The following is a 72,089-nucleotide window of genomic DNA, read 5'->3' on the forward strand; positions in this document are numbered from 1 at the left end:
GTGATCCATTCCAGGGTCGTCAGTCCCAGGCCATCTCATATGATCATATGGTTCTAGGTCGCTGCAAAGGGCTCGTCACCAATCAATGCACGCCTATCATACCTTCGTTACTACTCTAAGGCTCGTCGCCTTAATGCAGTATCAAGGTATGCTTGAGGTCACTACAAAGGGCTCGTCACCAATCAATGTAGGCCGATAGCACGAATATAGTGTCCCATACCACCATAATCGGCTCACGAGTCTGGTGTTCTCACTGGTCACTACGAGGAGGCTCGTCACCCCAGCGTAGGCTGACAGCTCGACCACGGTGTCCCATACCACCATGTCTGGCTCATGAGTCTTAGCGGATCAAGGTACAACGGTTAACGGAATTTTATCGGTAAGTTTGGTACCCTAGATTCAAACAATAACGTCCATACATGGTGAACATACATCGGATAATCGGGTTACTTGACGAACTCAACTAACACGAGCGCACGTTGGGTTGAACGACATAGAGTGCGCAAACACTCAGTGTGGCCAAACCACTGCTGACAACTCTAATACGACTCGGGTTCGTCAAATCACGTCCTTCGTGGCGAAAGCAACCTCAGCCACGAACTCAAGGCCGATTACCGATTTCCTGGACTATTTCATAGTCCCAAACACATTCCATTATAACAGATATGCATATACAATTTAGAACAGTAATGGAATAACAATTCAAATCATGTAGTATGTGAGCATTTGAAGAATGTCAACTTAACATGGATTTACACATAAGTAATACTTGACGTTAAACAACAAAGAATGTGACTTGCATGTAGGAAATCATACACACCAATAGGAGAGTTGAGAATCGCTTCTCAACGCCCGCAAATAGGATAATATATTACACTTTAGACCATTCAGACATTTCTACAAACACTTAGACTACATAGTTCAACATACATGACGTATGTTGGACTACACGCATTTGGACAATTCCTTTTGCCAAGGAGTTGACACACATACAATTAGGCATAAGTACATGACAAATAATCATGGCAAACACATGTTCATATTTTATACATATACGATACTTCCTACATATACATAGAATACATAAATCTCAATATAACACATACATATCAGGAACGCAAAATAAAATAGCATTTGGCATGTGAAATTGCATCCATAACAATAATAAACCATTATCTGACATTGAAAGCCTTGAAAACCATAACCTATACGAATATAGTCCGCACCTTAAACCAGAAAAAGCACATCGAATTGATTCAGACGATATGTCTTCGTCAACGGCGACTAGATAACCTAAGGCAAGAATAGAAATGAACTACATCAACACATAGACTATTCTAAGCTCTAAACAAATTAGGGTTAGATTAACTTACCTAAGGATGAACTTAGAATCGCTGGAATAACGATTCAAAAGTGATGGTTTAAGGATGCAAGGAAACAAGAAAGAATCTCCAATGATTCATCAACTTCTCTCTTACTTTCTTTCTCTTTTCCTCTCTCTTTCTTAGCTAGGGTTAGGAAATTCGTATGGAAAAGAGAGTGAGGGTTTTAAGGTCTTTATATAGGCCTAAAATAGATGAAAATAGCCCCAGGGCCAAGGTATACTTAGGTTATAACCAAATCAGGCCTCTCTCGATCCAACGGAGCACTTCCGGTGGTCTTTTCTCCACGTGCGATCGGACTTAAGCTCATTGACCATGGATCTAGGTCAGCTGAGTTTTCGTATTGATCAGATTTACAGATCGGCCGTGGCGGACCACACTCAATTCAACGGTCACCGAAACTCGATCATGTCCATAAGCACTATGACATGCCTGGGCCATCTTCCCTGATCCGAGGGTGAAATTGGATCAGAATCCAATGGTCAGATTACTTAAAATCGTCGCGCAAGCGACACGACTCAGATTTCATAAAATCATATTTAATTTCTCACCGTTCTCACACTCTTCACTCTAGACTCAATCAAATCGACCCAGGACATCATCTGGACTTGATTTTTGAGGTGATGGTCAAGTCCAACATGGTGACCATAACTGTCTAAGATCATCGCTATCGGACTTTCGACGCGCAGTCCAGGTCCGATCCAAAGCTTCTAAAAATTCCCGAGAGCAACTGGATTTAGCGTTGAATCCCAGATTTTAGAGTAACATAGTGTTAACGATTCTACAGGTTTTGAGTCCTATAGATCAAATTTAAAGTGATTGATACTAATTTCACAAGCAATCGAGTTTAATGCTAATTAACCCACAAATAACTTCTAAGGAAAATAGAGGTAGTACTCAGGTCTTGGCACGAAATTTTTCGGGTCATTACAGGTTTTGTGATAAAATCACTTCCAGTTCTCACAACTCCCATCGGTTGAGAATTAGATCAAATGAAATTCAGATTTGGTTTTATTAAGGCATCTTCTAACTGGATAAGATATGTCTCCGATTCCAGTTGTGCCCTTGAATCAAGTAATAAATCTCCCTGATTGCTATAAGTGGATCCTTGGAAACCCTAGTTCCCACCTTTAATTCTTTACTTTCCTTTTAGAATACTCATGAGATTAGTCCCTGTGGATTCGACCTCGGTCTCACTAAGATTATTACTGCATCGCGACCCTACACTTGGGGTTGTGAACAAGTTTTTGGTGCCGTTGCCGGGGACTAACGGTTGCATTTTTCTGAGATTGACTAGTTTTGGAATTAGGTTAAGATTAGAATTTTTCTACTTTTTATTTTTAGGTTAGGGTTTTTTCTAGGTTATTTTAGAAACTAACTTTGCTTTCTAATTCTAGGTTTAGAAACTTTCCTTTTCTGTTTTTAGAAGCTAATTTCTAATTCTAGCATATAAACTTTTCTAATTTATTTTTAAAAACTTTATATTTTCTGTTTTTAGAAACTTTCCTTTTTAGTTTTAGAAACTAACTCATCTTTCTATTTCTATTTTTAGAAACTTTCTTATTTCTTTTTAGAAACTAATTCACTTTCCTTTTTTCTTTTGCATGATCCTAATATAGAAATTTCTAATTTGGTAACTTCCTTTTAATTCTCTCTCTCTTTCTATTTATAGATTTCTATTTCCCTTCTTTCTTTTAGGTTTATGTTAGATTTTGAAATTGATGGCTGAGAGTGTTTCATGCCCAAGTGGGTCCGTGATAACACTCGACGTCTGAGTGAAGGAGGATTGGTTGAGGGGTTATCTATCCACCATAGGGTTAAACACCACTTGAGATCCTTATAGTTAATTGAGGTTATGGCTGCAAATCAGTTGGTGAATCAACCTCAACCTCAAGTTGCGAAAGTCCAGGTTGAGAATAAGGTGCACTATGCACCCCGCCTCATACTTTATGAGTTTACTTACTGTAACGTCCTAGATTTTCGCTATTTTGAGTTTTCAAAAACTCTTGAATATCTTTAATATGACTAGCCTATGTTGTTGCTTATTGGCCCTTGATGCTTGAAGTAAGCCTATACATGGGTAGTACTAGTAAAGGACTACATAAATCCAATCAATCAACCATAGGAAGCCAACAAATCCACCCAATCACTTAAACATCGAGCTTAGCCTCGGGATTATTCACGTAGGGTCCAAATCTAGCCGGCCTATCACTGGCTAATTGAGACAACCGTAATTAAATAATGATCTACCCAAAGCTGAGACAAGTAGGGGTTAGATCTTAATTAACAAACCAAATCAATCCAGTTGCTCCTTTAGCCTAAAAACCAACAGTTTAGGGTTATTAAGACCGAATCACTATTTTTGCTAATTATAAATAGGCCACACTATGAATGTAGTTAATCTAAACCCTAATAATTAGGCACAAGAAATCTTGATACCTAATTCATTCCAGAAATGCTCCGATTTTTCGAACAAGCTTTAGACTGCTCGTTAACAGGCCACTAGTTCTAAAACTATACAATAATGTTCGTCTCGTTGGGCTTGACGTCCATCGCAGGTGGAGAATTAAGATAGTACTCAGAACTACACAACTTGGGCTAGAGGCCGAGTGCTTAAAATGCACAAATACCCTAAGTTAAAGACTGAAACTTAAGTGAAATAAACTTTCGCTCTTTCGCGAAGTTGTAGCTTTCCGACCGTTAGATCGCAATCAAACTCGAGGTATAAGTTAAGAATATTTCCCTGCTCATATCCGTATAGTTGTGGCCCCGATTGATCACCGACGACTATCCATCGTAAGTGGGGCCCCCACGGTTGATCGAAGAGTCCAATCGCCGCCCGATTCTAACAAACTATAGATCTTATAGTGGAGCATCTTTCTCTTGACATGGATGAGCCAGTGGGCCCTTAGAAAGACCCTATAAGTGGGAAATAACCTCCCTTAGGGTTAATATAATGGATAAAGGGACAATAGAGCCATTTGCACAACTTTTGGTAATATATAAGGGCCTCATTTGGGCACCCCCTTCTCTCATGCGAATTTCATACCCTAGATTGGGTGAAGGAGAATAGAGAGAGAAAGAGAGAGAGAGAGAGAGGAAGCTTGGAAGAGTGAGGGTTTGTGCACATTCACTCTCTCATCCCTCTCTATAGCCACATTGCCACTCTCATATCCTTTATGAAGTTCTCTCGGCGGTGATTGGAGATAAGAAATAAAATCTACTCTCTAATATAGTCTTTTGGGTTAGGTTTTTTAGTCCTTACAATAGTTTGTGTGATTGTTTAGGCTCTGGTGGATTTTCTCTACAACCCTAATCCTAGGAGCGCTTTGAGTCGGACAAAACATTGTAAAGGTGTGGACCATTATCTCTAGGTTATCGTTTATCGACCCTTGAGGGTTTCAGTTAATTATTAAATGCTTATAGATGAATTTGTGCATGCTAATATGTTGACATTTTGATTTTTTCTATAATATATGTTATTGGTTATATATGGATGCTTACGTGTTTGATAAAAGGTCTAGGTGATTGAATCTGTTGTTTTATGGATGCTCATATACTTAATTAAATACCCAACTTAATGTGTTATTTTGTTGATGCCCACATGTTTGATAAAATACCTAAGTAGATATGTTGTTCCATTGATGCTTACATGTTCGATAAAATGCCTAAGTAGGTGTGTTGCTTCTATTGATGCTCACATGTTCGATGAAATGCTTGAGTGATTGTATAGTAGAACCCATGCTATAATTGTGTGATGTAATATTTAGTCTGTAGCGATACTTAGGATTTCTATGATTTTAGGTCAGTTGGCTAACCGCCTGAACTAAAGGAGCGGCCCAAGTTAAGGCGGCCACCCTATGCTTGTTCGATTGACTCAGGTTAAACACGAACGACCCACAATAGCTGGACTACATGAGCTACTTACACCCAATGTCAGTTGTGTCGTGGTTCTCCCAAGTCAATCAAATTAGTCCACTAGCCGACTGATCATGTATGTTCACAATGTATGACACGACTAAATGGAATATAGGATACCCCATTCCCAATGGATGTGTCCATTCATAACTGTTAGTAAGATACGATCCTATTAAGACTCATGAGCTAGGCATAGTGGTATGGGACATCATGTCCAAGCTGTCGGTCTACACTAGGGTGACAAGCCTCCTCGTAGTGACCAGTGAGCAACTAAGACTCATGAGCTGGGCATAATAGTATGAGACACTGTGTTCAAGCTGTCGGCATATGCTGGGGTGACGAGCCTCCCTATAGTAACCATTGAGCACTGGTGGAGGTGATAGACCATTGTTTGAAAGACCCCCGTCAAATTACCCTACCGATGGTTCTGTGCCAAAGTACTGTTCAAATGACTGGGCATGAATGAAATTGGGTAATGAGCCCTTTCCTTTATATTGATTTGGTTTAATATGATAAACCCACATCTCTGTAATACCCCTGCCACTGTTCATCCGGGCTGTAGTCCGAGCGTGAGTTGTCATCCGGGTTCATGTGTGGGATCGGTCGGGCTTTGAAAATAGCGCTCCAGTCGGTCGGGGCAGTGTACTGTGAGATGTTATAATGTCGAAACTGAGTGATCGTACTCAGTTTGGGTGACAACCTATACTGGGTTGATCCTCATATATTTAAGTATCATACCGTACCTTTAAAATTGTTGATTTGTGAGATAAACGGGTGACACCTAAATTTAGATCAAGGGATACTGGTAAGGAGTAGCTACGTGCAACAATGAGCCACGTGATTCAGATAAGGACTCGTAATATAACATCGGTATCCTAGCTTCACTAATATGCTGGATGAATGGAACTTAATAATTACTCAGCTAACATGATCATTCATCGCATCACATTAGTTTAGAATGTGGCGAAAAAGGCATTGAAGTTGCATGTTGAGGAAGCGTTGTCATTTGCGAACCAGGTGGTTGGCGTCGCGTGTGAGGGAGTGTTATTTGGAAAGGGCATGCATCATATCATTTCTTCAATGCACATTTAAGAAGAGTATTTAGAAAATATTTGATTTCTTGTTTTATCGTTACCTGCGCTGATTGGGTTGATAACATATGTAACTTAAAACTAATGGTTTTAAGTTAGCTACTCACTCCCACCTGGGATGGTGTTTTAAGACACTAACCAGGCGTATCATTGATGTAGGTACTAGTGAGACCTCAGACAGATAGGCTCATATCGGGTTGTGCCAACACCGTTATGTTTTGGAGAATTGGGCATAAACCGAAAGCTTTACACTTTAATTGTCTTGGGTATGTATATTATAGATTATGGCTTGTATAAATCCTCATTTTGGGCAATCACTACTATTGAAATTGTATTTTTAACTGTTAGCCTTATAATTCTTAATCCTTCATTATTTCTACCGTGCTTTGGATCCGTTAAGTGAATTGCGTTACTTTGATTATTCGTATGTGGAATGAATATGAATTTGTATGAGGTCACATGTGCATTCTCATTGGGTTAATACCCAAGAACTTGGGATCGGGGTCTCTGTACTCGGGTGTCGATTTTTGGGGCGTCACACTTACAATCAACGGGGGTGAGCACCCCTTCATGTATGATTTTTCCAGAAAACATAAGAAACGTGGATATCAAGCATGGAGTGATCCAACTCCTTCCAAAGTTCCTTGTGAAATTGCGGTAATGACCACTTTAATTGAAGTAGGAATATGCCAATATGTCCTAGAGGGGGGTGAATAGGACTTTTATAAAAATTTTATGGTTTATTTAAAATCCTATCAAACTTGTCCTGGGTAGATATTCATGAATCAGGATTTCTTCAAAGTAACTCTAATGGCTTCCAAGCCAATTAGATGATCCAATCATAAAACTAATTTAATGCTAAACATGATGCAATTTAGAGTTTATAATGGATGTAACGGTGTGTGAGGTGTGATCAAATATGAAAGCATTTAATGAAATCACACAAGTAATCAAAGACAAACATCAATCACAAACACAGTCATTTTTATAGTGGTTTGACTACTTGTCTACTCCACTCCCCGTAAATGCACTAAACCCTCGAGTGTACCGGATTTCACTAAGGAGGTTTCACAACTGGTTCACCTCAAACCGGAGGTTTTAAATTAGGTTCACCTCTAACCAGTACAACCTACACCTAGGCTGGCAGTTTAGGATGGCAGTTTATGCTCCCACAAGCAAGGGTCAACACATAGCACCCGATTTTAGGCACATTGGCCAAGGATCCACTCAAGGAACCTCACTTGTTTATGCTCCCACGAGCAAGGGTTAACACAACGCACCCAACTTTTAGACCACCCTGGTCAATGACCTAAACAAAGGACCTAACGTTTATGCTCTCCACAAAGCAAGTGTAACGTCTTGAAAAAAATTGTACAAACACCCGAGTACCACCTCAAGCAGAAATCACTAAGGACCGAATTCTTTAGAAATTAGACGAAAATTAATTAAGTGCTAAACTGAATTAATCAGTAGTTTAGCTTGAACCGCTTTCTACACGATCTGTAAGACCCAAAACTAGTAGAATCGCTAACGCTACATTACCTAGAAACCTAGGATCAATCTCAAAACCCAGTTGCTCTCGGGAGCATCACAAAACTCTGTATGAGACTTACACCGCAGGTCGAAAGTCCGATTAACGCAAAACTATATGATTATGACCGCCTTACTGGGCTTAATGACCATCTCAAAAATCAAGTCCAAATAATATCCCGAAACGCACAACTTGAGCTCGGAGCGAAGTGTGTGAGAAATGCGAATATCTTTAGAAAATGAACTCAAACTTAAGTGAATTGGGCCATTCACTTACAGGCCAAATTTAAGGTTTCAGACTGTCAGATTCTAACCCAATTACGCCCTCAGATCAGAGAAAATTTCCAACACAGGTCAGTGTACTTGTGGCCCTAATCAAGTGCTGGTGACCGTTAAACTGAGACAGGTCCTCCACAATCAATCCACTGATCGATCGGACCGAAGTCTTAACCTGACCTAGGTCCAATGTCAGGAAACTTTCTAAAGACTGTATGCAGAAAAATGAACCTCCAGATGAGCTCCGTTGGACTGAAACAGCCACCCTTTGGCTATATCCTAAGTATACCATGGCCCTGGGGCCATTTTCATCAGTTCTGGGCCTATATAAGGACCTTTACCCACCTCTCTCTCATTCCATACGAATTCTAAACCCTAGGAGAGAGAAGAGGGAAAAAGAGAAGGAAAGAGTCAGGAGAAGAGAGAGTAAGCGAGAGATCGTTGCTGGGATTCATTCCCACCGCTCTACGTGCTGAATTGCCTATATCGTGTCGCTACACCGATGATTCTAATTTCATTTTTGCATAAGAAATCCTAACCCTAATCTAATTTAGGAATCTAAATAGTAGAATCGGTGAAATAGCTAACCTATTTCGTGATTCAGGTTGCCGTTGTGCCGTAGACCAAGACTTAGTGTACAAACTGAGTTCGATATGAGTATATCGACGAAAGGTGCGGACTATAAACGTTTAGGTTATGTGTTTCAAGGCTTTCAATGTCAGTAATGATTTATGACTGACTTGATTGCTGTTACAAGTGTCTAGTTATAAGGTTTTCTACATATTATATATATATATATATATATGAACTATGTTGATGTTAATGCATTCCATGTGTTTGTTAAAAATGTTGGTATGAATATGGAATTATGATTTATGCTTACTATGTCTAACGACTGAGAATACATGATTATTGTACGTATTGTGAATCTTTGTGAAGGGAATTGTGATAATACCTGTTATAACTACTTTATTACATATATGTTGATATGTGTAGTCTAAGTGGTTGATAAAATGCCTGAATGAGAAAATGCTTATTGAAATGTATTTAATGAGGGTGTTGAAATATGATTCTCAATTCCCTTATCTATAGTTATAGTTTCCTTCATGTAACCTATCTTACCACTACGTGCTTTATGGATGAAGGCCTACGTATGTTAACATGTACTTTATGAGTTTGTTAAAATACTTATATGAGATGAAAATTTGAATTGGTTGCTACATGCTATTTTGACTATCAAACATGAATGCCTATTGTGTTTGAGTATGATTGGGACTACTGCATAGTCCAGGCAATCGGTAATGATTTCTGAGTTAATGGCTGAGGTCATTTCGCCACACAAGACATGTTCGAGGAATCCGAATCGTATGCTGCTTATCGACAGTGGTTAGGCCACGCAGAATGCTTACGCACTCCATGTCGATCAATTCAACGCACGCTCGTACCAATCAAGCCTGTCCAGCAACCCGATTGGCCTAATGTATGTTTATCATGTATGGACATTATTGCTTAAATCTAAGGTACCAACTTACTATTAAAAAATTCGTTTAACCTTGGTACCATGATCCGCTAAGACTCATGAGCCGGGCATGGTGGTATGGAACACTGTGGTCGAGCTGTTGGCTTATGCTGGGGTGACGAGCCTCCCCGTAGTGATCAGTGAGCAACCCAAACTTGTGAGCCAAATACGGTGGTATGGGATACTGTATTTGAGTTGTCGGCCTACGATCAGGTGACGAGCCTCTCGTAGTGACCTCAAGTATACACTAGGACTACGTTAAGGTTACGAGCCTTTCCGTAGTAACTTTGAGTATAAACCAGGCCTATGATGAGGTGACGAGCCTCTCCGTAGCAACATGGAACTGTCATCGTATGTGAGTAACTAGGATTGACGACCCTAGATGGATCGATGTTTGGTAAATGATATAAAGGGAGGTGCCTTAGCTTCCCAACCTATTGTATGAATAAGGCTAAGTAAGAACTTGGCTAATTACGTACATACACCGCATTGCATATGCCTTTGGCGTTGGAGTTGAGCACAAAGGAAGGGGTGCATGCCGCGATCGTGAGATGATGTCACAGAGGGAGTGTAGGCAAGAGCATACATTATTAATACATATCATCCTTGCATTAACCAGAGTACCTAAGAATGCTTATTGTATTGCTTTATCATTACTACTTGATTGAGTTGATAACATGTTAACCTTTGCCTTATAACTCCACTGAGTTGATCACTCACTCCCACTCTGGGACGGTGTTTTAAAACACCAACCAGACTCTGTTGTAGTTGTAAATGATGGCGATGCTGACGAAGCGGAGCCTAACTTTTATAATGATGAGGAGGAGTTCTCCTATATGCAACTCTCGGACAAGTCTATGTAGACCTGGAGTTGCGCCATCGGGGCTACAGGGATATGGACTAGATGATATTATACTTGATCATTTTATAAATTTTGGTGTAGTACATGTAACTATTTGACCTGGTGATGTTCATACTCTAGGGCCTTACATTCACTTATATGCTTATATGTACTTATCACAGTCTTCCGCTTGCGTAATTTAACTATCTCTAGAGTATGATATTTTGATTTGGTATAATCTCACTCATGTTTAATGCACTAATACGGACAACATTTAATCATCATTATCTATGTTGCATAAGTGATGTGTTGGAACTCGGGAGTTAGGCTCCTGCTCGGCCCCCGATTTTCAAGGTGTTACAGCAAGGGTCAACACAAAGCACCCACCATGTACACTCCCGCCGGAGGCCTCCTACGAGGGCTTGCAAAGGGTGAGAAACACCTTAGACCCAATCCTACAAAGGAATGATCACAAGGGTCCTCTGGACTCTAATAACATATAGATAAGCAGATGAGTCCCTTTCAGCGCATTATTGAAGATCTCCTCCTTTGATGAAGAACTTCAGCTTCCTTGATCCGTAGCTCAGAAGATGTACCAATATATGGCGACAGGTCGGGTCAAGATTATAATGGAATCCTACTCTATTGAATATTTTCGTATAAGGGAGATAGAGCGATTCCAATCATCTATGCATTCAAGACATCCTAGCCTAATGATTTTCCATTAAGGTGGTAGCTAGAGGATCCTTGAATGCGAAAGTTTATTCCCCAATCTACTTTATTGAATGTCAATGATGAGGGTGGATCGGAGGATGAACTTCCATGAGAGAAAGGGCTTTGGGTATATGATCTAAGGTTAAACACTTAAAAGCACTCTCTTCTTTCTCTGCCAGCAACTAAGGACAAGCTCTCTATAAATAGGCAAAAGGTTCCAATGGATATAAAATAGTCATATTTATGAAAAAGTTCGATATCATCGAGCATATAATCTCGATTACATCGACTGGCCGCTCGATGACACAAACTCAAATGTTAAACGCTTTTGAAACATTTTGCCAGCTGGTCGAGGGCATCGAAACATGTGTTGATATCATCAGATTTCGAACTTCAATTGCATCGATACGAGGTTCGATTCCTCGACATTTGAAAAATAAGAGAGACTTACATTTAAAATATTTCAGGTTTAAAAGAATGATCGAGGCATACTCGATATCATCGAAATTTGAATGTCAATGATATCGATAGTCGTGTTGATGCATCGATAAATCCAAAGGATTTTTCAGTTAAGCTTGCTGGACAGTTTATGTCCATTCTCGATGCTATTGACCCGGCCTCGACATCATTGATATTTGAATATCGATTCTATCGAGTGACCCTCGATCCAAGATAGAACAACCTGAAAATATTGCTGGAAAACAAAGTGTCCAAAACCGATATCATCGAAGTGCTTCCGATACCATCGAAATTTGAATTTCGAGGATATCAAGGCGAACTTTGGTATATCAAAGATTTTACGATTTTCCTTAGAAAAACAGGGACACATTCGATGTGCTATCGATTTTATCGAGTCAACTTCGATAGGCTCGAGATTCAAAGTTCGATGATATCGATAGGTATATCGATACATCGATAAATCCGTCTAGAAATATATGTGGTTGCTGGACATCTTTTGTCTTCATTTCGATGGTATCGATTGGTCATCGAGGACATCGACAGCACTATTCGATTATATCAAACAGTCTCTTGATAAATAGATAGAGGAAGAAAACTTGGAGATTTTCCAATTTTGAAAAAAAAGTTTTCTAACTCAGAAACCTTATGATATTCTAATCAATTTTAAGGGTTTTAATTACCTGGTGTTTTGGGACATGGGATGTGAGGCTTACATTTACCTATGACGAGTTCGGGCCCACATCTGGTTGAGGCAGACGGTTGATTGATCTTCCTATGGAGTTTCTTAGTCTAGCCAATTCAACACTCACGCTAATTGACAAACCAGGGCACTTTCACCTTGAACTTGAATCTAAAAGTTAATACCTGCACTTGCAAGAGTTTGACGAGGTTATAACCACTTTATATTTTCTTAACGTATCTAAGGACACGATCAGGCTGAAACTCTTTCCTTTCTCCTTGAAAGAAAAAGCTAAGACGTGGTTGCACTTACTGCGTCCGCGATCTATTGCCACATGAAATGACATGATGAAGGAGTTCATAAAAAAAATATTTCCATTCCATAAGACGAACACCATCAGGAAGTCAATCATAAACTTCACCCAAAAGGAAGATGAAACATTCTTCCAATGTTGGGAATGGTTCAAGGGTCTCGTCAGTTCATGCCCACAACACGGTTTTGAAACGTGGCACAAAACAAATTTCTTCCAGGATGGACTGACATCTTCCATGTGTTAATTTGTCGAGATGATGTGCAATGGGGGGTTTATGAACAAAAATGTCCATGAGGTGTGAGATTACTTTGACAAACTCGCTGAAACCGCACAATCATGGGACATCTCCCCAAAACCTAGCACCATATCCAAGCCTACGCAAGCAAGGGAGAGGGGTAGGATATATTTGCTGAAAGAGGATGATGATATAAATGTTAAAGTGCCTACTCTCGCAAGGAAGGTCAAGGCCATGGGACTTAAGAAGGATAAGGCTAAAGAAGATGTTTGTGGTATTTGTGCTTGCAACATACATACAACCGAAAATTGCCCAACGATGCCTGCTTTTCAAGAGGTACTGAACGAGCAATCGAATGCCATGAACAACTACCAAAGAACTTTCAATGGACCCATCTCTAACATATACAATCCTAGTTGAATAAATCATCCGAACTGTAGTTGGAAGAATAGACAAACTGCTACTCCTCAAGGAATCCCTAACCAATTCTTGAATCAAGGGAAACCTCAAGAGGATCCGGTCTGTAAACATATTCAAAACCAAGAGCTTATCAATCAAAGTATATTGCAAACCCTTCAAGACCTTTCAAAGGCCATACAAGGGCATGAGATAAAAAATTCAATTGGGGAGAAAGGGATCCTACCAGCTCAACCTTTTCCCAATCCAAAATTGCAATACGAAATTAGTTATCCAAGCTCTTCAAATCAGATAGACCAAGCCAAGTCTATCACCACTCTTAGGAGCGGAAAAATAATTGACGAATCTATTTTGGTAAGGAATGAAGAGTCCAAGGACCTAGAAGAAGAAATAGAGGATAAACCTAGCATTGCTCCACATGGATTAGAACCGGAAACTCTGAGCAAGTCAATTGCTTCATTCCCCCAATGGTTAATTGCACCAAAATCTCTCTCCAACTCTCAGGACATTCTAGAGGTGCTTAAACAAGTGAAGGTCAACATCCCTCTCCTGGATTTCGTGAAACAAATTCCTTCATATGCCAAATTTCTAAAAGACCTATGCATGACTAAGAGGCGACAAAGTATCAAAAAGAAAATTTTCCTGATGGAAAAAGTGAGTGTCATCATCAAAAAAGATGTGCCACAAAAATATAAAGATCCTGATAGCCCAACCATTCCTTGTGTAATTAGGAACTACCGGATTGAGCACGCACTTCTTAACTTAGGAGCGAGCGTAAATCTGATTCCTTACTTGGTCTACGAACCGCTAGGTTTAGGTGAATTGAAACCCACCTGAACCACATTACAACTTACTGATCGCTTAGTTCATGTACCGAGAAGGGTAATTAAGGATGTGTAAGTCCAGGTTAACAAATTCTACTACCTGGTAGATTTTATCGTCCTGGATACTCAATCCATCATGGACATGAGCACTCAAATTCCTGTCATTCTTAGTCGCTCATTCCTTGCCACATCAAATGCAATCATTAATTGCAGGAATGGAGTCATGAGTTTGTCTTTTGGAAATATGACATTGGAGTTGAATATCTTTTTTAATACGGGCAAACAGTTAGAGGATGATGACGATTCTCATGACATTAACATGATTGACTCTTTCGTGGAAGATAGAAAACTTTTGACATTATCCTCTGACCCTTTAGAGACGTTCCTGGTCCACTCCCATAATTTTGATGATGATATGATTAGGGAGATGGGGACCATGCTGGATACCGTGCTAGTACTTGAAGTTAACAGGTGGAGGCCACAATTTGAAGAATTACCCCAAACTGATGTAATGCCTCTACCGTCTAACCTTTAGGCATCAAAACTTGACCCAAAACCTTTACCCTCTGATTTGAAATATGTCTATTTAGGTCAAGATGAGACATACTTAGTGGTGATTTCTTCCCACCTTGAGCAGGAACATGAGAATATGCTCATCTCTACTCTCATTGAGCATAAGGGAGCCCTTGGATGGTCGATCGGCAATCTCAAGGGAAATGAACCTTCGATTTGTACTCACTGCATTTTTCTAGAGGATAATGCGAAGACCTCTTGGCAACCACAACATAGATTAAATCCAAACATGAAGGAAATGGTTAAGGCCGATGTTCTTAAGCTATTAGATGTAGGTATCACATACCCTGTATCTAATAGTTAATGGGTGAGTCCAACTCAGGTGGTTCCTAAGAAGTTTGGAATCACCATCGTAGCTAATGCTGACAATGAACTCATGTCAATTAGAGTCACTACTATTTGGAAAATGTGCATTGATTATAAGAAGTTGAATACCATCATGAGGAAGGACCACTTTCCTTTGCCCTTCATCGATCAAATTTTGGAAAGGCTAGCTGGTCATTCCTATTATTGTTTCCTTGACAGATATTTGGGCTACAATCAGATCAAGATAGCCCTTGAAGACCAAGAAAAGACCACGTTCACATGTCCTTTTGGCACCTTTGCTTACTGAAGGATGCCATTTGGACTGTGTAATGCCCCCGCCACCTTTCAACAATGTATGTTGAGTATTTTTTCTGATATGGTGGGGCAATATTTAGAGTCTTCATGGACAATTTCTCAATTTTTGGTTCATCCTTCAGCGAAGGTTTGAAAATTTTGAAAAATGTGCTGAAGCGATGTGAGGAAAAGAATTTGGTACTAAATTGGAAGAAGTGTCATTTCATGGTTCGTAAGGAAATTGTCCTTGGACATTATCTCGTCCAAAGGAATTGAGGTAGATAAGGCTAAGATTGATCTTATCTCTAACTTACCTCCGCCCAAGAACATACGAGATGTGCGATCCTTTTTAGGATATGCTGGATTTTACAGAAGATTCATAAAAGACTTTAGTCACCTTTCTCGTCATTTATACAATCCACCTCAAAAGGATGTGCCATACGAGCGGACTAAGCAATGCCAGGAAGCTTTTTCTATACTCAAGGGCATGCTAACCACTACACCTATCATGCAACCACCCGATTGGAGCATCCCTTTTGAACTCATGTGTGACGCGTCCGATTATGCTCTTAGGGTAGTATTAGGTCAAAGAAAAGATAAGAAGCCTTGTGTTATACATTATGCAAGTAGAACCTTAAACTTGCCCAAGTGAATTACTCTACTACGGAGAAGGAACTCTTAGCCGTAGTATTCGCTTTGGACAAATTTAGGTCCTACTTGATCGGATCCAAGATCTTCATCTACACTGATCATGCGGCGCTCAAGTATCTTCTTTCCAAGAATGATGCTAAGCCCCGCTTAATAAGATGGATCCTCCTACTTCTAGAATTTGATTTGGAAATAAAAGATAAAAATGGAGTAAAGAATATGGTGGTTGACCATCTTTCCAGCCTTGATCTCTCTGATTCCCTCGAGATGACACATAAATGACATGTTCTTTGACGAACAACTATTTAAAATCTCCCATTCACCTTGGTTTGTGGATATTACTAATTATCTTGCTACAGGTTTCATGCCAACACATTGGAGTACGTAAGATAAGAAAAAAATTCTTCACCGAGGTACGCAAATTTTTCTAAGATGATCCATATTTGTTTAAATATTACTCAGACCAAATCTTAAGGAGATGTGTGCCAGACAATAAACACTAAAGTATCATATCCTTCTATCATTCTCAGGCCTATGGTGGTTACTTTTCTGCTAAAAAGACCACGACCAAAATTCTGTAGTGCGGCTTTTACTAGCCCACTATGTTCAAGGACACTCATGAGTTTTGCAAAGCTTATAAGTATTGTTAGAAATTGGGAGCATTGTCCCATCGAAATATGATGCCCTTGAACCCATTTTGATCATTGAAGCATTTGATTGCTAGGGCATTGATTTCATGGGACCATTCCCCCAATCTTTCAAAAATTTATATATATTACTCATAGTAGACTATGTCACTAAATGGGTTGAAGCAATCCCGTGCCGGAATAATGATCATTAAACGGTCATTAAATTCTTAAAAGAAAACATCCTTTCTTGGTTCGGAACACCTCGAGTTATCATTAATGATGGAGGTTCACATTTCTTTAATAGGCCATCTACAAACTTAATAAAGAAATATGGAATCTTCCCACAAAGTGAGCACTCTATACCACCCATAAACAAGTGGGCAAGCTGAGATTTCCAATAGGAAAATTAAACATAGCTTGAAAAAGATGGTAACCTTGACCATAAGGATTGGTCAATCTGATTGACCAATGCCTTATGGGTTTATCGTATTGTATTCAAAACCCCTATTGGAATGTCACCCTTTAGACTTGTCTATGGGAAGGCCTGCCACTTTCCTATGGAGTTGGAATATAGAGCCTACTAGGATATTAAAAATTTGAACTTCAACTTGAACAATGCTGGCTCGCTACGTAAACTTTAGTTGAATGAACTTGAAGAAATCTAGAATGATGCGTACGAGAACTCGAGAATTTACAAGGACAAGATGAAGGTGTTTCATGATCAACACATTCTTCAAAAATCATTCACACCAGGTCAGAGGGTCCTCATGTACAATTCTCGATTATATCTCTTTCTAGGTAAGCTCCGATCTCGTTGGACCGGCCCTTTCACTATTACTAATGTTTATCCTCATGGGGCTATCGAGATAAAGAATCCAAACAATGACAATGAATTCAAAGTGAATGGACATCGATTAAAGCCATTTGTTGAAAAATTCGATTCAAAGGACATGTCCATACCTCTGAGTGATCCTGTTTACCAAGATTGATCTCCTAGTCTGATGGAGGTATAGGTAGGTTTATCACTTTCATAAGACTAGGGTAGTTTGCTTCCATAGTTTAAAATAGTTTGCTTATACTTTGTTGAGTTTTGTTTATGTTAACCCATCTTCGCACTGAGATCATTGAAAGAAATAGCCTCAAAATTCCTTCTTCAGGTATTACCTTTTCATCACTTCCCTCCTCTTTTCATTACCTCTTTTGCATTACATGCGTAATTCTTTTACATTGAGGACAATGTATATTTTTCAGTTTGGGATGGGGGATTAGGTAACCTAATAAGTGTTTTCTCAGTTTTAAGCAAAATTTTTGAAAATTTTCAATGATTCAAGTTGAAATCTGTTTGGGAAGCGATGAATTGTATACTTAAGAATGCTTTGAGTATGATAAGATAGAGATTGAGTTTTGGATTATTAAAGTGATCATCTCAGTAATCTATCACCTAAGTTCTTGTACTCAATTGATTAAGAGGAAGTTTGAATATCATGTTAATCTAAATCACAAAATACATTCAATTTGTCTTCGGTAAGACATATTGGAAGTTCTGATTGTTAGTATGTGAATCATTAATAGATGGTGAGAATCGACACTGGAGGATTTTATCCACCTTAAAAGAAGGAAAATAACCAATTAAAAAATAGGAGATTGACAAAGAGGTCATGAAAAAGAATGAAAAGAATGAAAAATTTGGAAGAGAATGCAAAAATAAAAAGAATGAAGAAGAATTGGCCGTCGATATAAAATCAAAAACTAGAAAAAGAAGGAGAATGAGATAAGTTCAGAATCAGTACTTGAGTTTCAAACTGATCTTGAAGTGATGAGCATAGCTAACATTATGAATTGATAGCATTCGTATGGGAAGTAAATTGACTTTCACTGAGCACATTGAAAACTTGATATACAAATTATGCTTCGATTTAATGGACAAAGAACTTTTTTGATTGGTTACTTATGTGATTAGGTTCTAGGTTTTTAAAATCTCTTTAATATATTAATTCTACCCATTCATCCTTGAGCGCACAAAAGATTGTTTTCTGAAAAAGATTTCTAACATTAAGCATTGAGATTTATTTTACGCATACTTTGCTCGGGACTAGCAAAATGCTGGTTGGGGATTGTGTTGAGGGTCAAATATTGCATATTGAACCCTATTTATATCTTGATTTTATGAACATGATACTGCTTAATGTCTTATTTTACTCATGTTTGTGTTACAAGGTGAATTAAAGAGCTTGGATTGGAAAAGGTACTAAAAGCATGGATTTGATGCTCAAAGATCACCAAGGCAAAGAATGGATCTTAGGATATAAAGATTGAAGATTTCAAGGTCCCAAGATTCAAGAAAACCTAATGGAGAAGGAATGAAGCTGAAAGAACAAGTGCAAAATACACATTGACACTGTTCGATAATTTCGAGGACATTCGATGACATCGAACACAGGTTGATGACATCAAATTTACGAAGGAAAATCGAGTTGGTCACTGGACAAATTGAAGACATTTTTCGATGACTCGCGAACTTGTTCGATGACTTGAAGCTTTGCTCGATGACATTGAAGACCTGCTCGATGATATTGAATTTTTTGAGAAATTTCGGCAAAACTCACTGGACACATTGGGCACCATATTTGAATATTACTTGAAGATTTTCTCGATAATATCGAAGACCTGCTCACTGACATCGAAGGCCGCTTCGATGACATCGAATTTATTAAAGAAATTGAATAAACTCTTTGGACTATTTTGGACATATTATCGATTCCTCGAATAATGTTCGATGACATAGAAGGTTGTGGAGTCAAGATGAAGCTACAAAAGCGCAAAAAAAGCACGTATAAGACACCTTCGATGACATCGAAGTCTGTTCGATGTCATTGAATGAATCGCGTGAAGTTACCCAGTGTTACGTGGAGTGCATAAATTTGAGGCAGTTTCTGAATTTTTCCAAGGAGGTGTGAAAGGAGGTGTTGCACAATTATAAATAGGAGTCCTCATGGCATCCTTGGGGGATCTAATCAATCTAGGGTTTAGAGGAGCAAAGCATAGGGGCGGAAAGCCATCACCAAGTATTTTTCTTCTGTCTTTCTTAGTTTTTCATGCTTCTTGCAAGGTTTTAAATCCAATCATGTCTATGGTTGGCTAAACCTCTTAGCTAGGGCTAAGAGGTGAAGCTTGTAGCGTGATGGGATGTTTTTTTATTGCTTTGATTCATGTTTATATTGAATTCTCTTTGATTCTAGTTTGATATTTAAGGAATACTTTCAGTTTTTAATTATTTGTTGTGACTTAAATTACAATAGATCTGCGATAGCTTTGAGTATGCTCTTTTCATGTATTGAGATTGTGAAGTTAGTAAATCATGTTGTTTACCATTGTCTCATGGGCATGGTTGGATGATGGAATCCCTTCTAATATTCATGATTCTCTTATGATTGATTATGAGATTGGTATATCCTATTATGAGCCATTGTTTCCTGGGCATGGTTTTGTGATAGAATCACTTCCAGTTCTCACAAGTCTCATCCATTGAGAATTAGATCTATAAAGGAATATAATCTCAGAAATCTTACACTGAATCTACCTTACTGGAGGGTATAGATTGAGTTTTCTAGTTAGAAGGGAGTGTAGTGGTTTAGTATACCCCGTTACTATTGAGTGTCAAATATTGCATATTCTTCAATATTTGGTTTTATGAACATGATAATGCATAATGGTATATTTTATACATGTTTGTGTTGCAAGGTGAATATGAGAGCTTGGATTGAAAGAATGCTAAAAGCATGGATTTAATGCTCAAGAATCACCAAGGCAAAGGTTGGATCTTATGAGACAGAGTGAAGAATTCACATGCCAAAGATCCAAGGAAACCAAGAACAAAGGATGAAGAAAGGACTTGAAAGACTTCAGAATTTACAATTGAAAACAGACAAGTTCAGTCCGATCGTACCCATGTTCGGTCTGACCGAAATCGCCCTGTTCATAACTCCAAGTGTAAGGTCACGATGATGTAATAATCTCGATAAGACCGAGGTCGAATCCACAGGGACTAATCTTGTACGTTTCTGAAAGTAGCTAGAACTAAAACTAGAAGAAGATCTAAATCTATAGCTGAAATATTTGAGAGAGAAATTATGAATAATATAATTGAAACTTAAGAATTTAAAGGTGGGAAACTAAGGTTTCCAGGGATCCACTTGCAGCTATTAGGATGTTTCTTTAGTTGATTTAAGGCACTCAGAAAAGAATTAGAATTGGAGTCCTATCCTATCCAATTGGAAGATATTCAATAAACTCATATGTGAACTTCCTTTGACCTAATTCTCAATGGATGAAAGTTGTAAAGATTGTAAGTGATTCCATCACCTAACCATGCCCAGGAGACTATGGTAGACAACAAGATATACCGATCCAACAACCAACATGGGAGAATTGTGAAGAATAGAAGGGATTCCATCACTCAGCCATGCCCAAGGGACGATGGAGAACAACAGGATTTCCTATTTTCACAAACTCCAAACAGAAAAAAAAGATACGTCAAGTTATTGTAGATCCATTGTAATTTAAGTTACAACAAACCATTAAAAACTAAAAGTATTCCTTAAATATCAACTAGAATCAAATGAGTTCAATAGTGATAAGAATTAAATAAGAAAAACATCCCAACCATGCTACAAACTTCACCCCTTAGCCCTAGCTAAGGGATATAGCCAACCATAGACATAATTGGATTGAAAACCCTAAAAGCAAGCATTAAGAACTAAGAAGAAGGGAAGAAGAACTCTTGGGAAGTGGCTCCTCCCTTTTTCTCCACTCCTTCAAACCCTAGATATTCTAGAAAGACTTGAGAAACCCCTATTTATAAGAAAAGTTCCGCAAAATCGCAAAACTGGATTAAATTTATGCAGTCCGTGCAACACCTTCGATGTCATCGAACACCCCTCGATGTCATCGAAGGGGTTTGAATCCGAAAGTCACGCCTTTTCTTCTTTCATACTGTGTAAGTCTCTGTGTCATTGAACTGTCCTTCGATGTCATTGAACGAGGCTTCGATCCATCGAACAGGCCTTTAAGTCATTGAAAATGTGTCCAAAACATTCCAGCGAGTTGCTTCAATTTCTTCAATAAATTCAATGTCATCGATCAGTCGTCAATGTCATCGAGCATGTCTTCGATTAATCGAGAAAAGCACCCAATATGTCCAACAACCAACTCGATTTTTCCTCATAAATTCGATGTCATCGAATGGTTCTCGATGACACAGTCTTTGTGATTTCTGCACTTGTTCTTTCAACTTCCTTCCTCTACTTGGCTTCCTTAGATCTTGGAGTCTTGAAATCTTCAATCTTGGTCTCCAAAGATCCATTCTTTGATTGATGATTCTTGAGTATTAAATCCATGCTTTTAACATTCTTTTCAATCAAAGCTCTAAGATTCACCTTGCAACACAAACATGTATAAAATATACCATTATGCATTATCATGTTCATAAAACTAAGATATAAATGGGGGATAATATGCAATATTTGACCCTCAACACAACTCCCAACCAGCATTTTGCTAGTTCTGAGCAAAAATATGCGATAAATAATCTTCAATCTCAAGTTCAAAATCCTTTTTCATTAGAAAACAATCTTTTATGCAATCAAGTATGAATGAGTAGAATTAAGTGAGATAGTGAGATCTTGAAAACTTAGAGCCAAATCAACTATGTAATTAATCAAGTAGGTTCTTTATCAATTAAATCAGAATGGAAGTTCAAATATCAAGTTTTCCAATGTGCTTGGTGAAAATCAATTTACTTCTCAAAAGACTACTTTTGTTTCGTAATGTTAGTCATGTTCATCATATTAAGATTAATTAAAAACTCAAGTACTGATTCTAAACCTATCCCCTTTTTCATTCTTTTTTCAGTTTTTGATTTTATATCAATGGTCACCATTATTTATTCCTCTTTTTCGGACATTACATCATTTTCAAAGACATTTTTTATTCCCCTTAAAGATATTGTCATTCTTCACTCTTTCTGATCTATTTGTCGATTTCCTATTTTTTAACTGGTTTTTCATCTCTTAAGATGAACAAAATTCTCCAGACTAAATTCTCAATATCTAACAATGATCCACATACTAACTGTTAGAAACTCAAGCACACTCTAAGAAAGCAAATTAAACGTGTCTTGTGGTTTAGATTAACATGATATTCAAGCTTTTTCTTAATCAATTCGAATGTAAGAACTGTGAGTGGTATTTTACTTAGATGATCAAGTTCCAACAATATAAAATCCAATTGTACTTCTCATCATACTTAAAGCTTTCTTAATTACACAATTTATTGCCTTCCAAATAGAGTTCAACTCAAAATATAGAAAAATTTCTAAAATTTTTACTCAAAACTGAGAAAAACACTGATTAGGTTTACCTAATCCCCACACCCCCACAAAAATCTACATTGTCCTTAATGTACAAGTGTAAGGCCTGTATCGTACTCCGTACCATTCCTTAGACTTCCGCGATCCTTCCGGTCGAATTTCGGCGACCCGCGACGCGAAGATAGCATTTATGCGCGACCCTGAGTCGCATCTTGTTGACCTGAGTCAACTCAACCCGAGACTTGTACCATTGCGACGGTGCCGTCGCAGCGATTCCAACGCCGCGACTTCAAGAGTTGTGGGCCCATGCCTATTTTAAGGAAACGCGGCGTGTTGCGAGTCTCGAGAGAATCTCTACCCAATCCATCACATCAATTAATTAATCAATCAAGTACTAGTCAAGTACACAACCCATCCCTCTTACACAAACCATCCCCAAAGTCAACCCTCATGTCACTCACACCCATCCCTTTTTATCCCATCACAACCCCTCTCCCTCTCATTCTCTCTACCATTCCAAGTAACCAAAGAGAGGACCATCCAAGCTTCCCAAGAGAGCCAAGTGTGGCCCACTTCCTACCCCCCTCACAAAGTTGAAGCCAAGGAACCTAGAAGATTAGCAATCAGTGGGTGTTTTATAGGATTGATTTCAATTTTTGTGTTGGACCAAGTGGGGCCTATTGATTGATTGTATGGATCCTATTTCACTACGTGAAAAATGGAAAAAAAGGATGGATTTTGAGACGGTTGTGGACCGTCTCTAAAATTCTTTGGTTTAAAGACGGTTTAGAGACGGCCGTAAACCGTCTCTAAAATTTTAGACGGCTCTTGACCGTCCCTAATATTGTCTTAAAATGTCAAACGTCCCCAAATCATTTAAGACGGTCAAAGCCTGTCCGCATTAGAGACGGTCTTTGATTGTCTTATATGCGGTCATCTGAGACGATCATTGCCCATCTTTTACTTGTAATCTGAGACTGTCAAAGACCGTCTCTATTAGAGACGGTCCTTAGCCGTCTTATAGCCCTGTCAAAGATCGTCTCTATTAGAGACTGTCACAGACCGTCTCTATTAGAGACTGTTAAAGACCGCCCTTATTAGAGACGGTCCTAAACTGTCTCTAATGCTCAGGTCAAAAATTAAGACGCTCAAAAAAATTATGAATTTCAAAAAAAAAAAAAAAAGTTGAGAAGCTTAGAAAAATAATTAACAATGTTTAAGAAAATTTTAAATTTTGAAAAAAAAATTGTTGATAATTTCGAAAAAAAAAAATTGATAAAAAAAAGATATTTTGAAAAAGAAAATTTAAAAAATTAAACAAAATTGTGAAAAATTTGACAAATTGTAAAAAAAATATATTTTTTAAAAAAGAAAACTAGATTTTGTATTTTGACAAGAAAAATTGAAAAGTTATATAGCAAAAGTGAGATTAAAAAAATGATATTTTGAAAAAAAAAATTTTAAAAATTAAACAAAATTGTGAAAAAATTGACAAATTGTAAAAAAATATATATTTTTTAAAAAAGAAAACTAGATTTTGTATTTTGACAAGAAAAATTGAAAAGTATATAACAAAAGTGAGATTAAAAAATGATATTTTGAAAAAGAAAATTTTAAAAATTAAACAAAATTGTGAAAAAATTGACAAATTGTAAAAAAATATATATTTTAAAAAAGAAAACTAGATTTTGTATTTTAACGAGAAAAATTGAAATGTTTGATAACAAAAGTGAGATTTCGATTAAAAAAATGATATTTTGAAAAAGAAAATTTAAAAAATTAAACAAAATTGTGAAAAAATTGACAAATTGTAAAAAAAAATATTTTTTACAAAAGAAAACTAGATTTTGTATTTTAACAAGAAAAATTAAAAAGTTAGATAACAAAAGTAAGATTTTGATGATGTGTTGTATATCGTTGCTACCCATACGTTTCTCCAACCCATTTTTGGGCCGGGTATAAAAAATTGTGTAGATTTAAATCTTAAGTGGATCACAGCACTTGAAAGAATAATAATATAGTACCTCGCCATTAAAAATTATAAAGAGCCCATCGTAAGGTTTTAGTAATGTTTATTTGCAATCCAACTTGTTGATAATGTAAAGAAGATCTAGATGAAGGTAAACTACAAAGATCAAATTGATCCAAAACTTTTGTGGCCTTCAAAAGGTTTTTAATGGTTATTCATCATATTATTTTGATTGGTATGGCCCACCTAAGATTATTTATTCTTATGATTTGAAATCACATCCTAAAATATGATGGAAAAATATATGGACGGTGTCGATATACATAAAATATATCAAGGTGGGCCCTACATGGTTAGAGTAACACCCACGAAGGAGTTACCTAAAATAGTGAAATGGTACTATAAGGTCACCTCATGGGAACTTCCCATGAGGTTAATCTGTGTGTGCCCCACCATGATGTGTGTAGAACATCAACACAATGCATTTGATGTCTCCCCTTTAAGTCCAAAAATCAGTCGTGTACGAAACTCAGGTAGGCCATAGCATCTAAAACTATGTGAAGACATCCCTAAAACATATAGAAACATTTGGTGGGGCCCACATGAGTTTTGGATGTGTATGAAACTTGGTCTGACTCCTCATCCAAGTGGGACACATATAATGAATGGGTTGGATCTATGAACCACATCTAGGTGGGCCCAATAAATGATTATGAATGTTTTAATAGGAGGGTAACCCTCTCAACTATAGTATGTGGTGTGGCCCACCCAATTCATGGATTGACTTTATTTTAAAGCTCGTGGCCCACCATGGAATGGTGCATCTGATTGATGGGGCAGATCCAAAGTTCAAGTGGACCCACCATAGAAAAGAGTGGGATAGTGACAACCACCATTGAAACCTTTTTAGGGCCCGCCGCGATGTTTATTTGAGATCCAACCTGTTTATAAGTTAATACAGACATGAAATAAGGGAAAGCATATATATTAGCTTGGTTGAAAACTTCTACAGCCGAAAGTAAAGGTTTTAATGGTAAGCATTCAATTCCCACTATTTTTTGTGATGGGGTCCACTCGAACTTTGAATCTGCCTCATACTTTGGCTCAATCACAAGAAGTTTTTAATGTTGGATATTCAATCAACACCATTTCATGTGGTGTGGTCCAAATACTTGGATGAATAGGAAAAATAAATTTCATATTGATCCGAAACTTTTGTGACCCCCGAAAGGGTTTCAATGCATATTGCATCCTACCCTGCCATATCCAGTTAGCAATGACATAGTGAATGTATTTGGTTTGTCTACACTGTCAATCCGTTTTTCCAGATCATTTTAGTGGTTCAGCCCAAAATTAAAGCATATCCAAAGCTTAAGTGAACCTTACCACAGGAAACAGTGGGAATAATGATTTCCACCGTTGAAATCTTCCTATGGTCTACAGTGATTTTTATTTGTCATCCAACCTGTTCAATAGATCACAAATACATGGATGAAGGGAAAACTAAAATATCAACTTGATCCAAAACTTCAATGGCCTCCCAAAATTTTTCAATGGTAGACGTTCAGTTTATACTATTTCCTATGATGTAGTCCACTTCAGATTTTTATAGGCTTCATTTTTTAGCTTATGTAATAAAATTATATATTAAAATGGATGGATGGAGTGGATAAAATGAATAAATCATGCATGGTGGGCCCCACAGGATTTTCTCAGTAAGCTAAAAAAAATTGGTAGCCATAAAAGTTTTGAATCAAGCTGATTTTTGTTTTTTCCCTTCATCTGGTCCTATATGACCAAATCAACAGATTGGATGTCAAATAAATAGTACAGTGGGCCTTAGGAGGATTTTTATGGTGGATATCCAATCACTATTGTTTGAGTAAATTGATAAGTTTGAGTAAAATGAGAAGTTTGAAACAAAATGGATTTTAGAAAAAAAAATTTGAGATTTTTAAAAAGAAAATTAGGTTTTGTATTTTGAAAATTTGAAAAGTTTGTTAAGAAAAATGACATTAAAAAAAAAAAAAAAGAGTTTGAGAATAATATTGAGAAGTTTGAAAAAAGAAAGACATTTTGATAAAGAAAATGTAGAAGTCCAAAAAATGTAGAAATTTTTAAGAAAAAAAATCAAGATTTTGATTATAAAAAAAAACTAACATTTTGAAAAGGAAAATTGACAATTTTATAAATAAATGTAATTTTGAAAAAAAAAATTAACAATGTTTGAGAAAATCTAAGATTTTGATTTGGATTTTCATTTTTTTTTTAATAGAAAAACACCGAGATTTTGAGAAAATTTTGTCCTTTTAAAAAAGAAAGTTGAGAAGTAGAAAAACAAATGTGATTTAGGAAAAAAAAAAGAAGGTCAAATAAACATATTATATCTCAAATAAACATCATGGTAGGCCCTGGGAAGGTTTCAACGATGGGTGTCACTGTCCCCCGTTGTTTTCTGTGGTGGGGTACACTTGAACTTTGGATCTTCTTTGTTCTTTGGATCATCAACCATGCATCTCATCATATCAACGGTTTGGATCACCAAACCATGGCCCTACATTTATGAAGATTCTACCTTCCAATCTTAGGACATCATGCTCTTTTTCGTTTTTAACCGTCTATTGCAGGCAAAGAATATAAATGTCAAGATCATTCTATCAATGAAGTTCTTTATATATGGCCAATACACATATGGAAGCAAGTAATCAATGGCCTAGAATTTGGAACCATGAACTCTACCCGTCACAATAAAAGACACGCTTACACCGTATAAAAGCTCACGTTGTGCGCCATATGGTGCTAGTTTTTGGTTTTAAATGTGCTAGTTTTGGGTCCAATGTAAAATGGTGGTAATTTATGCAGTCACTAGTGGAAATGATATAAAGTTATCCAAACCATCCAAATAATGGGTCCTCGTGTAGATGGTTAATATTTACCTTGTACCCATATTATACAATCTTAACTATCTGGTAAATGGGCCCTTATATGTATGGCTGAAAACTTAGTTTATTATATAATTTGATGTTAAACTTACATTGTTCAGATGTGAATCAAAAACTCATTTTGAAAGAGGCATTTCTGAAACCCTCTTTCAATGTCTTTTCCTCTCTTGCATTCCCTCCTGCTCTCGCTCTGGCTTTCTCCCTCACTCGTTGTGACGCTTGTTCTCTCTCCACCTCTCTGAGCAATGTCGGCCCTAACCAATCTCCAATCAAAACATTTTAGCACCGTCCAAACCCATCGTTTTCGCCCCATTGTCGCCGGCAGGAACTCGCTGCACCCGGTGCCGCTGCACTCATTTTCGTTGTCGATCTAGTAGTGGATCCGCGATGGATTTGCTAATTTCAGGAGAATCAGGGGATATGGTTTTTGCATAACCCCTCCATCATCCCGAGCGTCAGGTTCTTGCAGGTAAATCCGTCCATATTCTCTTCTAATTCAGTTGAAAATTGGGGATACGGTTTGTCCATTAGTTATTTGTTGAATTTCCTGAGAGAAGGTGGGATTTGTCTTAGGACTATGCTTTTATTTTGAAATTATTGCATTAATCTGTTCTCAAAGAATTGAGATTTGGATTTCAGGTTGATCATAATTCATGGCCATCCATCCATTGGTAACCATCGTGCATCAAGAAGTCTATTACATCAAGGTTGCGTTTTATGATTCAGTTATGTTATTCTTCACTTGTATGGTCACTAGAATATTGATATCATGTGCCCTTATTTTATATAAACATGCTCTCTGCCATGAAGTGTGTATGGCAGGTCTAATTGTTTGATCCGTGAAGTGAAAGATGAGGGCAATAAGATGGAACATGATGATGGTAGGCTTATTACTGTATTTTCTGCTCTGAACTATTGTGACTAGGTAATCAACATTGTGTTTCAGCCCTATACATGTTTAATGTGGCATGATGGGTTTCTTTGTTATTGCTTGCAGCATCATGGGCAATATCTGTCTACTATGCCTATCAAAGAACCTGGTAACCTTTCAATCCTATCCTAGGCACGAGACATATTAAATGGGCAATCATGGGGGAATTACATTCATTGCAGAGCAAGTGAGTTGTTGAGGGCATTCATTTTCCTTGAACTTTGTATGGGACTTGGCTTGATAAACCACTCCATGCCCCACGCATGCTGACTTGGCACATGTATGGGACATTGAAGCTACACAGTCAGGTGGACTATAGCAAGTAGCCTTGATGAGTGGATAGCCTAATTTTTGTGCAGGGTTGGCTACTCATTGGGGGCCATGATTTTGCCACTGTTTCCACGATTGACAATAATAGGCAGTGAATGTAATGATTGTTAATGTAGGTGTAAATGGTGACCCTCTGTTTTTAATTTTTCATTTCCTTATCTTGTGAACACAACACACAATCATGATTTTTGAATGGAGGACTTTACTCCACAATTGAAATGGTCATAATGGCTGTTTATGGGATTGAATGTTGGGCTTTTATTCTATCTTTGATTCTGAACTTTACACATAAACCATGAACCAAATGTCAGTATCTATCATTTAACGATAACATTTGTAAGAAAATACTCATCTTTGATTCTGACGGATTCATTATTCTCAACAAGGTACTGCTGGTCTTGCAATAACTGGTCTTTTGGGAGCTATAAGAGCACAAGGAAGACCAATGTTAGATTTCCCAAAGCAAAAAATTGTTGTTGTTGGTGCTGGAAGGTTTGATACTGTACCAATGTTTTTTTTTATTGGAATTATGTTGAGAACTTGCAAATCTTGATAGAGAAACCTTTATGGCTACATATTCCTTTTCTAATGTTCTTTCTTATAAGCAACAACTTCATCAAAAGGGTCCTTGACTAGAGGATAAGTATGGTATCCTAGAATCTTCAGTTTGCACATTGGGGCCAATTTTTCCAAACCAATGACCTGATGGGTGGATGGACCACGTATTAAAAATCTCATCGATGGGACGATCCCAACTCAATCAATTAGTGGCCTGCAAATGGACAATTATGAAAGAAGTACATGTATAGTGCACATTTATTTGAAGATTAGATGTTTTGGATATTCCAATTTGGGATCTTTTGGGTTTGACATCTACTGTGGTTCCAACAAATAGTTGTCTATAGTGTACTGCTCACCACTGGCCCCACTTGTACAAACTAAAACAACAAGGATACTAAGAAATATGAATATCCTTGGGTCGAGATCACAATCCCTCTTATTTAAATAAAAGAAAGATATGAGAATGAAATGCCCGAACATGCATTTATTGTAAAGGTATAACAATCGAATAGGAAGGTCTGGACCTTGTATTATTATTATTTATTTATTTAATAATTTTTATGCACCGCACTTCAGAGTTGGCAAAAGCTGGTGGCTAGTCTGGACATAAATAGGATGAAGGGTGGTATAGTAGTTGGGTATTGATTTGTTGTCCTTGTGAACATTCTTAATTACTATAATATGCACGTAACGGTTCTTATAGTGAAAGTGCAAAAAAATAAATAATAAATTTTTTTGAAAGGTAAAATTTTTTATTTTTATTTTTATTTTAAAAAGAAGAAGAAGAAAAAAAGTAAAAAAGTAAAATTGTCTGCAATCTTTAGATAGTCTTATTAGTAGCCTGTTTGTTTGCTTTTAATGCTTCACTCAGGTTAGTGTAAAACAAGCACCCAAAAAATCAGGTGGATCCAACTCTCAAGTGGGGTACACAATAGAAAAGAACAAACAACCACCCTAAAAGCACTACATTCATACGGGGACATTTAATGGTTGAATTGAGTTGATTTTTGAGCTTCATGGTGGGCTAACCTTCTGCAGTTGTGCCATTCTTATTTTTGAACTATCAGGTGCTTGATTGAACATTGCAAAATTTCCTCCGTAGGTTATATCTAGGATTCTAGATGTCTCATTCTTAGCCATTCTTGCAGAGAGTGTGCCAATCAAGACGGTGAATGGGCAATGCGCATCTAGACTTCAAGCAATACCCGATGTGGTGGCAGCAATAAAGTCTGGTTTTTATGAAATTGGTAAGTTCATTCTCTTGAATATAAAACTTTTGTGGCCTTTAAAAGGTTTTTAATAGTTATTCATCATTGTTTTGATTGGTATGGCCCACCTGAGATTATTGATTTCTTATGATTTGAAATCACATCCTAAAATATGATGGAAAAATATATGGACGGTGTCGATATACATAAAATATATCAAGGTGGGCCTTACACGGTTAGAGTAACACCCATGAAGGAGTTACCTAAATAGTGAAATGGTACTATAAGGTCACCTCATGGGAACTTCCCATGAGGTTAATCTGTGTGCGCCCCACCATGATGTGTGTAGAACATCAACACCATGCATTTGATGTGTCCCCTTTAAGTCTAAAAATCGGTTGTATACGAAACTCAGGTGGGCCATATCATCTAAAACCATGTGAAGACATTAGGTTAGAAAGTGAACCTGATTAAGAGTATTTAGCCTCATTGCGCCTTCTCCTACTTCCCATTCTTTTGCACTTGCTAACATTTTAAAATAGACTCTTCCTCGCTTCAGAATCCCTCCTGCTTTCCCTTCATGCTTTGCAAAGCTATGTTGGAGTTCCTTGCTTTTTAGTGGATTCCTTTGGCAGGTGATTCACAACATTCACATTTCCCTGAGTCTAATAAAATGCACATTGTTGGAAAGTTTTCAATTTATTTTTCTGGTTTACTGCATAAGCATGGACATTTTGGTTCACTATTTGTTTCCCATTTCATATACTGTGCAATAGTTGACTGCAAGTCATTAGATTTTCCTAAATTTGGGGGCTTCTCGCATAGTGGCAGTTTGGTAATTTTGGAGTCCTTGGTTAGGGTTTGGGCTGAAAGTACGAGTGTTGGAGCTGACGCTTTCGGAGTCCGAACTCATTCTTTTGAAAAATAGAAAAATAGGAATATTAGTAAATATGGATTTTCTTATTAAGAAGAAAATGGAAGATGGATTGAAAAAACATAAAAGAGTTTTTTTTTTCATCTTCTTCTTTTTTGCTTCAAGAGAGAGATACGGAGAGGTAAGAGTGGGGAAATCGAGGGAGATAGTGGGGGAATGAAGTGGTCGCGTGAGATTTGAAAATAACGAGTGTAGTTTGGTTTGAAAATGACGTTTTGCTTGCGCGGCGTGCATTTCTTTTAAGATAGTAATTTGATTTTACCAAAGACAATTGAATTACATAGGCAAGTGTTTAATACAGTGAACTTCTCTGGAAATGTTATTCTGATAACTAACCTGATGAGAGTAATTTGTGGTTCAGTTCCTGGACCAATCTCTCTATCATATTCAAAGAAATCCACATTTTTCTTCGTATTTCTTACATGGTTCTCTGTCCCATTTTTATTTGACTTGAAAGTAAAGGTGATGCATCTTCTTATTTATTCAATCATGGAATGCAGGATGTTGTCGTTAAGGTTCTTACAGATCAGGACTTTCATGAGGATCAACTGAAAGACTTTCTAAAGGAGGTATGCATTTGAAACATTGCTAATAATGTTCTTTGAAACTGTACACATTTATGTATCCGGATGTGTGTCGGAGCTATCCGGATGTTGAGCAAGGGTCCCTGAAAGGTTGGAACCGCTGTTATGACCATTGGAGGGGCCTGGCCATTTGGACAGGTCGTGTTTATGTATTTGCTCAAAATTAATGGAGCAGATCCAGATGTGCGTTGGAGCTATTCGGATGAGCGGGGGTCCTTGGAAGGTGGGAACCGCTGTTATGACCATGATGAAGCTGTCCATTTCCTATGGACAACATCGGAGGGGCTTGGCCATTTGTACAGGCCGTGTTTATGTATTTGCTTGAAATTAATAGGGCAGATCCGGATGTGCGTCGGAGCTATCAGGATATTGAGTGGGGGTCCTTGGAAGGTGGGAACCACTTTTATGACCATGATGACGCTGTCTAATTCATATGGATAGTATTGGAAGGGCCTGGCCAATTGGAGCAAGCCGTGTTTATATCTGTATTTGCAGGGAACACACCCTTAACCTATAACTTAAACCTATTCTCAAATCCCAAAACCTATAACTATAACCTAAACCTTAACCTAAACCTATAACCTATAACCTAAACTCAATTCCCTAAACTTTAACCAAACCTAAACCTAAAACATAAACCTTAACCTATAACCTAAACCTAAACCTAAAACCTAAATGTAGTCTCAAATCCCTAAACCTAAACCTAAACCTAATCCTAATCTCAACTCCCTAACCTAAACCTAAACATAAACTTGAAAACCCAAACCTAAACCCGATCCCGAACCCGAACCCGATTTCCTAAATCTAAACCTTAACCTATTCTCAATTCCCTAAACCTATAGCTTATAACCTAAACCTAAAACTTAACCTAAACCAAAACTTATGACTTAAAACCTTAACCAATAACCTATAACCTAAACTTATAACCAATAACCTAACCTTAACCTAAACCTTAACCTATAACCTATAACATAAACCTAAACCTAAAACCTAAATGTATTCTCAAATCTCTAAACCTAAACCTACACCTAATCCTAATCTCAACTCCCTAACCTAAACCTAAACCTAAACTTGAAAACCCAAACCTAAACCCGATCCCGAACCCGAACCCGATTTCCTAAATCTAAACCTTAAACTATTGTCAATTTCCTAAACCTATAGCTTATAACCTAAACCTAAACCTAAACCTATAACCTATAACCTAAACCTAAACCTAAAACCTAAATGTATTCTCAAATCCCTAAACCTAAACCTACACCTAATCCTAATCTCAACTCCCTAACCTAAACCTAAACCTAAAATTGAAAACCCCATCCTAAACCCGATCCTGAACCCGAACCTGATTTCCTAAACCTAAACCTTAACCTATTCTCAATTCCCTAAACCGATAGCTTGTAACCTAAACCTAAACTTTAACCTAAACCTAAATCTAAACCTTAACCTAAACCAAAACTTACGACCTAAAACCTAAACTTATAACCTATAACCTAACCTTAACCTAAACCTAAAACATAAACCTGAACCTATAACCTATAACCTAAATGTATTCTTAAATCCCAAAACCTAAACCTACACCTAATACTAATCTCAACTCCCTAACATAAACCTAAACCTAAAACCCAAACCTAAACCCGATTCCGAATCCGAACCGGATTTCCTAAAGTTAAAGCTTAACATATTCTCAATTCCATAAACCTATAGCTTATAACCTAAACCTAAACCTTGACCTAAACCTAAACCTAAACCTATAACCTAAACCTAAAACTAAAACCTAAATGTATTCTCAAATCACTAAACCTAAACCTACACCTAATCCTAATCTCAACTCCCTCACCTAAACCTAAACCTAAACCTAAACTTGAAAACCCAAACATAAACCTGAACCCGATTTCCTAAACCTAAACCTTAACCTATTCTCAATTCCCTAAACCTATAGCTTATAACCTAAACCAAAACCTAAACCTAAACCTCAACCTAAACCTATAACCGATAACCTAAACCTAAACCTAAACCTAAAACCTAAATGTATTCTCAAATCACTAAACCTAAACCTACACCTAATCCTAATCTCAACTCCCTAACCTAAACCTAAACCTAAACTTGAAAACTCAAACCTAAACCCGATCCCGAACCCGAACCCGATTTCCTAAACCTAAACATTAACCTATTCTCAATTCCCTAAACCTATAGCTTATAACCAAAACCTTAACCTTAACCTAAACCTAAACCTAAACCTATAACCTATAATCTAAACCTAAACCTATAACCTAAATGTATTCTCAAATCCCTAAACCTAAACCTACACATAATCCTAATCTCAACTCATTAACCTAAACCTAAACCTAAACTTGAAAACCCAAACCTAAACCCGATCTCGAACCCAAACCTGATTTTCTAAACCTAAATATTAACCTATTCTCAATTCCCTAAACCTATAGCTTATAACCTAAACCGAAACCTAAACCTAAACCTAAACCTTAACCTTAACCTTAACCTAAACCTAAACCTAAACCTAAACTTAAACCTATAACCTAAACCTAAACCTAAAACCTAAATGTATTCTCAAATCCCTAAACCTAAACCTACACCTAATCTTAATCTCAACTCCCTAACCTAAACCTAAACTTGAAAACCCAAACCTAAATCCGATCCCGAATCCGAACCTGATTTCCTAAGCCTAAACATTAACCTATTCTCAATTCCTTAAACCTATAGCTTATAACCTAAACCTAAACCTAAACCTTAAGCTAAACCTAAACCTAAACCTATAACCTATAACCTAAACCTAAACCTAAAACCTAAATGTATTCTCAAATCCCTTAACCTGAACCTACACCTAATCCTAATCTCAACTCCCTAACATAAACCTAAACCTAAACTCGAAAACCCAAACCTAAACCCGATCTTAAACCTGAACCCGATTTCCTAAACCTAAACCTTAACCTATTCTCAATTCCCTAAACCTATAGCTTATAACCTAAACCGAAACCTAAACCTAAACCTATAACCTAAACCTAAACCTAAAACCTTGTATTCTCAAATCCCTAAACCTAAACCTACACTTAATCCTAATCTCAACTCCCTAACCTAAACCTAAACCTAAACTTGAAAACCCAAACCAAAACCTGATCCCGAACTCGAACCCGATTTCCTAAACCTAAACATTAACCTATTCTTAATTCCCTAAACCTATAGCTTAAACCTAAACCTAAAACCTATTGCTTATAAGCTAAACCTAAACCTAAACCTAAACCTTAAACTAAACCTAAATGTATTCTCAATTCCCTAAACCTAAACCTACACCTAATCCTAATCTCAACTCCCTAACCTAAACCTAAACCTAAACCTGAAAACCCAAACCTAATCCCGATCACGAACCCGAACTCGATTTCCTAAACCTAAACCTTAACCTATAGCTTATAACCTAAACCTAAACCTAAACCTTAACCTAAATCTAAACCTAAACCTATAACCTATAACCTAAACCTAAACCTAAAACCTAAATGTATTCTCAAATCCCTAAACCTAAACCTACACCTAATCCTAATCTCAACTCCCTAACCTAAACCTAAACCTAAACTTGAAAACCCAAACCTAAACCCGATCCCGAACCCGAACCCGATTTCCTAAACCTAAACCTTAACCTATTCTCAATTCCCTAAACCTATAGCTTATAACCTAAACCTAAACCTAAACCTATAACCTATAACCTAAACCTAAACCTAAAACCTAAATGTATTCTCAAATCCCTTAACCTAAACCTACACCTAATCCTAATCTCAACTCCCTAACCTAAACCTAAACCTAAACTTGAAAACCCAAACCTAAACCTGATCCCGATTTCCTAAACCTAAACCTTAACCTATTCTCAGTTCCCTAAACCTATAGCTTATAACCTAAACCTAAACCTAAACCTAAAACCTAAAACCTAAACCTAAACCTAAATGTATTCTCAAATCCCTAAACCTAAACCTACACCTAATCCTAATCTCAACTCCCTAACCTAAACCTAAACCTAAACTTGAAAACCCAAACCAAAACCTGATCCCGAACTCGAACCCGATTTCCTAAACCTAAACATTAACCTATTCTTAATTCCCTAAACCTATAGCTTATAACCAAAACCTTAAACCTAAATCTATAACCTAAACCTAAACCTATAACCTAAATGTATTCTCAAATCCCTAAACCTAAACCTACACCTAATCCTAATCTCAACTACCTAACCTAAACCTAAACCTAAACTTGAAAACCCAAACCTAAACCCGATTTCCTAAACCTAAACATTAACTTATTCTCAATTCCCTAAACATATAGCTTATAACCTAAACTTAAACCTAAACCTTAACCTAAACTTAAACCTAAACCTATAACCTATAACCTAAACCTAAACCTAAAACTTAAATGTATTTTCAAATCCCTAAACCCAAACCTACACCTAATCCTAATCTCAACTCCCTAACCTAAACCTAAACCTAAACTTGAAAACCCAAACCTAAACCCAATCCCGAACCCGAACCCGATTTCTTAAACCTAAACCTTAACCTATTCTCAATTCCCTAAACCTATAGCTTATAACCTAAACATAAACCTAAATCTATAACCTATAACCTAAACCTAAACCTAAAACCTAAATGAATTCTCAAATCCTTAAACCTAAACCTACACCTAAACTTAATCTCAACTACCTAACCTAAACCTAAACCTAAACTTGAAAATCCAAACCTAAACTCGATCTCGAACCCGAACCCGATTTCCTAAACCTAAACCTTAACCTATTCTCAATTCCCTAAGCTTATAGCTTATAACCTAAACCTAAACCTTAACCTAAACCTAAAACCTATAACCTAAACCTAAACTTAAAACCTAAATGTATTATCAAATCCCTAAACCTAAACCTACACCTAATCTTAATCTCAACTCCCCAACGTAAACCTAAACCTAAACTTGAAAACCCAAACCTAAACCTGATCCCGAACCCAATTTCCTAAACCTAAACCTTAACCTATTCTCAATTCCCTAAACCTATAGCTTATAACCTAAACCTATAACCTAAATGTATTCTCAAATCCCTAAACCTAAACCTACACCTAATCTTAATCTCAACTCCCTAACCTAAACCTAAACCTAAACTTGAAAACCCAAACCTAAACCCGATCCCGAACCCGAACCCGATTTCCTAAACCTAAACATTAACCTATTCTCAATTCCCTAAACCTATAGCTTATAACCTAAACTTAAACCTAAACCTATAACCTATAACCTAAACCTAAACCTAAAACTTAAATGTATTCTCAAATCCCTTAACCTAAACCTACACTTAATCCTAATCTCAACTCCCTAACCTAAACCTAAACCTAAACTTGAAAATCCAAACTTAAACCTGATCCCGAACTCGAACCCGATTTCTTAAACTTAAACCTTAACCTATTCTCAATTCCCTAAACCTTAACCTATAACCTAACCTAAACCTAAACCTATAACCTGCACTTATAACATAAACTTAATCCTAAAACCTAAACCTAAACCTAAAATCGAAATGTATTCTCAAATCCTTAAATCTAAACCTACACCTAATTCTAATCTCAACTCCCTAACCTAAACTTAAACCTAAACTTGAAAACCCAAACTTTAACCTTAACTTATTCTTAATTCCCTAAAGCTATAACCTATAACCTAAACCTAAACCTTAACCTAAACCTATAACCTAAACCTAAACCTTGACCTAAACCTATAACCTAAACCTAAACCTAAACTTAAAACCAAAACCTATAACCTAAACCTTAACCTATAACCTATAACCTAAACTTATAACTCATAACATAACTTTAACCTAAACCTAAAACCTAAACCTTAACCTATAACCTATAACCTAAACTTATAACTCATAACCTAACTTTAACCTAAACCTAAAACCTAAACCTAAACCTATAACCTATAACCTAAACCTAAACCTAAAACCAAAATGCATTCTCAAATCCCTAAACCTAGACCTACACCTAATCATAATCTCTACTCCCTAACCTAAACCTAAAACTAAACTTGAAAACCCAAACCTAAACCCGATCCCGAACACGAACCCGATTGCTGTAATAATGTAGCCCAATCACATGGTAACAAACAAGAATGTATCACTTTTAACACATGTCCTTTTTTACAAAGCTTTAATTTTTGTTGTTATTTCTATTAACTTGAATTGTAGCCCAATCACATGGTAACAAACAAGAATGTATCCCTTTTAACACATGCCCCTTTTAACAAAGCTTTAATTTTTGTTGTTGTTTCTATTAACTTGAATTGAAACACTTTTTTGCATTATTTGATTGCATTAGTTTTATTTTAAAAAAGTGCCCACTTTTTTGGAAGAAGTTTTTGCAATTCTTCATGATTCTGAATTATAATGTTTTGTTGGTTGAATATTTTTTTATTAGATGAAAGACACGAAAAGAAAATTGTTGCTGATTTTTTTCCTTTTTTTTATTTATGATGTTAAACTTATAGGTATTTATGCGTGGATGAATGTAATGTGGATAAGATTGTTTGTGTTTGAATGGATGTAGTTTATGTTTGGATGAATGTAGTTTATGTTTGGATGAATGTAGTTTATGTTTGGATGGATTACGTAGTTTGGGTTTAGATGGATGTGATTATGATGAAATATATTATATAACAGGTGTATATCAGGAAGAATACGATGAAATACATTGTAACAGGTGTATATTGACAGTCTCAAATTTGAAAATGTCCATTAAAGGCTCGTAAGAGACGGTTCATAGCAATCTTTTTTAAGGACGGTCCATGACCGTCCTTTTAAGGCTAATAAGGGACGATTCATAGCAGTCCTTTTTAAGGACAGTCCCTGACCGTCCTTTGAAGGCTTATAAGAGACGGTTCATAGCAGTCGTTTTTAAGGATGGTCCATGACCGTCCTTTGAAGGCTCATAAGAGACGGTCCATGACCGTCCTTTTAAAGGATGGTCCGTGGCCGTCCTTTGAAGGCTCATAAGAGATGGTCCATGACCGTCCTTTTTTCATCAATAAGAATGACGGTTTTCAACCGTCCTTTAAGTAATACGACACGTCAAAATACGATAGCCCATGCGATGGTCCATGACCGTCCTTTTTGGTCATTGAGACGATTTTCGACCGTCCTTTTTTCGTTGTTTTGGCGTAGTGTTTGGGACCCATCTTAATGTATGTATTGGTGAATGTATTAGAGGGGCCTATAGTGGCGGGGCACCTCCATCACACGTCTCTCTCTCTCTCTCTCTCTCTCTCTCTCTCTCTCTCTCTCTCTCCCTCATTTCATTTTCTTTCTTTTATAATGATGATGATATGTGTGTGTGGCCCACCTGATGTGATCAACAATCTGGACTATCTAGATTTTCTGAATGTCCAGCGATGGGGCCCACCTAGCTGCCCATTTTGGGCAAGCCAGGACGAAGGAAAAATAAATAACAGCTTGGTCGGATGGTGGGCGACACATGTGTGGACCCACTTGATATATATGTTATCCATGCCATCCTCCCGGCCAGCCCAGTAGGGCCAGTGGCCGTCTGGATCACCGTCTAGCCTTGGACGGTGGGTCCCACGCAGCTACATAGCTGTTGTATTTAACATTAGCAAGTTCTGGGTTTGATCATGAGGTATGTGATATATCCCAACCGTCCATTCATTTGCTGGATGGTGGGACCCAACTACACATGTGGGGTCCCCACTGTCTAGCTAGGACATGGACCCCACCTTGATGTATTCCATATCCTCATCGTCCATTGTTGGGACGGTGGGAACCCACCTTAATGTATGTGTTCTCCACGTCGTCCATCTGTTTTGGCAGGGAGTGGGACCCACCCCACACGTGCTGCACATGTGGGGGGTGGGGCCCACCAGACTGTGTGTTATATATTCACACCATCCATTGTTGGGACAGTGGTGCGTAGGCCCACCATGATGTATGTGCCTTATATCCTGGCCGTTAGTCCAGGCCTGGACGTGAGGCCAGCCACGTGAGGCTGTCCACACTGTCTGTTTGCTAGACGGGTGCGGCCCACCTTGTAATGCGTTGTATATTTACACTGTCCATCCACGTAGCCCCCACATGGTGTACGTATTTGATCCAAGTTGTCCATCTGGTGGGGCCCATTTGGAATGTGCAGGGCCCACCTTAATGTGATGTATATTTGGCCCATGTGATGAGGTCCATTATGATGTATATGTGGCCCATGTGTGACGCCCATTATGTTGTATATAAGGCCCATATGATGAGGCCTGATGCGTTATATATGAGGCCCATGTAATGAGGCCTGATGTGTTGTATATGAGGCCCATATGATGAGGCCCGATGTGTTATATATGAGGCCCATATGATGAGGCCCGATGTGTTGTATATGAGGCCCTTGTGTAGGGCCCATTGTGATGTATATGCAGCCCAGATATGAGACCCATTGTGATGTATATGTTGCCCGTGTTTGAGGCCCAATGTGATGTATATGCAGCCCATGCAATGAGGCCCATCGTGATGTATATGCGGCCCATGTAATGAGGCCCATCATGATGTATATGCGCCCCATGTAATGAGGCCCATTGTGATGTATATGCAACCCATGCAATGAGGCCCATCGTGATGTATATGCGGCCCATGTAATGAGGCCCATCATGATGTATATGCGCCCCATGTAATGAGGCCCATTGTGATGTATATTGGGCTCTTGTGTGAGGCCCATTATGTTGTATGTGAGGCCCTTATGTGAGTCATGGGCCCCACTATATGTTAAGCTCTATGTGGGCCACTCCTTGGGAGCAATGTTCGTTAAATGTCCACATTGATGGACAATGATGGTTAAATGTCCACATCATGACCTTCCCTTAGGCCTTTGTTAGGCCCATTCTCATCCTTCTCTAAGTGGGTTGACCCTAATCATTGGACCCCATTGATAATTGCATGATCCATCTATTTTTATTGTGCTAACCCAAAATGTTGGGCCCCCATTAGTTGCTAGTAGGATTGTTTTTAACCTTGAAGTCCTTCTAAGACTTATTTAGGCCCCCTAGGACATCTAGCGGGCTATATGATAGTATGGTGAAGGAAGCCCGTTCCGGATCCTTAAGATTATATGTAGGCAACCTAAGCTTAACCTTGATATGAGGAGAGTTCATCATCACCATAGATGGAAGGATCCGTGCTATCAGGTTTGGTATATCTACAGTTGAGGATTGACCCTCATGTTATGGATCATTATCCATCTATGGACCCCGCCTTATGTATATGCCGATAATTGATGCCGACTATGAGTACATGCTAGTATAACATCATGATACAAGCCATTAAGATGGTATGATGCCCATTGTGATTGTATTAGGCTCATTCTCATTTTCCCTTAGTAGGATAACCCAAATTGATGTGCCCCCATTATTATTAGTATGATCCATCTCGCCTTATTGGGCTATCCCAATTCTTTAGGTCCCTATTGATGCTAGTAGAAGTACCCAAACCTGGAAGCCCATTCTTAGGCCCATGAGTAGGCCATCTAGACTCATCCTTGTTATGAGGAGGATCCATCATCACCTCTGGCCATAGGTAGAAGAATCTGTGGTATTAGATTTGGTATGTCCACTGTTGAGGACCGACCCCCATGTTATGGATTAGATCTGTTGTCCTTCTATGGACCCCGCCATATATAGGCCAATTATTGATTACGACTATGTTATATACGCACTGAGTATGTATTAGTATAGCATTATAATTGTATAAGGTCATTGTAAGGTTAATTGTGATTGTATGAGGCCCATTGTGATTATATGAGGTGTCACGCCCCAAACCCGGGGACGGACAGCTTCCGTGATGCCCCGAATTCGGTACTCGACTTCCATATACCGATGAGACCCAACGGCACTCAATTATAATTTATAGGTAATTTATATATATATATATATATATATATATATATATATATATATATATATATATACATAGTAATACCTGAGCATGAAGATCCATGACCAAACTACCAAGCAACACTCTCTATCATAAGTCCCGATGGTTATAAGTATAATGCTTTACAAAAGATACGTAACGTCAACATTGCCAAATCGAAGAATAGATGCAATGCATCGAGAAAGCTAAGTCTTCCAAGTTACTCCAACCCTAAAAAAAAATAGAAAATAGGAGGCTTAGGCAAAAAGCCTAGTGAGTACACACGTGTGTGCAGTATGTCCTACAAGCAGGCAAGATAAATATACTACAAGGAAATCATACCACAGCCATAACCATATTACATGCATCCGTAATCACGTCATCATCATCATATTGTCATGCCAAAATTATACAATATCGGAAATATTGACAAGTCCATGAGTCATACAATATCAGAGTACGTAATATAAATCAGCATGTAAATGAGGAGTTATAAAGAGCCAAATATCAGATGCCGAGAATGCAATGCAATATGTGGTGCGAATGAAATGACTATGCTGGAGTGAAGTCGGGATGGTAGTACGTAGTATCGCAGACTATGGGGTCTATCACAAGGGACTTCTATCCAAAATAGTCTCATACCCAATTTGGATAGACAGACTCAATGTGGTAAACTCCTGATCTCAGGTTAGTCGCGCGCCCCAACCGAAATCCTGGCCATTGCGAAGGTACACACAACAAATAGCTGCGCACCACCAGCCCGAGTGAATAGTGAATGAATGAATGAATGAGTATGCAACTCCTGCCCAATAAGTCCACATATCAGTACAGTTCATCCCTGGGATCATCACCGGGGTTTAGTACACTCCAAATGACACTGTCTCTCTCCTAGCAGCACAGTTCAAGTGAGCATAAGAAACCTCACTATCCACCTGGCCAATAGTCTGTCAATACCTATCCGGCATGTCGATAGCGGACCCATTCACGAGCTGGTCAAACTCAGCCTAGTAATGCCCCCTACCCTCGGGCGGGTAAGGCCACACCCCCTCCCAACCGACCACGACATAGTGGGAGATGCGGCCTCTTGGTATTTGGCACTCCGGCGCTCATGTATCCACTCGGTCTCGACATTGGGGCGTCTCCTGGTCTCGGAGGTTTAGGAATTTTCATCCAGGGACATCTATGGCCCCCGTATGTTAGAACCAAATATTTTCGGTGTCCCATCTAGCCATCCACGATATGCCTGTGGAGGCTACAGCCCTGATGTCGCTAGGGCACACAATGCAAGATGCATGACTCATACAATACAGTCATGCATCAATCCTGCGCATACCGTGCACTCATGTGAGATAACCTCCGCCTATCAAGGAGTCTCATAACAATCTGTCCAACGACATATGCAATGGTCAACTACATCTCATAACAAACATGCAGATGATGCGTATGGGCATGTATGATAATGTTGTGCTGTCACATACTCATAATCAGTATCAATAAGCCTCAACAATCGGCTTCGACAATGTGGACGTTTAACCAACATTGTCCCTAAGGAATGGCCCACATAAATATCAATACATACATCATGGTGAAATCACACCACATCGGTCCTCAGATACATCGCTTCGGGTCTCACACAAGGGCCGTACATTCATCGCATTGGGCCTCACTCATGGGCCGCATATACATCACATTGGGCCGTATCATGTGCACTACACATCGCAATGGGCCTTGGCTCATGGGCCATGAATACACCACATCAGGCTTCACGACCCATGAGCTTCAAATACACAATAGGTGGGCCCTACACATGGGCCTCAAATACATCACAATGAGCCTCATCATATGGGCCAGAAATATATCTCAATGGGCCTTGCCCATAGGCCACAAATACATGGCTACACCAATTATGATAAGTCTCATACTACAACCACTTCACACGTCACATAGTTAATGGCTCATATTTGGTGCTGCATAGATAAGGGCTAAGAGCCACGTTTCATCGTACCATTTACGGTTTAGTGATCACAACGTATAGAATCCAGGACCTTAATAGCACTAGCTTGGGTAATATAACTCTACATCACATTCGGTTAATGTACAACTTAATTATATGTGATTCAAGTGGCGGTATCTATATCGATAAGCACAAACCTACGTCATTGAATGGCCATCAATGCCACTTGATTTCATACGGTTAGGTGGCCTTGTACGTATTTCACATTCATACAATTAGATGACTACGTATACTACATGTACTCCACCATTGCCTATGATTAGGTGGCTATATATACATCAAATACCCACATGATCAATGGGCCAAACAGGTAATATCACACCCTCACACCACTAGAGTTTATATATTTGGTATAATTAAACATGTTTTTAAGAGTTTAACACAAGTATCATGATCCTATTACTTGGGGCCACACTCTAACCAAAGTGCCAAGTGATCAAGGGATGTCCACAATCAGCCCATTTAAAGGATTAATCATCATTACTTCAAAAATTACAATACAAATTCATCATACATTCCACACATGGAATTTACAAACTCTTATCGAAGAGGCCCAATGGTTGGCCCAAACAAGGCTATCACTGATGGGCCCACATGGCGTTCACTCAAAATGGGCCTTAACATTCTTGGGCTCACATATCAATGGAATTCATAATGGGTCCTATGCAGTAGAGTCCATGGGGATTTCCCATGAGGTTGAGTTGTGTGTGACCCACCTACGACTTAGGTCTGCTTTGATTATTTTAGTCCAAGTCCTAAAATGATATGAGGAAGTGGATGGTCTGCATGGATTAAATAGATACACCATGGTGGCCTTAGGTTGGATTCAATAGTTAAGTACTTATCCTCACAGCCTTGTATTGTTTGGTCCAATTCAGGTTGGATTGACTGTTCTGTGGGATAATGGCCTAAAGGAAACCCGGTATATGGGTCGATATCTAATACATCGTCAGGATGACCCATAATGAATTTTCAATGATGAGAGTTTAATTTGCATTATTTCAGAACGTGCGACTATCTAATCATTGGATGGGCCTAAGTCTTAGTAACATATCGTCAAAAGAGTTGATAAAATAGATAAACGATGAGGATCTTAAATATAAATCATGTCATAACCATGGTGGATTAAGTGGCATAACACCTACATCAAAGTGGGTCATACCACACACAAGTTGAGAGGGTTACCCTCCCTTTAATATTCATAATTATTTGTTGGGCCCACAGAGGTGTGGTTCATAAATCCAGCCCATCCCTTATATGTGTCCCACTTGGTTGAGTGGTCAGACCAAGTTTCAGATACATCCAAATTTCAAGTGGACCTAACAGGTGATTTACATACTCGAGCTTCGAGTTGTACAGACAGTTAAGGAGATCAAAGTTACATGGGTGCAGAGAGATGTATTTATTGCATATACACAGTTCATCTATTTTTATTTTTTTATTATTTTTATTTCTTTTTTTTTTTAGATCATTTTATAGCACCATCCAAAAATGAATCATATCCGAAGATTATCTGGACCTCACCACAAACAGTAGTGGAGATAATGATTTCACCGTTAAACAATTTACAGGGCCCACCATACCGTTTATTTTCCATCCAATCTGTTCATAAGGTCACAAAGACCTGAATTAAGGGGAAAAACAAATTTCATACTGCTCCAAAATTTCTGACCCAAAAAGGGTTCCAATGGTTTACGTTCAATCCCTGCCACTTTTGTAGTGCGGCCCACTTGATAGTTAGATCTATCTTATTTTGTTTCTTCTCAAGCCTTAAGACAAACTTGCCAAATGGATGGACGGTTTGGATATAACACATACCTCATGATCAGATTGATCCAAATCTTTTTTTTTGTAATTATTATTTATTATTAATATATATATATATATATATATATATATATATATATATATATATATATATATATAATGGTGTGGGCCACCGCTCTACGTACTGCTGATTTTTGGGGTGACCCATTTTTAAATGGGACCCATCAAATGCAAGGTGCTGATGTTCGACATACATCAAGGTGGGGCCTATGGTGGGGCCCACCTCCTTCCAGCGTCAGTGGAGACGCTGGCAGCAACAGCGTCACCGCTGTTGTGTTTTTTTTTTTTTTTTTATGGGGCCACAACTGGACGATCCAGTCCATCTGTTGTGTGTGTCCCACTTGATGGAGGGGATAGTCCAAATTTCAGGTAGGGCCCAGCAAGTGCTTTTATATATTTTAGCCATGTCTGCACATTATTTTAGACGGTGTGGGCCACCTAAGTTCTTTGTACGGTTGATTTTTGGCGTGACCCCTTTTTAAGAGGGGACCCATCAAATTCACGGTGCTGATGTTTGACATACATCAAGGTAGGGCCTGTGGTGGGGCTCACTTCTTTCCAGCGTCAACTGAGACGCTGCTTGCTGCAGCGACGCTGGCAGCAACAGTGTCATTGCTGTTTGCAACTTCTTTTTTTTTGTTTTTCATATTTGGGGCCCATAACCGGACAATCTAGTCCGTCTATTGCGTGTGTCCCACTAAGTTAAGGGGTCATTCCAAGTTTCAAATATATCAAAATTTCAGGTGGGCCCCCCAGAAAGTTTTTTTTATATGTTTTAGCATGTTTTCACATGAGTTTTGATGGTGTGGCTTACCAGAGAAATGTATTGGCTTCATTTTTTTCGCTCAACACCTAAAATGATCTGAAAAATTGAATGGACGGCGTGGATTTAATACATACATTATGGGTGGGGCCCGTTGGGGACCCACAGCCCATGCCCCTTTAAATCAAATTACTGGGACACTGCTACCAGCAAGCAGCGTCTCTCTCTCTTCTTCTTTTTTTTTATACGTGTAGGTGTGTGTGAGTTTGGCCAGCCCAATGGGCCAATGGTTGGATGACTTGGATGCCATACAAACATTTTGGTGGGTCCTACTATCAATGGGTCCCACATGAACTCTATAATAAATTGATTTTTATATGTTTTCTCCTATGCATCCACACCATTAATAGCATCATCATCATTATTGGAATTATCTTCACCATCAATCATACTATCTTCACCATCCACACCATTAATCACATCATCATTAACATTATTTTCACCATACATAAACACAACAAAAATAAAATAAGAATGATTAGGGTGGGTGTACTCACCTTGATGAATTAGATGGATGGTTGAGATGTATGGAAGGGATGGAATTGATGGTTGAGATGGATGAAAGGTATGGGATTGATGGAGTTGATGGCCCACCAAGATCACTCCTCTCTCTCTCTCTCTCTCTCTCTCTCTCTCTCTCTCTCTCTCTCTCTCTTTCTTATGGAAAAATGGTGAAATGCTAAGGGATGGAGGGGTATTTATAAAGAAATGGATAAAATTTTGGTTAAGTTAAGCTAATGTGATTAATATTAGCTTAGGCTAGGATTATGGTACTTAATTCATGCTTTGCAATTAATGGTGGATTAAAGGAGCATGGGATGGCATGGTGTGGTGATGTCATGCATAGTATATGGCATGGAAAAATGTTGACTTTTATGCACATGAGAGAGAAGAGGTATGGGTATGTGACATCACACACATGGGTAGAGATTCTCTCACCCATGTGTGGCATGTACATGTGTGCTTGACATGTGTTGTGCACATGTGTGGAATGAAATACATGGTGTCATGCGCACATGATACACTTATTATTCTTCACGGCGTATCTCACTAACGGAGTATCATACCGACGCACGGGTGGTACCTCCACGATCGCGGCGATGGGGCGGTCGATATGAGATAGGTTTCAAGGTCTTGGAGTTCCGGTCAGTTGGGTGTGTACTATGAATGATCAATCCATGTCTAGCTAAGGGCTTCAATCATCATAAGCATGGAAAATAGTACCGAATGGACCATGTGTTACATGAGGCCTATTATGTGATTGCATGAGGCCCATCGTGACCACGTGAGGCCCGTTGTGATTATATGAGGCCCATTGTGATTATATGAGGCCCATTATGATTGTATGAGATCCATTGTGATGGTACGAGGCCCGTTGTGATTGTATGAGGCCCATTGTAATTGTATGAGGCCCATTGTAATTATATGAGATCCATTGTGATGGTACGAGGCCCATTGTAATCGTATGAGGCCCATTGTGATTGTATAAGGCCCATTGTGATTATATGAGACTTATTATGATTGTATGAGATCCATTGTGATGGTACGAGGCCCGTTGTAATTGCATGAGGCTCATTATGATTATATGAGACTCAATTGTGATGTAAGAGGCCCATCATATGTGTGAAGACCATTATATGCGTGAGGCCCACCATGTGTTGGTGATTATTGCACACCACCCATTCACCTATATGGGCCATGGGCCGTCTTATATTGGCCCACTATGATGTATGTGATTATAATCATGTTTGGTATATTTCATGATACATGCTTATACGCATCATCTGCATGCTTGTTATGAGGAGTGATTGAGCATAGCATGTGTCATTAGGCTGATTATTTATGAGACTCCCTGAGAGACGGAGTTGCCCCACATAAGCGCGCAGTACGCGCAGGTTTGATGCACGACTAGATGGTATGACTCATGCATTTCGTATTTTGTGATATGACTACCGAATGCCCTAGTGACATCAAGGTCGTGGCCTCCATAGGCATGTCATGGATGGCCAGATGGGACATCGAAAATGTTTAGTTCTAGCATACGGGCACGATAGATGTCCCTAGGTGAAAATTCATAAACCTCTGAGGCCACGGGATGCTCTAATGTCTAGACCGAGTGGATATATATGAGCGCATGAGGGCCGTATACCAATAGGTCACGCCTCTCACAGTTTCGTGGTCGGTTGGGAGGGAGTGTGGCCTTACCCGCCTGAGGGAGTAGGCAATGTTAGGCTGAGTCTGACCAGCTCATAAATGGGTCCATTATCAACAAGTCGAGCCAATATTGATAGCAGATAGTAAGGTCTCTTCTACTTACCTAGTTGTATTGTGCGCTTGATGGGGCGGCAAGCTGGCGTAGAGTGTACTAGACTCCAGTGATGATCCCAGAGATGTATAATACTAATATGTGGACTTACTGAGCAGGAGTTGCATACTTAGCATTTTACTCATTCATTCATTCATTCACTATCCACTCGGGCTAGTGGTGCGCAACTAGATCATTATGTGTACCCTCGCAATGGCCATGATTTCGGTTGGGTACGTGACTAACCTGAGATCAGGAGTTTACCACATTATGTCCAGTTATTAAAATCAGGTATGGGCCAGTTTGGATAGAAATCCCTTGTGATGAACCCCACAGCTTGCAATACTATGTACTATCATCCCGATTTCACACTCCAGCTTGATCGTTTCATTTGCACCACATATTGCATTACATCCTCAGTACATAGCATTTGGTTTACTATGCTTCTGTATTGTCTAGCCTGAATAAGGTTGATGGTATTATGGACTCACTAGGATCTACATATTACATTCATCTATGGCATATGACATTTTAGGTTGCTATGTTTCTACATTTATATGACCTAGATGGGGCTGATGGTATTCGTGGTTCATCAAGAATTACATATTGTATTGCATCCTCGGCATCTGATATTTGGCTCAATATGACTCCGCATTGCATAGCCGATCTGTGTTGCATACTCTGACATTGAATGACTTATAGACTTGCCAGTATTTTCGCTTACTCTGATATTTGTATGCATGACACTTATCTTATGCACACACTTACACCACCTTCTAAGCTTCTTGTAAGCTTATGCACGACCGTTGCATGCAGGTGACGTTAGGTCGCAGCAGGAGCGTGGAGCCCGAGCTTGGTGGAGATTTCATTATATATGTGTATTTCCTTCCAGCATTGTAATTAACTATTTATATTAGTGGATATATGATGATGATGTTGCTCTTGTGATTTGGGTACACTTGTGGTTATGCTTCTTTACAAAAAAATTTACATTAAAAATCCTCCTTATATGATCCTAGGATCGGAATCTGGCGTATGGGCATTGGGAGTTATTCACAACCCCAAGTGTAGGGTCGCGATGTAGTAATAATCTCGGTAAGACTGAGGTCGAATCCATAAGGACTGAACTTTGTACGTATTCTGAAAGTAGCCAGAACTAGAACTAGAAGAAGATGTAATCTAAATTAGGAGAATGTTGGAGAACAAAGGTGAATTATTTAAAAAAACTTGTAAAATTCAAAGGTGGGAAACTAGGGTTTCCAAGGATCCACTTGTAGAGATTAGAGAGATCTATGCTTGATTCAAGAACACTACTGGAATTAGAGTCCTATCTTCATCCAATTGGAAGATATCTCTTTAAAATTCAAATCTGAACTTCCTTTGATCTTCATTTGATCTAGTTTTCAATAAATGATAGGTATGAGAACTAGAAGTGGCTCCATCACTAAACCATGCCCATGAGACAAAGCAAACAACAAAACATACCAATCCACAACCAATCTGGGAAAATTATGAACGTTAGGAAGGATTCCATCATCCAACCATGTCTATGAGACGATGGTGAACAATAGGGTTCCTAAGTTCACAATCCCTATAATGAAAAGAACATACTCAAAGCTATTGCAGATCTATTGTAATTTAAGTCACAACAAACCATTAAAAGCTAAAAGTATTTCTTATAATCAAACTAAAATCAAGGAGAGTTCAATAAACATGAATCAAGTATAGAAAACATCCCATCATGCTACAAGCTTCACCTCTTAGTCCTAGCTAAGAGGTTTAGCCAATCATAGACATGATTAAGCTAAAGATCTCTCAAATAAAATATCAAAATAATGAAGAAAAGGAAGAAGAAATCTGGTCGTCCGATTTCTTCCTCTCTCTCTCTCTCTCTCGTTCCTTGCTTCTCCATGTCTCTAGATGCCCCTCTCTCTCGTGCGTCCCTCCTTTCATAGACAACATGGGTCGACTGAGGTTGGTCGGTGGCGTGCATCAGCTTACGCATCAAGGAGTTTTTCAAAACTTCTTCTTTCGTAACAAAACCGCGAAACCGGTTGCATCTGGAACGATTTTCAGGATGGCTGATTGTCCCAACCTTGGATCTAGCTTCATGGCTGGGGTAGGCCCCACCTTTTGCAGCTTGTGGATGGTCCGGATCATGGATCCGACCTTGTCTATGAATGCACAATCACTGGAGAAGTTGGGCAGCGTCCAGACGCACGTCCTGCGTATTGCATGCGGAATTTTGAGTCTATGGCTTCAATGGGGGCCCATGATCGACGTTCAACAGCGAAATACACTCCGTCCATTAGATTCGTTGTGAGATTTCAGTTAGGAATGGACGTTTTTGCTCGAGTTTGGTTCAGCCCAAGGGATCAAATCTTCCTACCGTTCATCTTGCGTTTGAAGTGGTCATCTTACGAGCACATGCATGGGGGTAGATAGACATCATGGTTTTGGTCCGCCCCACCGTCCAGACACATTAAATGGTTCAGATAATCAAAACGAGCGATGATGGTGGGCCACAACGCTCCATAGCGATCGTCCGTGGGGACACTGTGCCAGAGGGGAGAGAGAGTTTGAGATGGGTTCGGTCTGACCGAACCCTCCCGTTTTGGTGTAGTGCGGGTGCACATACCCCATGTGCACGCACGACACTGGTGTGGGGCCCACAGTGATGTGTAAGAGAAATTTTGTAACACCCTGACTCTCAAAACCTGAGGATAGTCGCTCCTCATAGAGAACCCGAGTATTACGTTATAAAGTGGACTAACATACATCTAAACAGCGGCAAATTCCATAACATGGAGTAAGGCAATATTGCATAAACTAAGGATCTCAAGAGTAACAAAAAAGAAGTTTAATACATGTAAATGGAAGTTAAAATGAAATTCCACAACAGGAAATTTTTTATTACAATCCAAGTAAAACGTAAAGTATAAAACATGAAAATATACAAATCCAAAATTATCAATTGAGCTCCAACGGCTCAACTGCAACGGCATAGAGGCCCTCCTGGCCTAACTCCACCTCGGCCATCCCTGGGATCCCATCATAGGTGTCTCCACCTGTCATCAAACCTGCGTCTATTTGGTGCAACCGCACGATTAGGTGAGTGAAAACTTAGTGGGAATTTCCCTCATAGATTCAACTATAACACATCATTCCAAAATGGGTTAACAATTCATATATAATTCATAGGGTAATACAACTACATATGCATTTGCATGAATGTATAAATGTATGTTTAAGACACAAATTTGGGTATGCACATCCAGTTGTCAAAATAAAAGACTGCCCAAAGTAGATAAACTACTTGGAAAAGGCCATGAAGGTGAGTGCGCCCAAGGACGACCTCCTGGAAAAATACCCGGGGTATGCCCGAGGAGGTATAAAAATTCCGGAAAAGCCTCATATAAAATAAGAGCAACTCAAATGTACAACTCTGGTCATTCAACTGATCTAACAGTAAATCGAGCAGAATGTGGCTTCTATTAAGCACTCGGAAAAGCTCACATGTCATGCGTGAATGTCATGCATCATGATATTCGCATACATTCAATAGAATTTGCAAGGTTATTCTCACAAACATGATCATGGTTCATCTAAAGCTCATAAATGGATTATATCTTACCAAGTTCTCATAATATTCCACCAAAGGTGGCCTTTCATACTTAGATTCCATTATACAACATGGATAATAGATAGATACATCATGTCATATGTCGTTACTTGGTAGAATATAACTCCAAGTTGGACCACTACTACTAGCCTGACTTGGAGAATACAATACCAAGTCCAAATCACATGTTTGTCACACATTGAAATCAAGTAATTAGACAGTTGCATATTAACCCATTCCCAACATAACCAATAAATAATGAAAGGAATAGCATGCTAGTTCAAGACTTGATCATGCACATTAGCTTCAAATCAAAAATGGTTCTAGCATATGTAATAGATTATGGAGTGAATTAACCATTTAGATAGGGACAAGATTTACAACTTCTTAACATAGTTAATGAAATGTACGTATAACTAAGCAAGTCTAAATATGGGGCCAAGTATGATATGAGATTCTACAAGATCAATAAGATATGAATATTTCCACATGATTAGTGAAATTATTTCAAAGGGGGCAAGGCTAACACATGCACAATTAATATTTCTAAGATTTCACGCTTTAACACTATCTTAGAATTCAATGTAATGGAGAAGCTAAGGGGGATGTCCCTCACCTAGATTGGAAATCCCTCTTGTCGTGAGGTGTGGATACAAGGATCTTGATTTGAACAGATTGTAGGTAGGGTTGCCTCCTAAGGTAATATGGTTGCTGACTTGCACCTGAGCAGATTGTTGTAAACTCTAGTGAGTCGAGACTGGGTTGACTCAGTTAGAATTTTCAGTCAGCAATGAGTTGATTAGTCCCAAGAGTTCCACTAGCTACTAGGCAAAATTGAAAACCCACTAAAACCCAGGCATCTCTAATCTCCAACAGGTGATTGAAGTTAGTAAGACACTGTCACAAAACTGGTCGGATCGGTCCACCACTGAGTACAGAGTTGACTCAGTGTATAACTACTGAGTTTACTCATGCATCGATTGCACGCAGATCTGATCACTGACTGGGTTTGATAGTTATACCTGAGCAGAGATTTTCTTCTATCGTTGAAGAGACTGCAACCCGACTAAGCTCTCAACGACGACCGCCTGGAGTTCTAAATTTGGTTTTGAAGATGGTCGCTGAGTCAGCACAATATCAGGCCGTTTGGAGAGGGTTTTGCAGGGAATAGACGAATGCCTTACCTGTTTTTGGGAATAGTCCTCATGGCCAGTGTAGGGAGGACAGGGCTGATCTGGTTCGTCTGATGGCAGCTGAACTGACTCGATTCTAAGACCGGGCAGGCAGTAGATCGAAGGAGTTTCTCCTACCGACGCCTGCACGCACTTAGAAATGTTTGGTTCCGACTCGTTCGGCCCACTGTCTGGTGTGGCTGGGTCGAGTTGCAACAGAGCCTGCAACTCAAACCAGAGCCGATCCAGCCTCCTTCCCCATTTCCCTCGATCTTCACCCCACACCTATTACGATCAGCACTCAGCTGAGAGTGGCCCAAACCGAGTCGAGTTGCTACCAGGCCTGCAACTCGCCTCAACAGCACCAACACCCACTCTCCCTTATCGTCTTCCCTCTTTTCTTCTATTCCTCTCTTCCCCGGTCTTGTGATTCGCCCTAAGAACCCGTATATATATAGTTGCTTCCGCTTCTGGGTCTTTCTCCTGTTAATCACGGGGTTTAGCGAGTTATTAGCTCAAACGGTTGGGAAATGTATTATCAGGGTCCCACACAATCGCTGATCATATGCACGTGCCCAGACAACATCTTCTGATAGGTTTTAGGTGAGATGGGCCACGTGATAGACGTCTAGGATGGGTGAATGGGCCACACACGCAGATGGTGGGTTTCTCAGTTGATTTGGGAAGATGAAGTGCTAAAAATGGCAAATCTGCAATGGTTGGCTTAGCTATGGATCAGGGCCGTTTGTCCGGTCCTGATACAGCTTGAATACCATGTGGGGTCCATTACACGGTGAACGGTGGCCGTTAATTAACCCACTCGTTAAGCTGAGGTCGGTTTCTAGACGAGGCTGCGTCTCACCAATTTCTCGGCTCTCCTACGAGATACATCAGGCAGCCCTACACTCAACGTCCCAGATAAGCTCTGAGGGAGCTTCTAGATGAAAATGGACGGATGAGATGGTTGTTACTGTAAGTGGGAAGATTCCTTCCGCCTTCCAGCGTGTAGGGGTCCGTTTTTGGAAACAGGTAGGGCTGACTGGGATTTCCCTGCTCACGTGGCCACCGTCCGACGACACCCAACGGTTGGATTGGTCGGAGGAGAGGCGGACGTGGATCTTTCTCTCCCTATCAGCATCTTCCTTATACGTTGCTCGATTGGACGCTTACAAGGGTGGCGTCGATGGTTTCAACTGTCAAACTCCACATGATCAGGGTCGGTGGGACCCAACTAATTCGATGAACGGTCTGGATCTCTCCTTCCTATTCGGATGGTGGTCATTTTCACTGTCATACGGACGGTCAGTTTGAGCCAGCGACGGCGGGAGTGGATTTCATTTGAAATTTTTGAAATTTTTGGGATTTCATTAGGTCAACAACGGTTTGGCCCAATGGTGAGTCTGTGCATGGCGTGAGTGCACAATCTGTGTACACCAACAAATCAGATGTGGGTCCCACCATCTGATCTAAGCCGATCAGCGCCGTTCATTAGTCTTGAAAGGTCATTAAACTCCTACGGTTGGGGTTTTGGTAAGTTTTTGAGTATTAAGTTGACTGTTCCTTGTACAGAGCTTGTGGATTTCCCCGAGCTGAGAATCGGCCTACTTTTGTTTATGTAAGCTACTATACATAGAGATTTATGAGCGTTTAATTGTTCCCAATTAAACTGTTATTTATTTGTTTATTTATTTATTTATTTATTTCAAGTTAAAATTCATTACGAGAGTTTGAGGGTCGTTACAAATTTACACCATCCATTTGCCATCTCATCTAATTTAAGGGGTGGAGCCCAAATTTGAGGCATATCCAGAGATCAGGTGGGCCCCAAATCAGTGATTTATGGCTGATCTTTTCTTTGGACCACTTCCCCAAAGATCCGAGGGCTGAAATTTTACGTGTATGATTACTTTATGATCCTCAAGCCAGATATAAAGTTTTGTGTCAAGCGGATGGTGAGAACCCTATGATCATGCATTCAGGACAATTTCCAGGCTTCTTTTTCTTCAATCACTTGATTTTCTCGGATCTTTGGCGTGTGAATTCTTCAATATCGGTCTCTTAAGATCCGTCCCTTGCCGTAATGATTCTTAAGCATCAAATTCATGCTTTTAGTACTCTTTTCAATCCAAGCTCCTAAATTCACCTTACAACACAAACGTGATTAAATTAGAGCGTTAAGCATTATCATGTTCGTAAAATCAGGTAATAAATGGGGTCTAATATACAATATTTGACCCTTAATAGGAGCCAAGAATGAGGTACTATGGAGGCTGTCGGTAGCGGATTTGGCGATTGAAAATTTTGTGAGCCCGGTTTCTGAGTTTGGGGCGTGCCAACAAGAGATAAGCTTGTAATGTAAATGAGGCAACAAAAACAAAGGGGATGGTAATGGAAAGATAGTACCTGGAGGAAGAAATTTTGAAGTTTTTCCACAGATCTTAGAATAAAATGGGTTAGCACACAACAAAACTCAACAGAGTATAAGCAAACTATCCTAAAACAGTGAAAGAAAACAACCCTAGTCCTAAGAAAGAGATAAATCTATCTATACCTCCATCAGACTAGGAAATCAATCCTGGTAAAAAGGATCACTCAGAGGTATGGACATGTCCTCTGAATCGAATTTCTCAACAAATGGTTTTAATCAATGTCCATTTACTTTGAATTCATTGCCATTGTCTGCATTCTTTATCTTGACAGCCCCATGAGGATACACATTAGTAATAGTGAAAGGGCCGGTCCAACGAGATCAGAGCTTTTCCAGAAGAAGATGTAACTAAGAATTGTACAAAAGGACTTTTTAGCCAAGCAAGAATGGCTTTCGTAGGATGTTCTTATCATGGAACACATTCATCCTGCCCTTGTAAATTCTCGAGTTCTCATATGCGTCATTCCGGATCTCCTTAAGTTCATTCAATTGTAGTTTGCGCAGCAAGCCAGCGTTGTCTAAATTGAAGTTCAGATTTTTAATTGCCAGGTAGGCCCTATGTTCCAACTCCACAGGTAATGGCAAGCTTTCCCATAGACGAGTCTAAAGGGAGACATTCCAATGAGAGTTTTAAAGGCTGTACGGTAAGCCCATAAAGCATCAGTCAAGCAGATTGACCAATCCTTACGGTTAGAGTTAACCGTCTTTTCCAAGATGTATTTAATCTCCCTATTAGAAATCTCAACTTGCCGACTTGTCTGCGGGTTGGAGTGCTTACTTTGTAGGAGATGCCATATTTCTTCATTAAGTTTGCGAATGGCCTATTGCAAAAATGTGAGCCTCCATCACTAATGATGGCTCGAGGCATTTCGAACCGAGAAAGAATGTTTTCTTTTAAGAATTTAATGACCGTCTGATGGTCATTGTTCCAACACGGGATCGCTTCGACCCATTTAGAGACATAGTTTACGGTGAGCAAAATATATAAATTCCCGAAAGATTGGGGAATGGTCCCATGAAATCAATACCCCAACAATCAAATACTTCGATTATGAGAATGGAGTTCAAAGGCATCATATTTCAACAGGATAATGCTCCCAACTATTGACAACATTCACAAGCTTTGCAAAACTCATGGGTGTCCTTGAACATAGTGGGCCAATAAAAGCCGCACTACAGGATTTTGGTTGTGGTCTTTTTGGCAGAAAAGTAACCACCACAGGCATGAGTGTGACAGAAGGAGATGACACTTTGGTGTTCATTGTCTAGCACATATCTCCTCAAAATCTAATCTGGATAATATTTAAATAAATACGGATCATCTTAGAAGAATTTGCGTACCTTGGCAAAAATTTTCTTCTTATCTTGCGCAGTCCAATTTGTCGGTGTAAAACCTGTGGCAAGATAATTAGCAATATCAGCGAACCAAGGTGAGTGGGAGACTTTAAATAATTGCTCGTCAGGGAACATGTCGTTTATGGGTGTCATCTCAAGGGAATCAAGTAGGTCAAGTCTCGAAAAGTGATTAGCCACTACATTTTCTACTCCTTTTTTATCTTTTATTTTCAAATCAAATTCTTGGAGTAGGAGGATCCATCTTATTAAGCAGGGCTTAGCATCATTCTTTGAAAGAAGATACTTGAGCGCCGCATGATCGGTATAGATAATGATCTTGGTTCTGATCAAGTAAGATATAAATTTGTCCAAAGCGAATACTACGACCAAGAGTTCTTTTTCCGTATTAGAGTAATTCACTTGGGCAAGATTTAGAGTTCTACTTGCATAATGAATAACGTAGGGCTTCTTTTCTTTTATCTGGCCTAACACCGCCCCAATAGCATAGTCAGACGCATTACACAGAAGTTCAAAAGGAATGTTCCAATCAGGTGGTTGTATAATAGGTGTGGTAGTCAACATGCCCTTGAGCTTAGCAAAAGCTTCTTGGCACTGCTCAGTCCACTCATATGGAATATCCTTTTGAAGTAGATTGCATAAAGGACGAGAGATGTGACTAAAGTCCTTTATGAATCTTCTGTAAAATCTAACATGTCCTAAAAAGGATCGCACGTCTCGTATGCTTTTGGGTGGGGGTAGGGTAGAGATAAGATCAATTTTAGCTTTATCTACCTCAATTCCTTTAGACGAAATGATATGTCCAAGAACTATTCCCTTACGAACCATGAAATGACACTTCTCCCAATTGAGTACCAAATTCTTTTCTTCACATCTTTTCAGCACACATTTAAGATTTTCCAAGCAATCGCTAAAAGATGGACCAAAGACAGAGAAGTCATCCATGAAGACCTCTAGATATTACCCCACCATGTCAGAAAAAATACTCAACATGCATTGCTGAAAAGTGGCAGGGGCATTACACAGTCCGAATGACATCCTTTGGTAAGTAAAGGTGATAAAGGGACATGTGAACATGGTCTTTTCCTGATCTTCAAGGGCTATCTCGATCTAATTGTAGCGCGAATAACCGTCGAGGAAGCAATAGTAAGAGTGACCAGCTAGCCTCTCCAAAATTTGATTGATAAAGAGTAAAGGGAAGTGGTCCTTCCTCATGATGGTATTCAACTTCCTATAGTCAATGCACATTCTCCAACCAATAGTGATCCTAGTTGGCACGAGTTCATTATGGGCATTGGCAACGATGGTGATTTTAGACTTCTTGGGAACGACCTGAGTTGGATTCACCCATCGGCTATCAGATATTGGGTATATGATACCTACATCCAATAGCTTAAGAACCCCGGCTTTAACCACTTCCTTCATATTTGGATTCAATCTACGTTGTGGTTGTCAGGAGGTCTTCGCATTATCCTATAGATAAATGCGGTGAGAACAAATCGAAGGGTCAATTCCTTTGAGGTCCGCGATTGACCATTTAAGGGCTCCCTTATGCTCAATGAGAGTAGAAATGAGCATACTCTCTTATTCTTTCTCAAGGTGGGAAGAAATCACCACCGGATATGTCTCATCTTGACCTAAATAGACATATTTCAAATTAGAGGGCAAAGGTTTTAAGTTAAGCTTTGGTGCCTTGAGGTTAGACAGTAGAGGCACTATATCAGTTTGGGACAATTCTTCAAATCGTGGCCTCCACCGGTTAACTTCAAGTACAGGTACGGTATCCAGCATGGTCCCCATCTCCCTAATCATATCATCATCAAAATCATAGGAGTGGGCCAGGCACATCTCAAGAGGGTCAGAGGATAAGGTTAAGAGTATTTTATCTTCTACAAAAGAGTCAATCATGTTAATGTTGTGGGAATCGTCATCATCCTCTAACTATTTGCCCATATTGAAAAAGATATTCAAATCCAATATTATATTTCCAAAAGACAAACTCATGACACTATTCCTGCAATTAATGATTGCATTTGATGTGGCAATGAATGGGCGACAAAGAATGACAGGAATTTGAGTGCTCATGTCCATGATGGGTTGAGTATCCAGGACGATAAAATCTACCAGGTAGTAGAATTTGTCAACCTGGACTAACACATCCTCAATTATCCATCTCGGTACACGAACTGAGCGATCAGCGAGTTGTAATGTAGTCCGGGTGGGTTTTAATTCACCTAGACCCAGTTGTTCGTAGACCGAGTATGAGATCAGATTTACGCTCGCCCTAAGTCAAGAAGTGCATGCTCAATGTGGTAATTTTCAATTACACATGCAATGGTTGGGCTACCGGGATCTTTATATTTTTGTGGCACATCTTGCTTTAGGATGGCACTCACTTTTTCAGTTAGAAAGATTTTCTTTTGAATATTTTGCCACCTTTTGGTTGCACACAAGTCTTTCAGAAATTTGGCATATGAAGGTATTTGTGTCACCGCATCTAGTAAAAGAATATTCACCTTCACTTGTTTCAACACCTCTAGAATGTCCTGAGAGTTAGAGAGAAGTTTTGGTGCAATCAACCGTTGGGGAAATGGAGCAATCGGCTTCTCTTGAGGTTCCGGTTCTAATTCTTATGGGACATGGCTAAATCTATCGTTGTTATCCTCTTCCAGATCCTTAGGCTTTTCAGCTCTAACCGGAATGGTTTTGTCAATGGTCTTCCCACTCCTAAGAGTGGTGATAGATTTAACTTGCTCCATCTAATTTGAAGCGTTCGGGTCGCTAACTTCATATTTTAGTTTTGGATTAGGAAGAGTTGAGCTAGAAGGCTCCCCTTGTTCCCAATTGCACTTTTAATTTCAAGTCCTTATATGCCCTTTGTTCGACCGATAGATAATTCGGTCCGACCAAAACCCAGTTCAGTTCGACCGAAAGGAGGATTTAGGGCGACCGAAAGTGCACGAAAAGCTTCAGCAAAGAACAATGAATTTTGGAGTTAATTTGGTTCGACCGAAGATTAATTCAGTCCAACCGAAATCGGGCAACTACTAAAATAGAATCCTTTCCAAGTTCAGACTTGACTTCAGATTCGACTTCGGTCTGACCGTTGTGTAACGTAGCTGCATAAATTGAGGCGGTTTCGCAATCGGATTATCGAAATTCCAAGTCGGTGCGTAAGGTGGCGCTTCACAACTATAAATAGGAGTCTCGATGACGTTCCTAAGTATCATCTAGGGTTTAACGAGTGGAGCAAAAGGGTGGAAAACCGCCGCCAAGAGTTTTTCTTCTTCTTCCTTAGTTGTTTTCATGTTTTGTTTAAGAGTTCTTAGTTCAATCATGTCGATGGTTAACTAAACCTCTTAGTTACGGCTAAGAGATGAAGCTTATAGCGTGATTGGGATATTTATCTTACTTTGATTCTTGTTTATATTGAACTTCATTGATTTCTAGCTGATTTTTAAGGAGTATTTTCAGTTTTCAATAGTTTCTTGTGACTCAAATTACAATAGACACTGCAATAGCTTTGAATATCTTCTTTTTCCTTTTTAAGATTGTGGGATTGGTAAATCTTATTGTTCACCATCGTCTCCTGGGCATGGTAGGGTGATGGAATCCCTTCCGAATCTTCACAATCCTTATCCATTGAGGCTAGTTTAATGAAATGTTCAGAGATTTGATAATCTCTTCTTCTAATTGGATAAGATAGGACTCTAATTCCCGTTGTGCCTCTTGAATCAATTAAGGTAGCATCTTAATAGCTACAAGTGGATCACTAGTACCCTAGTTCCCACCATTAAATTTACAAGTTTAAGTTAACTTTATTCACAATCACTTCCAATTATTCTAGAATTCATATTTAGATCTTCTTCTTCTTCTAGTTCTAATTACTTTCAGAAACGTACAAGATTAGTCCATGTGGATTCGACCTCGGTCTCACCAATATTATTACTACGTCGCGACCCTACACTTGGGGTTGTGAACAATTAGTACCATAACTAAGGAGATATTAGAGTTAAGGCTTGTTTGATAAAACTTATTTTTAGCACTTATCCCTAGAATATGATATTTTCAATGATTTTTCTTATTTAGATCATTTGGCAAACCCAAATAATTAAGTACACAATTTAGTTTTTCATTGGAAAAATGAGTTTATTTTTTCAGCTCCCCTCCCTTAACTTATCCCTCAATGTGAAATGCGGTAAGTGATTTTGGGTTAAGTTTTTTGTTAAATCCTTGCTTGTACATCTCTCTCTCCATATATTTTTTTCTAATTTCTTTTTTTGTTCTCATCTACTGGTTGTGATTGTATGAGTTTTTTTTTTTCGTTGGATTTTCTGATATGAGTCTTTAATTCAGTACATTTTTTTTAATGTCGATCTTTAATCTAGTGGCATTTTTTATATGGGTATTTAATATGGGAGATGGTTTTTTTAAAAAAAACTTGGAGATGGGATTTTTTATCTAGAATACTATTTAATTGGGATTTCAAGGGACTGTCTTTTATGCATCTGGAAAGCAAGGCCAATGGAGGGTCATGTAAGTGTTGGGGGACTGTGGAAGCACAAGGAGATGAATCAAGTGAAGTAATCCAATCGTACAAATCAAGCACAATGCAAACACACCAATTTTAACATGGAAAAATCCCTTTTGGGAAAAAAAACTATGGCACAAAGCAACAGATAATCACTATGAAAGAAAAACTATAAGAGTTTAAAGGATACCCAATTCAAACAAGCCTTGAATCACCCCAAGCTACACCCTTGAAACCCTAAGAACAAATTGGAAAAGCTCTATATTCCTCTATTTCTGATGTCCACCCATATTTATAGCCATGGGAAAATCTCAAACAAAATCGAAAACAAATTCCATAGATATGCAGATCTGCGTAAAATCTGTGATACGTTCGAAGGCACCTTCGATGGGACTTCGATGTCATTAAGATCATCTATAGAATCGAACCCCACTTCGATGGCATTGAACTAAAACCAAAATAATCCGGAGACAATTTTCTTGATTGCACTTCGATGGGTCTCGATGTCATCCAACTTAAGTTTCGATGGCATCAAAATTATGCTTGATGGCATCGAACAGATACCCAAATAGTCAAGCAACTAACTGGAGAAATTTTGAATTTCTCGATGAGATCGAGCATCTGTTCGATGGCATCGAATGGTGCTCGATGGCATCAATGAATTGATTTAAGACATAAAAAACTAACATTCTCCACCATGTCTTCAATCTTCAATCATGTAGCTTATTGTCCTCTTTTCTCATTTTTACCTTGCATCATAGTTCCATCGTTGCTTCTCATGCACACTCCGTCCTCCTTTCATGATCTCGCTAAGCCCAGAAAAGTTGCACAAAACTTGAACTTCTTAAAGGAACCACCTTGGTGAGCATGTCCAATAGATTCACGCTGGTGTGAATCTTCTTTAGAGTCACGCCACTTTCCTCAAGCACATGTCAGATAAAATGGTGACGAACATCAATATGTTTAGTACGTAAGTGATAAACTGAGTTTCTAGCTAAATTAATAGCGCTCTCACTGTCACAATTAACCGGCCTCCTGTTGAAGCACCAATTAATTTATCATCCCTCTCACCCAAACACCTTCCTTGAACGCCTCTTTCACCGCCATATAATCTACTTCGGTTGTGGAAAGAGTCATCATAGACTAAAGCTTCAACATCCAATTAATTGCTCTACCCGCTAGCATAAAGAAGTAACTTAAAGTCGACTTTCTAGAATACAATTGCCCACGTAATCTGAATCCACATACCCAACTAACTTGGCTCTTGTTTTCTCAAAAGTTAAGATGTACTCTTTCATACCTCAAATATATCGAAGTAGCCATTTCACCACTTCCAAGTCTTGTTTTTCGGGGTTAGACATATATTTGTTCACAACACCAACTGCCTGTGAAATATCCGGTCTAGTACAGACTATGACATACATCAAACTAACAAATGCATTCGAATAAGGCATATGAAACATATCCTATTTTTCTTCATTTGTTTTAGGACATTATTATAAAGATAACTTGAAGTGAACCACGTGAGTAACGCTAACCAGCTTTACCGCATTTATCATATACTTGATCAATACCTTCTCAAGGTACTCTGCCTGTAATAACCAAACCCTGCTCCTCTTCCAATCTCTATGTATATCAATGCTGAGAACTTTCTTTGCAACCCCCAGATCTTTTATCTCAAATGCCCCTGATAGCCAAGTCTTCAGTAAGTTGATCTCAGATATGTTATGACTGACGATCAATATCTCATCAATATATAATACCAGAATGATAAATTTATCATCACCCGGTATCTTGTAATAGACACGGTGCTTGTATTCACTCCTAGAAAAATTCTAACTGAATATAAAAGAATCATATTTTTTATACCACTGCCTAGGTGACTGTTTTAGGTTGTACAACGACCTCTTTATGCTGCAAACCTTATTATCCGCCCCTTATACTTCGTAGCCCTCTAGTTGCTTCATGTAAATTTGTTCTTCCAATTTTCTGTGTAGGAATGTGGTCTTTACGTCCATCTGTTCTAGCTCGAGATCATATTGAGAAACCATCGCCAACACGAATCTGATAGATATTTGTTTTACAACTGAGGCGAATATCACTTTGAAGTTAATTTCTTCTCTTTAAGCGTAATCCTTCGCTACCAATCTTACCTTGTATCTATTGTATTTCTTCTTTAAGATCCACTTGCACTCGATCACTTTTGGGCCAACTAGAAGCTCCATCAGTTCCCATGTCTCGTTCTTGTATAAGGAGTCCATCTCATCGTCCATCGTTACTTTTCACTTTTCTGCATCAGTCTCTTCAAGGGCCTCCTGAAGAGTAGATGGGTCCCCCTCATCTGTAACAAGGGCATATGCAATAGGGCAGAAAGTTGGGCGGGTTCAACCAGATCGACCCGTGACGGACCCGACATTGGCTTGGGCAGGATGTATCGGGTTTAGTCTCAAGCTTAGGCCATACAAACACAAACCCAATAAAACTTGGGTTGGACTCAAGTTGAGTTCTCGGGTTGCCCGACCCAACCCGAACCGAATCAATATATAAATTCCATATAAATTAATTATAATTGAGTGTGGATCATCTGTATTGAAGGCACAAGAAATTCCAATGTCGTCAGGTTTCATTGGTCCACGTCATTTCTAATTACTCAAGCTAACAAGATGCACTAGATTTCTCTCTCCCAAATAGATTGGTTGATACACAATACGACTTTTAAAGAACAATTTTTAGCTTGTTTGTTTAGAAAAAATAAACTTCTTTACAACAAATAACTACAAATATAATTAATAAAATTATAGGTATAAAAAATAAGGCGTATCGAAAATATAATAGACTAATGTAATAATAAAAATATTAGCATATATTGACCCGGCCAACCCGACCGAGCCCGCTTGGGTTGGGCTTGGGTTGAGAATTCCCAACCCGAGATTGGGTTGGGTTGGGTTGGGTTAGGGTTGAGGTATAGGAACCTCGGGTCGGGCTAGGGTTGAGCACCAACTCGCCCAACTTTCAGCCCTAATATGCAACATTTGAGTCGTCCCTGTATCTTGCCGGTAACCTGCAATCCCACGCCGGATTCTTTCTCATAGGTGGCTGCTCCACCTGCTCATGTACCTTTGTCTGCGCATCTGTCTCAGCCTGAGTATCACCTGTGTCAACCTGAACATCTGCAACCAACTTTTTTTTATTCCTCCTCCTCATTCTGCTCATTCTTGCGGAATAAGGACTATTCGTTGAATTTAACGTCCCTTCTAATGATGATATTGTTGAGGCATAAAAAAGAAAAGAAAGAATTGAAGACAAGAAGATAAAAAGTGAAAAAGATGGAAGGAAATAGAAGATAAAGAAAGAGAAGTATCTTTAAGGGGGGTTTGTGCGAGTCCGCACAAACAATATTGGTTGAAACCAGTTGTGCGGGTTCGCGCAACTGATTTCAGGAATTGTTGTCTGTGAATGATCAGAATCATTGACTGATCATTGAAAGGTGGGTCACATGGCACCAAGATCGAGGTGTCGCACGTATGGAGGTCTATAAATACCCCCCTTCCCCTCTCATTTGGGAGGATTGAAGATTTTGAAAGAATTGCAGAGCAGTAGAGAAGACTGAAGGTAGAATGTAGAGAAGTCCAGGGTTTGTGCAGACCCACGCAAACCATATCAGTTGTGCGGGTCTGCGCAATCAGACTGTCATGCGGTCTGTAATGATGAGGGGTCAAAATGCTGTCAAAATGATCAGGCTTCAGTTCTTCTTTTGTCCAAGCTTTAAGAAGAGAAAACAATTGATCAAATCCACATAATATTCCTCTTAAAGAGATGATCAAATCACGAGTCGAAGTGCTGCCGAATTCAACATTTAAACTTTGTCAATTTCTATATTCTAGATAATTTTTCTCAGAATCAAGGGACACTCGAGGATGTAAATGAACTCAATATCAATAAGGCGATGATTATTCTTAATGTACTCTTTCTCTGTTATATTTGAATAAGATAATCCCCCAAATCGAATGCATTTATTTCTTGTTCGAAACAAAATAGCGACTCTGATGGGGATTTATTTATCTTATTTGATATTGACATTGAAAGTATTGTAGAACTTTTGTTGTAGTTTGGCGTCTTTCGATGCCAAAATGGCGACTCTCAATGGGAACATCCTCCCCTTCATCTCTAAGATAGATTATGTAATTCTTCCAATACCAACTATAATTTAATTCTATGTTTTAGACTGAAGAGATCAAACAGCAAATTACAACCAATGACAATTTCTGCAAGGAAGGTGAACTTCTATTTTACTACGACCGGATTCATGGTGAAATATGTGCCGAACCAGCCTTCGTAGCACAAGGCTCAGCTTCCTGCGAGCAAAAATAACTCAACCTCAGCAATAGTTGGAGTTGTATCTGCTTCACCTCAAGCACCGAAAGGTGACAAGGACTGGACTATTGTGATGTCTCGCAGGATGAGAGCTCGGAATACAAGAAGCCCCAGAATAAATCCACTTTCACCAAGATTTAGAGGACTAATAACACGTAACGCTGCCAAGAGGAACCCCAAACTTACCGCTCCTGCAATATATCCCGAGCGAACAATTTCGCAGTTAACGTCGCGCGACTTTCCGGCTTTGGTTGCCCCAAGAGTCAGATGGACAAAAGAGCAAAAAGGTAAGGCATTACTAGTAGGCTCACCGATGTCTATATCGCCCCAATCAATCAGTGGCAATGGACGCATAGAGAAGTTGAATGATACTCCATCTTCTCCTCTCTTCGTAAGTCCTATTACGTCAACATATTCTCGCCCCACTCCAACTACAACTTCAACAGGGAGTAGAGAAGCCGCAATACATATGGCTGGAACAAACCAGGAGAACATGCCGACTACAGAGAACCGTATGAATGAAATGGCCGAAGCATAGAGAGCACTAACGGAATAGTGCATAAATTTCAGAAAAGCCTTAGTAACTCTCTCACACAATGTAGCCCAGATAGCGGCTCCCCCTGAATGGGCAAGAGAACCAACCCGAAAGTTTTCAACCACCGGGGGCAGGATCACTTGGGTCTGTCCCAGTAGCGAGAACTATGACACAAGAGGAGGTGAGACAAGTTATTGAGGAAGCTGTCAGAGTAGAAAGAGAGCGTGAGAATACTGGCCGTTTCAGATATCGAACGCCGTACCCAAGAGAGGTAGAGGACACCCCGTTCCTAGCCAACTTCAAGCATCCAGATTTTCAGTAGTTTAATGGAGAAGGGTCACCGAAGGAACATTTAATGCACTTTATTACTAGTGTGGGGATTTCTCTACGATACCACAGTATTGCTTGCGATTGTTTGGATCATCTCTGACAAGCAAAGCCTTTCGATGGTATTCCAATCTGGTTCCAGGATCGATACACACTTAGGAGCAAATGCAGGACGCCTTCATGTCAAACTTCTTCTCTTCAAAGCGCGATGTTAGCATCACGGAACTGGCTTCAGTATGGCAGAGAGAAGGGGAATCAGTGGAGAAGTTTATAGACAGATGGAAGACATTGGAGCCTCGTGTAGACAACTGCTGGAAGAAAAAGAACAGGTCAGATGTGCTTAAATTCCATGGAAACAAGAATTGCATTCGAGTTCACAACTGTTAACATATAAACTTTCTGAGAATTAGCAATAAAAGCGCATGCTTTGGAATTGACGGCCAGGAAGATGCCAGTATTTCAAAACAGAGCGAACTGAAGAGGATCAAATAGACTGTCAGTAAATACTATTTCTCAATAAAGAAAGAAAAGTACTTTTTATAACAAGCGAGAGACTAGAAAAAGAGAAGATTCAAATCGGTATAAAGATCGAGTGAATGATAAGCGAACTCGATTGAATGATTATCATAAATAGTATGATTTTGAAAAAGAAGATGTCGTACCAATAATGGAATAGCTGCTAGCCATCGGAGCCATTCAATTACCTCAGCCTAAACGCCCAGAAGAAGTCAAAATGACTAAAGACAAGAGATATTGTCGTTATCATCGTTATGTTGGGCATCCGATAGAAAATTATTTTACGTTAAAAGATATGTTGCAGAGAATGATAAAATAAGGTGAAATAGTATTGAAAAAGGATGAGAAATGAGATAAGAAAATAACTGTGAATACCACATTTGCAGGGAACCCATTGAAGATTAGGAATGATAAAAGAAAAGTTGTTGCAATAAGAGAATGGCCGGCAGCAGTGGATTCACTACGAAATTCTCATTGTGATTCACAATTTTTTGAATTATCTTTTAAAGAAGTCACTCATGGTTTAGCTTTTATTTGCCAAAGAGAGGATGAACCGTTCGGAGAATTCATTAATCGATGGAGAATCCTGGGGGCACCACGCATACGATTGGTGAAAGAAGAAAAGGAGCAAGTTAAGTTATGCCTGGAATGTATAAAGCCAAGTATTGCGCTAAGTCTTGAGGGTTTAAATTTATAGACATTTCAAGACCTAATTGAAGAGGCTTGTAGTTCAAAAAGGATTATTACAAAGGTGGCTGACTTTTATATAAGCCAGTTGGTTCCGAACCTCGGGAGAAATTCGACTAATATGATTAACGAAGAAGGAAAAATGAAGAATCAACAAAAGGAACAAAGAGGTTCAGGTACAAGAAATATGAATAAACATATGACCAAGAAAATGAAGAAAGAATTTGCGCGGCCTAAGGCTTTTAAGAAATATTCATTTGAAGAAGATGATATGCTCCCTATATTGAACAAATTGCTAGTAGCCGAAAAAGATCAAATTGTCATGGCCAAAACTTCCAAAGGAAATGAAGAAAATAAGTGAAGGTGATTATTGTTATTAGCATCATTTCCTCAGACATCGAACGAAGAATTGTTTCAGCTTAAAGAAAAAGTTATAGAAGATGATTGATAAAGGTGAAATCATTATGAGGAAAGTGTGTGAAATAAAAGAAGAGATGAGAGTATACTGTCTTGATTAGTTCAAAACTGGGGGCAATGCTAATTTTGGGAAAACAATATGAGGTGATGTAACGACAGTATATTTGTTAAAGGGCGCAACATCATGATTTTAATTACGAAGATTCCCAGAGCAATGCTTCCTAATCAAAAGGGGGCATGACAAGTAGAAGGGTGAAAGAGCTACGAAAGACAAAGTCATGTACTCCCCCTCATGAGAATGAATAAAAAGCATAAATTTTCAAGTAAAGCTTCTCAAACTATCAGAAGCATTGATGATTGCTGCCAAAGCATTGATGATTGCTACCAAGCATTGACGATTGCCGCTGACATTGATGATTATCATCAAATTCACCAAATGTCGATGATTATCGTCAAATTCACTAAATATTAATGATTATTGCCAAAATTAACAACTATCGCTGTCATCATCAATCGCTCATATAAGCTTATTTTATCAAAATTGCTATCATCGTCAAGCTGATACACTATTTTAAATATAATATGAATGTTCTCAGAACATCATCAGCAATGGCGAAATATCAATTATTAATTCACCAATTTTGGTAGTGGAATGAACTATACAGCCAACCACATATAAATTTGATGACAGCGATGGCAACTTACTTCTTAAGGCAGCCTAGCCAAGCCCTATACGACCAACTACACATAAGACCTATCATTTTCGTCATTCGGGCAGCAATGAGAAGCCAGTGGCCCTAAAAAGCCCGTGAAGGCCATCATATGCATACCCATGCGGGCTGTGGACGAAGCCAGCAACTAAAAGTCCTAAAAGGGTTAAAAGTCTTCAACAGCTAGTCACGCATAACACCCATGCCATCTGTATAATTTTCTGACAGCGTCATGGGGAACGGATGAAACTGCCCTCCCGTAAATGGGTCTAACCTTGCAGGCGAAGAAAATGCGAGCTGTAGTGTGACCTCTTTGGCCTTATTCATAGATAGGCAACCATGCGTAAGACCCCCCAAATCTTTGGCTTGATTTTAGTAGTAACTCATGAGGAAGAGCGTAAACCTACTCATTGATGGACTGGTGGCCCTGGATTTCATACCCCAAAGGTCGCCTTGTGTGCCTCATGAACTCTAGAGAGTTACTGTGGCCAACCCTTCGCATAAATCCAATCAAGTTCACAGCCCCAGTAGCTTCACTGGCCCCTCTGATGGATCGCGGTTTGTGAACTCACCAGGCTGTGAGAAGTCTAGTGAACTCCTAAGAGTTACAGAGACTATCACGTGAGACCCGACTCCACTACTCAAGAGTCTAAAAAAACTGCGTGGCTCCACTACTCAAGAGGATAAACTGTGTGTCATTATCTGACTAAACTAAAATCCAGTACCGCCTATCAAAACAAAAAATCATATAGGAAATCCCATACTGATAATCATAACATGTTGATGTTTTCATTAAATATCATGTCGAGACTATTGTATAAATGAATATGCTTGAAATGATCCATGATTTAGAAATTTATGGAAAAACAAAATATCTCAAAAAATAGCATCATGTCTTCATTGATATATGCTGAAAGTCAAAAGAAATTACATGTTCTAAAAAAACATACACAAATGAAATTACATGTTCAAAGCTCGTCTGTAATTCCTAATATTCTCATATACTTTTGCAAAACTTCCTTTAACTGAACTTGAGCTACGACATGCTTTAACTTTTCTTCAAGAATGATCTTTGCCTGATCAGGAATTCCAGCTAGCTTGTTCTCCAAGGATGCGATTATCTCTTCGTTTCTAAGTAATTCAGATTTCTTAGCATCAGCGGATTGAATACTGATTTGCATCTTTTCTTCGGTCTCCTTCATGGTTGATTCCTTTGAATGATCTTTCAACTCCAGCTGCAAGATTTCCTCTTTTATGATAGCTATGTGGTTTTGAATAATTGTCATGTCATCAATACAAGCCTTCAACTGTTCCTGAAGGGTTAATTGTTCTTGATTAAATTCAGAAATAGTAGAAGTGATGAGGGAAGCCTTTTCTTTGGAAAGATCTAGTTGTTTCCTATATTCCAATATCTCAGGTGCAATGGTGATGTTTTCCGCTGATGCTAGAGAATTATTGAATCACAAAATCTGAAGAGAGAGTCATGCGGGGCGGAAATGTTAATCTTCGCCATCCGTGCAGTACTTTTCAGAATTTCAATGGCGATGTCCAGGTCCGACCATTGTTCAGGATCCTTGAAAATATGAACTATTGCCGACATAGAGTTCTTTATTAAAAGCATTTTGTGTGTAAGAATCTTCACAAAAGACAATAGTTCAGACGCAATGGCTACAGATTCGGAGTTTACTGCACCACTACAAGGAGGAGTTCTTGTAGTATAAAGGAGAAAAGAAGTTAGGATAATGATAACAAGGCTAGAGGATGAGAAAATTTTGATAAAGTAACTGATATATATATACTTGCTGCAGAAGTACGACTGATAGGAGGTGGAACTTTCTGGACCGAAGAAGGACCAACTCCCAACATATCGGCAAAAGAAGGCGCTCTAGCCTTTGTGCTCGAATCTCTGGTAGTTGGAGTTGGCAGATCAGTGGTCTCTACTTGAAAAACAATTTCACGAGCTACCACTTTTGGTGCTACCAAAGGAACCAGAGGAACACTCAGTGAAATCACCGGTGCAGTCGAAGGAGGATCTGTGGGAGGAGTATCACCTGTCCTAGC

The 72,089-nt window shown here is 38.9% G+C and overlaps 1 non-coding gene across 1 annotated transcript; it reads right to left on the minus strand.

Moving 5' to 3' along the window:
* Window positions 1-12,801: 12,801 nt before the first annotated feature.
* Window positions 12,802-12,908, minus strand: LOC131238382 (small nucleolar RNA R71). Its single transcript, XR_009167785.1, has one exon. It is a non-coding gene; the product is annotated as a small nucleolar RNA R71 (small nucleolar RNA).
* Window positions 12,909-72,089: the final 59,181 nt, after the last annotated feature.

This window comes from Magnolia sinica, chromosome 2 (genome assembly GCF_029962835.1).
Source record: "Magnolia sinica isolate HGM2019 chromosome 2, MsV1, whole genome shotgun sequence".
Lineage (NCBI taxonomy): Eukaryota > Viridiplantae > Streptophyta > Magnoliopsida > Magnoliales > Magnoliaceae > Magnolia > Magnolia sinica.